General features: G+C 43.0%; 2 protein-coding genes and 1 non-coding gene across 3 annotated transcripts; 1 reads left to right on the top strand and 2 right to left on the bottom strand.

Annotated features, from left to right (window-relative positions):
* Window positions 1-8,847: 8,847 nt before the first annotated feature.
* LOC119925226 (olfactory receptor 13A1-like) lies at window positions 8,848-9,780 on the bottom strand. The gene has a single exon (XM_038743328.1). It carries the CDS (start codon window positions 9,778-9,780, stop codon window positions 8,848-8,850), a length of 933 nt encoding a protein of 310 aa, XP_038599256.1.
* A 30,459-nt stretch (window positions 9,781-40,239) lies between these two features.
* Window positions 40,240-41,172, bottom strand: LOC119925851 (olfactory receptor 13A1-like). Its single transcript, XM_038744333.1, has one exon. It carries the CDS (start codon window positions 41,170-41,172, stop codon window positions 40,240-40,242), a length of 933 nt encoding a protein of 310 aa, XP_038600261.1.
* Window positions 41,173-66,878: 25,706 nt separating this feature from the next.
* Window positions 66,879-67,016, top strand: LOC119926120. Its single transcript, XR_005450027.1, has one exon. It is a non-coding gene; the product is annotated as a small nucleolar RNA SNORA7 (small nucleolar RNA).
* Window positions 67,017-72,089: the final 5,073 nt, after the last annotated feature.

The raw sequence follows: 72,089 nt of genomic DNA, 5'->3' as shown, positions 1-72,089 counted from the left end.
TCTACAATGTGGATTTTCTGATGCTGCATCAGATGGGATTTCACACTGAAGGCTTTCCCACATTTTGAGCATTTATAAAGTCTCTCCCCCGTGTGAGTTCTCAGACAGATATTTAATACTGAACTCTGGCTAAAGCACCTCCCACACTCAGTACATTGGTAGGGCTTAATTCCCATGTGGGCTTTCTGCTATCTAATCAAATTAGAGTTGTTGACAAAACCCTGGTTCATTTAGCACATCTGCAGGGTTTCTCTCCAGTGTTCAGGCCCTGATGTACAATGAGCTCGGAGCTCTGACTACCACATTTTCCACATTCAGTGCATTTAATAATTAAAATAATAATAATAATGGTATTTGTTAAGTGCTTACTATGTGCCAAGCACTGTTCTAAGTGCTGGTGTAGACACAAGGTAATCATGTTGTCCCAAGTGGGGCTCACATACTTAATCCCAATTTTACAGATGAGGGAGCTGAGGCACAGAGAAGTGAGGTAACTTGCCCAAAGTCACACAGCTGATACGTGGTGGGCTGGGATTAGATCCCATGACCTCTGACTCCCAAGCCTGGGCTCTTTCCACTAAGCCTCACTTCTTCTGCTTCTCTCATATCTGTGTGGATCATGTTGTGTTCCATTAGATGTGAGTTTTGCCTGAAACTTTTCCCACATTCTTGGCATCGAAAGGGTGGATTGCCGATGTGGGCTAGCTGGTGGATGAGGCAATTGAGTTTCTGGAATCCATCCATATGGGAAAATAACTACCTCTGAGACTTCCTTGGAGCAACATTTTGATTCCCCTAGGATCTGCCTTGATTCTTCCAAACTTGTCCTTCCCTAGGGGTCTGGAAGTTATACCTTGGCAGGTAATTATGATACTTCACTTCTCTGACAGCTTCCTGTGGAATACCAATTTCTTCACTAAAATTCATAATCCCTGTACATGGAAAAAGAGGAGAGTCAAGGCCTTAGTCACATTCTGTTCTCTAGAAAAGAACATTTTCTAAAAACGTTTCTATAAGTGTGTTTGTGTGTATATGTTCACACATACATTTTTTTTCATTTAGAAGCTGCATTTAAAATGCCATGGAAATAAGGCATTGCAGACGGAGGGCCTAATAAACTCCCAGTAGATCTTGCTATCAGTAAGTGATAGAAAGGAGGGACTAACGAAAAAGTATGCCCTGGTGAAAAGAGTCTGAAGGTCCAGCACTAAAAACGGTGCTTGGCACATAGTAAGTGCTTAACAAATAGCAACATTATTATTATTATTATTATTATTATCCATTTCTTGTGCTTGTGCTGCCAACGGCCTGCTGGGTGACCCTGAGCCAGTCATAGAAACTCCCTGGCCCTCAGTTTCCTCAACTGTGGAATGAGATTGAGAAATCAGTTCTGCCTACCTCTTACATTGTGGACCTGTGTGGAGCAGGGACCCTGTCTAATCCTATTGTTTTATACCTAGCCTAGTGCTTAGCACAGTGCTTGACACATCATAACCATTTCAGCGTAGCTGTAGGGAAGCAGAGAAGCCTAGTGGATAGAGTAAGGTCCTGGGAGTCAGAAGGTCATGGGTTCTAATCCTGACTCCATCACATGTCTGCTGTGTGACCTTGGGTAAGTCATTTCAATCCTCTAGGCCTCTGTAATCTCATTCGTAAAATGGGGATTAAGAATGTGAGCCCTCTGTGGGACAGGGACTATGTCCAACTGGATCACCTTGTCTCCACCCCAATGCTTAGCACATAGTAAGCTCATAATAAGTACCATAATTCCCTCTAGACTGTAAGCCCATTCTGGACAGGGATTGTCTCTCTTCATTGCTGTATTGTATTTTCCAAGCACCAGTACAGTGCTCTGCACACAGTACGCACTCAATAAATGTGATTGAATGAATGAATGAATACTATCAATAATAATGATGGCAAGCTATTCAATTGTTTTTTTCCTCCCAACCCTGTTGTACTGTACTCTACCAAGGGGTTAGTATAGTGCCAACTTTATCACTTCACCTCAATCTCATCTATCTCGATGCCGACCTTCTCGCCCATGTCCTGCCTCTGTCCCGGAATTCCCTTTCTCTTCAAACCGACAGACAACTACTCTCCCCTCCTTCAAAGCCTTAGGGAAGGCACATCTCCTCCAAGAGGCCTTCCCTGACTAAGCCCTCATCTCCCTTTCTCCCACTCCCTTCTGTATCATCCTTTATTGATCTATTCCCCCATTTATATCAATGTCTATCTATAGAATGTCTATCTCCTCCTCTATACTGTAAGTTCATTGTAGGCAGGGAATCTCTCCATTATATTGTTGAACTGTACTCTCCAAAGCATTTATACAGTGTTCTGCATACAGTAGGTGCTCAGTAAATACGATTGATTAATTGATTGATTGTTCTGCACATAATAGGTGCTCAAGCAGCCTGGCTTAATGGAAAATAATCAATCAATCAATCAATTGTATTTATTGAGCACTTACTGTGTGCAGAGCACTGTACTAAGCGCTTGGGAAGTACAAGTTGACAACATATAGATATGGTCCCTACCCAACAGTGGGCTCACATTGTAGAAGAAGAGCATGGGCTTTGGAGTCAGAAGACGTGGGTTCTAATCCCAGCTCTGACACTCGTCTGATGTGTGACCATGGGCAGGTCACTTAACTTCTCTGTGCCTCAGTTACCTCATCTGTAAAATGGGGATTAAAGGTGTGTGCCCCATGTGAGATAACCACATTATCCTGTATCTACCCCAGTGCTTAGAACAGTGCTTGACACATAGGAAGCACTTAACAAATACCGTTATTATTATTATTATTAAATACCACTGATGATACCCCCTAGCTTCTTATTCCAAATATTCCATTCTTAGGGCTCCTATAATTCACTTGGGGCAGTGTCGACAATTTGTAAGCCACCTACCCATCTTAGAAACTCACATTTGAGAAGACCATGAGGACTGAGACAGTTCCTCCAAAGTCTCATTTATACTGCTGCAATTTTATAATAGGAAAGGAAAGAAAAACTTATAGGAGATTTCACAACTTCTTCCTTCCAAAAAGAATTTCTAAATCCACTCAAGACCAATGAATCCATAAGTCAGGCAATCAGTCCATCAGTAGCATTTATTTAGCATATGTGTGTACTAATAATAATAATAACGGTATTTGTTAAGCACTTATTAGGTGTCAAACACTGTTCTAAGTGCTGGGGGAGCTACAAGGCTATCAGGTTGTCCCAGGTGGGGCTCACAGTCTTAATCCCCATTTTACAGATGAGGTAACTGAGGCAGAGTGAAGTTAAGTAACTTGCCCAAAGTCCCACAGCTGACAAGCCATGTCAGCAGAGCCAGGATCAGAAACCATGACCTCTGACTCCCAAGTCCATGCTCTGTCCACTAAACCCTGCTTCTCTCAGGGCCTTGAAGAAGGGGAGAGTGATGGTCTGTCGGGTATGAAGGAGAAGGGAGTACCAGCCCAAAGGTGGGGGGCCATATGTGACCAATGTAATGTAAAGATGATAGACAATGAATAAAGGATTCTAGAGCTGCAACGTGCCTCTGGGAGACTTTCCCCAGCCTACTGCCTCTACTGAGCATCTAAATAATGAAAGCAGCATAGCCTAATGGAAAGAGTCTGGGCTTCGGATTCAGAGGCCCTGTGTTCTAATCCTTATTCCACCACTTGTCTGCTGCCTGATCTTGAGGAAGTAACTCAACTTCTCTGGGCCTCAATTTCCTCTTCTGAAAAATGGCAATTAAATCCTCCTCCCTTCTACTTAGACTGCTGGCCCAGTACAGTGTTCTGCGCACAGTAAGCTTCCATCTTCCATCTTCAACTGCTCACTCTCCACTGGTTCCTTCCCCTCTGCCTTCAAACATGTCCACGTCTCTCCCACCCTAAAAAAACCATCTCTTGACCCCACCTCCCCTTCTAGTTATCTCCCTCTCTCTCCTGCTCTCTCTCCATTCCCTTCAGGCTCGTGTCTCCTCCTGCCCTCAGGACATCTCCATCTGAATGTCTGCCCACCATGTAAAACTCAATATGTCCAAGACTGAACTCCTTATCTTCCCTCTCATACCCTGCCCTCTCCCTGACTTTCACATCACTGTAGATGGCACTACCATCCTTCCCGTCTCACAATATATTTTGTTAATGATGTGCATTAAGCTTTAATTCTATTTCTTCTGATGATTTGAAACCTGTCCACATATTTTGTTTTGTTGTCTGTCTCCCCTTCTAGACTGTGAGCCCATTGTTGGGTAGGGACCGTCTCTATATATTGCCAACTTGTACTTCCCAAACACTTAGTACAGTGCTCAGCACACAGTAAGTGCTCAATAAATATGATTGAATGAATGAATAAGAAACACCATTATTATCATTATTATTTTTTATTGATTATATTGCTCAGGAGGCAGGAGGTGGTATAAGGAGCAGAACTGTTGCATGCAGAACAGTGGTGAGTCATTCTACTTTTCAACTCAATCAATTCATCAATCAGTGGAATTTATTGAGCACTCACTGTGTGCTGAACGCCGAACTAAGCGCTTGGGAGAGCGCAGTGTGACAGAGTCGGTAATCATGTTCTCTTCCCACAACAAGCTTACAGTTTCACTCCTCTTACCCTGCCAGCTTGCCAAATTCCCAGTGCTGGTCCTGCTAAATTCTGAAAATCTATGGTTATTTCCCCAAGGTTTGGCATCTACATTTCTGAAGCTTTCCTTTTCCAATTAGAGGAAAATGAGTGGCCTTCTAGGAGCCAGTGAAAGTTCCTAATAGCATGCCTGAATTCTAGCCTTTCAGTATTTGCATTTAATCATCATCAGCAGCGGCAACATTTATTGATCACCTCCTGCGTTCAAGGCACTGACCTGGATGCTTGGGAGAATACGGCAAAATGAGAATGCTGCAGATTATACCCCACACTGACAAAACACTTCTAGCCAATGAATTTGAATATTTTCACAAATTATTCTTGATTTGTCTGACATTAATAAGCAGGTGATTGTGATCTAGCAATCAATGATATTTATTTAGCTCTTATTGAATGCAGAGCACTGTACTAAAGGGGTTGGGAAAGTACAATGTAATATACAAGATAATAGAGTTCAGGCCCGGGAGTCAGAAGGTCATGAGTTCTAATCCCGGCTCTGCCACTTGTCCCCTGTGTGACCTTTGGTAAATCACTTCACTTCTCCATGCCTCAGTTACCTCATCTGTAAAATGGAGATGGAGACTGTGAGCCCCATGTGGGATAAGGAACTGTGTCCAGCCTGATTTGAGAAGCAGCATGACTTACTGGAAAGAGCCCAGGCTTTGGGAGTCAGTGGTCATGGGTCCTAATCCCGTCTCTGTAATTTGTCTGCTGAGTGACCTTGAGCAAGTCACTTAACTTCTCTGTGCCTCAGTCACCTCATCTTTAAAATGGGGATTGAGATTATGAGCTCCAGGTGGAACAACCTGATCAGTTTGTATCTACCCCAGCGCTTAGAACAGTGCTTGTTCCACAGTAAGTGCTTAACAACTACCATAATAATAATAATTACTATTCTAAAAGGCAGTTGAAAGGTGGACTGATAGATGGATAACCTAATACCATTTCACAGGCTTTGGCAAAAAACTAAATGAATCCACAGACTTGTGTTGCTGGTAAAAGTTCAATCATAATTTTGAACAGGGATTAGTGTTATGGCATAACCCGACTAAACAGAATTGCACTACTGTCAAGGCAGCCTATTCACAGCTAGTGTGTTGTGAATTTTGGCAGGATGACGTGAAGCCTTGCGGATGGATGGTCTGGACAGTGGAGTATGAACAGAAGTGGGAAAATTAGGAGGGAGATATGAGAGACTGGAGAGTTTTGAAGTTCACATTCAAGGTTTTTAATTTGATTCATGTGGAGACTCAGGATCTTTATTCATTTTTGAGGAGCGATGTGCCACGATCAGATTGACACTAGAAAAAAATGCTAGTTACTCTTGGGTGAGGGGTGGGAGATGGGATCGGTGGAAGATAGCAACACCAGGAAGGAGACTAACAAAACCCTTTACTAAGGTGGGAAGAATCAGCAGGACTTGACAAATGCCATATGCCAGAGAAAAATCAATCGATAGGATTTATTGAGCACTCACTGTGTGCAGAGCACTGTACTAAGCTCTTGGGATAGAACAATATAGCAGAGTTGGTAGACATGCTCCCTGCCCACAATGAGCTTACAGTCTAGGGAAATCTGACTCTTTATTGACAATGCAGAGAACAGGGAAGGAGAGTGGTACTGTGGAAACGTGATGGGAAAGAGAAGGAAAACTTTTGGGAAGGAAGATGAGGGGTTAGTGGTTCATCCAGGATAAGGCATCCTGGAGGCAGGAAGAAATGAGAAACTCAAGGATGAGGAGAATTTTGGATTAGAGAGTCACATTAGGTCTCCACATAAAAGGGTTCATTGAAAATAAAATCTGACAGTTTACCCAGTGGCTGGCACTAGTAGCCTGAATGGCAAATTGAACTGTAAAAATAAAAGTAATCATGCATTTAAAATGAATATTAGGAGTAAAAGATAGCTACTCCCATTATCTCCAATAATTGGTAAAGCTTTGCTTTAGATTCATTCATTCATTCAATCGTATTTATTGAGCGCTTACTGTGTGCAGAGCACTATACTAAGCACTTGGGAAGTGCAGGTCAGCAACATATAGAGACGGTCCCTACCCAACAACAGGCTCACAGTCTAGAAGGGAGAGACAGACAACAAAACAAAACAAAACAACAAAACATGGATGCATTTTAATCAATGGTTTTTATTGAGCTCTCACTGTGAGCAGAGCACTGTATTAAGTGCTTGGAAGAGTACAGTACAACAGAGCTGGTAGATACATTCCCTGCTTATAGTGCGCTCACAGTCTAGAACGTGCAAATCTGGGTCATATTAAATTTTTCAATGAGGTAAAAATAATTTCCAAAAATACACCATCACTTACATTTTCAGCCAGAAATGTCTCCAGAAGAGACACTCAAGGAGAACCAAGTGAGAACTGTGCTCTTGCAGGTAGTATGGAGGGGTGGCAAGGGGAGGGGTTGCCTAACCTAGATTGGTGAGAAAATGGACCAATCAATTAATCAATTAATCCATGATATTTACTGAGCCCTTCCTTTGTGCAGAGCACTGTACTAAGCACTCAAGAGAGTACAATACAAGAGTTATCAGGCACGTTCTCTGCCCATAATGAGCTTACAGGATGGAGTGGGAGACAGACATTAATATCAATAAACAAGTAAATCAAACCATATAATTTAAAGATAAGTACATAGGGATCATATGTACATATGGATCACAGCAGGAGGAAAGGCAAAGAAGGTCTAGAGGAGAAAAGAAATGACTGCAATATTCCCAAAGGTCACCACCTTTTGGACCTTAGTGAGATCTGTTAAGGTGTACGGGGCTAAATTTTGATTAAGGTGAGTCACCTGAATAGATTGTTGGGCGGTAATAGTCAATCATTTGTATTTATTAAGCACTTACTGTGCGCAGAGCAATGTTCTAAGTGCTTAGCAGAGCACAATACAACAATATGATGGACACATCTCCTGTCCACAACGAGCTTACAGTCTAGAGGAGGAGAAAGACAGTTAACTGAATTACAGATATGGACATATGTGCTGTGGGGCTGAGAGAGGGGGTGAATAAAGGGTACAAATCCAAGTGCAAGGGTGACTCAGAAGGAAGAGAGAGTAGGAGAAATGAGTCCTAAATTGGGGAAGGCTTCTTGGAGGAGATGGGATTTTGCTAAGACTTTGAAGGTGGAGGGAATGTTGGACCTAGTAATGTACTAGAGCTGTAGCCAACAAGGTTAACTCGAGTATTAGACATCTGATATTACCCTCACCCCCTACACCACAGCGCTTATGTACATAATTTTAAATCATATATTATAAAGTTATTTATTCATATGAATATCTGCCTCCCCCTCCCAACTGTGAGCTCATTACGGGCAGGGAACATGTCTGCTAATTCCTTTGCAGTGTATTCTCCCAACCACTTAGTAGATTGCTCTGTACAGAGTAAGCGATCAATAAATGCCATTGATTGATTATTAATCTGTTGTCTATTTTCAGTGATACAAAGCTATGAGGGTGAAACATACCCCGACTTCCCATGCATTCAAATATTTCCAATTTAGTTTTTCCCGTTTCCCTCGACTGAACTTCCTCTCTTCAGCCTACCACCTAGCTAAATTCATTCCTTCAACCGTATTTATTGAGCTGTGTTCAGAGCACTGTACTAAGCGCTTCCTCAAATTAATATCCACTTAGAGCAAAGTCAGTACTCCATATTGTCTCATTCAGAAACATCATCTCATTTCCTTGGTTCAAAGAGAAATTCACTAGTCCTAAGATAACACAAAGTGACCAGAAGCAAGAGAAATGAGCCCTTTCAAAATCCTAAACATGATTATCATAATTGTGGTGGTAGTACCGTTAATGAGAACTCAGTGAACACAGGCCCCATAGTAAGAGTTATGGGGAACTACAATAAATTAAAAAGGAATATTCTCTTTCGATCAGAAGACTTTGATGCTTTCCTTTATAACATTCATAACAATAATAATAATAGTATTTGTTAAACCTTTACTATGTGCCAAGCACTTTGCTAAGGGCTAGGGTAGATACAATATTAGCAGATCAGACACACTTCCTGCCCCATTTGGGGCTCAGAGTCTAAGTAAGCAAGAAAGCAAGTATTTAATCCCTATGCTTACAGACGAGGAGACTGAGTCACAGAGAAGTTAAATGAATTGCCCAAGGTCAGAAGATAGGCAAGTGACAGAGCCAGTTTGTCGCACAGTCCGTTGCACCAGCTACGGCAGTGGAAATGGGAAGAGTTTCTTTAGTGCCACTTTGACATCTTTATTTCTCAGTGTGTAAATGAGGGGGTTCAGAGTCGGAGTCAAAACAGTGTACAGTACAGACACCAATTTGTCCATAGATCCCAAGGTCCCCAGAACTGGAAGGATATAAGTATAAAGCACGGTGGAGTAATACAGGGTCACCACGGTGAGATGGGAGGAGCAGGTGGAGAAAGCTCTCTTCTTTCCCTCCCTGGTGCGGATCTTCATGATGCTGGCTATGATGAAGCTGTAGGACACTATGGTGAGGAAGAAATTCAGGCCGGCCAGGAACATATCTGCCGTGATGGACAGGATGTTGATCCAGTAGGTTGGGGTACAAGAAAGCAGCAGTACGGGGGGGATTTCGCAAAAGAAGTGAGGGATGAAATTGGGTCCACAGAAGGATAGTGTGAGGACCAGACTCGTGAGGGTTAAAGAGTTCAGCCCGCCACTACTCCACACGAAGGCAGCCAACCCAACACACACTGTCTTGCTCATCATCTTGCTGTAGTGCAAAGGCTGGCAAATAGCCATATAGCGGTCGTAGGCCATCGCCGTGAAGAGTACCAGCTCCGAACTCAGGGACCAAGTAAAGAAGAACATCTGATTCATGCAGCCACCATAGGAGATGGTTTTCTTCACCGAGATCAGGTTCTCCAGAACTTTGGGCAGAATTGATGAAGTGCAGATGATATCAAGAATGGCCAGGTTGGCCAGGAAGAAATACATGGGCAGGTGGAGTCCGTTGCTCACGTGGATGGCAGCGATGATAAGGGCATTTCCCGCAAGAGCCATTATGAAGAGAAGCAGGAGGAGGCTAAAGAAGAGAGCCTGAAGCCGAGGGTTTTCGGTGAAACCCTGTAAGATGAACTCTGTCACCATCGTCTGGTTCGGGGCTACCATTTTGTTTGGAGGTTTCTAGGAAGCAGAAGAAAGGTGTCCACAAAGAACAGCTTGTCTTGTGCTATAGGTAGATAATCTGTGTTTCACAAGTGAAACAAAAACAATGGCTGTGATTCAAGGTGACCTTTTTTTCCATTTTAAAATGTTATACCCCTAATTCAAAATTCATATGCAGTTCAAGTGAAAAAGCCTAAGGTTCAGCCATACTTATAGAATGATTGTATGAGAATGCACCCCTTTTTTGAGCACTTTGTGAATACAAATTCAGTTATCATTATTATTATTAGTTTGTTGTTATGATTAATTCACCACGTTTTTTTATGAAGAATACATTTTTGTAATTCAATTTATTACCATTGGTTTCCCCCTTCTAGACTGTGAGCCCATTGTTGGGTAGGCACTGTCTCTATATATTGCTGATTTGTACTTCCCAAGTGATTGTACAGTGCTCTGCACACAGTGAGCACTCAATAAATATGACTGAGTGTATGAATGAATGAAGTACATGGGCATTGTGACATACTCATCAAGTCGAAGGCACACAAAATTCAAGTATGTAAAATCTATTAAAATTTAAGATCATTTATAATGAATCAACCTCAGCGAGTACTCTTCTTACTCACTGACTTGGATGATGATTGTACTTCCCAAGTGATTAGTACAGTGCTCTGCACAGAGTAAGTGCTCAAAAAATATGATTGATTGAATGAATGAATGAATGAACGATGATGGTATTTGTTAAACCCTCAGTAAGTGCCAAACACTGTTCTGAGCACTGTAGAGGATGCAAGGTAATCAGCTTGTCCCAGGTGGGGCTCACCGTCTTCATCCCCATTTTACATATAAGGTAACTGAGGCACAGACAAGTAAAGTGACTGGCCCAAAGTCACACAACTGAAAAGTGACGGGTGAGCCCACTGTTGGGTAGGGACTGTCTCTATATGTTGCCAACTTGTACTTCCCAAGTGCTTAGTACAGTGCTCTGCACACAGTAAGCACTCAATAAATATGATTGATTGATTGATTGATTGATTGACCCATGATCTCTGATTCCCAAGCGGGGCTCTTTCCACTGAACCACGCTGCTTCTTAAGACTTGGACAGACTAGATCCCCAGGGAAGGTCTTGCTTTGTGTTCTAAAAAGTCAGATATAAGCCTGCTGTGGTCAGGGCACATGCCTACCAACTCTGCTATACTGTACTCTCCCAAGCACTTAGTATAGTGCTCAGCACACAGTAATTGTTCAATATATACCATTGATTGATTTGACTTCTGTCAAACAAACAAGAAATTCCAGGGACATGGGTCATCCATAATAAATTCCCTGCACTATTTTATTTCAAATTCCCCGGCAAAATATTGTATTTTTTCAAGAAGAGTCCACCTTGTTTTTAAATGTATCAGGAATAAGCATTACTAATGGTTGAAAATCCACAAAAATCAAATAATAGCAAGAGTGTCACTTTCTATTACACAGGATGGTATTCTCTTGTCCATCATAAGCATAGTTCTTGAGTTTATAAACACATTTTTTTTAGATAATTGTACTTAAAATTTTTTTGGTTCAAAATGGAATGTTTTAGGCTCACAAATCTATCTGGATTATTTTCAATTATAGACTTGGAAATACTACATTCACATTCTAAAAAAACCTTCTGAATTAAGGGATTAAAACTGTGAGCCCCATGTGGGATGGGAACTGTGTCCAACCTGATTAGCTTTTATTGATCCCAGTGCTTAGAACAGGGTTTGGCTCATATTAAGCGCTTAAGAAATTTCATTTAAAAAAAAATGAGCTGCCAGGTAAAAGGAGATTCAGGCAGGTAGCCAGGTTTTCGTCTTCCAATTTCACATTACGGATATTACAGACTCTTTGAAAGCTACTGCCTTTTCTCATCACAGGGAACTGCACAGTTTATAACGACCCCAGTGACTAACCCATAACAAGTGCTTAATTAGTGCATTAATTAATTATAAAAACTGCCTATTCAGGATTTGCTGTTAATCAGAATGATAGAAACTTCCTCAGAATAAGGACAGACTGTTGGTGGGATCAAGTTCATTGTAACAACAATAATAATAATAATGATATTATTATAGTAATTGTTAAGCACTCACTATGTGCCAGGCACTGTACTCGGCACTGGGGTTGATACAAGCAAACCAAGTTGGACACAGTCCCTGTCCCATGTGGAGTTCCCAGTTTCGATCCCCATTTGACAGATGAAGTAACTGAGGCACAGAGAAGTGAAGTGATTTGCCCAAGGTCGCACAGCAGACAAGTGGAGGAGGCAAGACTAGAACCCAGGACCTTTCTATTCCCAAGCCCGGTCTCTATCAAATAGCCCAGATTCAGCAAAGTAGTTCTGGGAAATAGCACTGATAATAACTGTGGCAATTGTTAAATGCTGACTATTGGCCAAGGAACTCAACCAACTCACCCGTGCAGGGCAGCAGCAGCATGGGAGAGATGTGAAGGTGGCAATTTGAGTTTACTGCGTGGAAGGAGGCAATGGTGAATCACTCCCGTATTTTTCCCAAGAAAACTCTGTGGAAACACTGCCAGGACGATTGCAGATGGAGGTGGGGCGTTCTGAAAGAGATGTGTCCTTGACGACCCAATGGGTTGGAGGTGACTTGACCGCATAAGAAAACACAACATAAAAGTTAATCAGGTCCCACATGGGGCTCAGAGTCTAATAATAATAATAATAATGGCATTTATTAAGTGTTTACTATGTTCCAAGCAGTGTTCTAAGGGCAGGGTAGGTTACCAGGTGATCCAGTTGTCCCATGGGGGGCTCACAATCTTAATCCCCATTTTACAGATGAGGGAACTGAGGCCCAGAGATGTAAAGTGACTTGCCCAAAGTCACACAGCTGACAAGCAGTGGAGCTGGGATTAGAACCCATGACCTCTGACTCCAAAGCCCAAGCTCTTCCCACTCAGCCATGCTGCTTCTCTGACGAACATCGGTATCAAATCCCTATTTTTCACAGGAGGAAACTGAGGCATGGAAAAATAAAGTCACTAGCTTAACATCACACAGCAGATATGTGGTGGAGCTGGGATTAGAACCCAGGTCTGCCGACAAGCAGGCCTGTGCTCTTTCCACTACACCACACTGCTTCTCTACTGTGAAATCAACAAGAGCAGAATTTTACCGTTCCCTGGGATAATGACTTATTACTGGACATGGATGAAATAGGAAAATACAAATAGCATCTCATAGGAAAAGTACACACTGTCACATTTAGTAGCAGCTCATTCCTATGTTTACTAAAACGGATTGTCCTAGAAAAATTATATTATTATCATTTTCTTATTTTTAAGCAAAATGTTTGTTAGGACACTTAATAGTGTTTCGAAGGGCCCTGCCTTTAAGAGTCGCTTTACCAACCTTCTTCTTGACAAGGTGATATATTCCTGACTGGACAATATTCAGAAATCCTTCCGGGAAAAGTGTAAGAGAAAATCAGTGTGAAAGTTAAAATGCCCCAAACCCACGAAGCCCCCATGGGCTAATACTCATGAAGTCACAAATACCTGCAGTAGATAAAAGAGAGCATGCAGGCAATTCATATAAAGCAGTAGCAAACATTCTTTGCTCATCCACTTTCATTCTTAGCCTCACCTCACCTGAAAAGGCACTGGAAATAAATTTAATCTCTTCCTCCCCAAATTCAAATTCTCAAGATGTGTGAAGGGAACCAGCACCCTTAAACAACAATTGGATTAATTCTTATTTGAAGGCTTTTCACTGCTTTTAAGCAAGGTTTGGAAGGTTTAAGTTTACCCTCGTTTTCTTTAGGGGCAGGTCTATGTTAATTGCTTTGGCCTTTAAATCAAAAATTTCATAAATAAAAGTAGCAGAAACAAATGACAGGAGAATAAAATAATTTTTCTCATTAGTAATGCTAAGCTTAATAATAGTTGTGTTACAGATTACAATCAAGCTTGACAGATTTCTTTCTCAATATAATAATATCATAATCCAAAAAACAGTTTACATTCATTCAAATGGAAACTAGATCTTTCACTTAGGTCTCTAAAATACATTTTAATGTCTGTCATTTTCAGATGCTGAATGGTGATAATATATGTTAAAGGATTTTACAAGACATCAGTTAAAACACTCTTCCCAAAAGAAATGAACAAATCCTTTTGTTTATTCACTACATTAAATGGACTTCTCTGCGATCATAGACGTGTTGGAGGTCATTTTAAGCTAACAAATAAAAAGGAATGTATCCTCACCTATGCTTTTTGTTTTCCACTCTTCGACTGTGTCGATTTAGAAATTCTCCATTTATGAGGTGGAATCAGACATTTGTTCCCATCTATTCCCAAGGATAGTTAAAGGTTCAGCAGTGGGAATATTGCCACTCCTGTGACTAATGGTGGTGGTGCAAACTGGCCTTTTAATCAGAGATGATCTTAAGGGTGTGATGCAATTAATGCAGGCATCATTAAAGACATGTGGGACACCTGCTCCAAATACAAACTTTAGCCCGTGGTCCACAGGGACGATTATTCAACACTCACCCAGAAAGGCTGATACTACTCAGGGCAGCTCACTGAATTAAGCCGCGGACAAGGACCACAGAAGCCAAATGCACCTTCCTTGCCTGCAAGGAGCTTACGGTCAAATGAGGAGAGATAAACAGCAACTTATTTTCAAATAATGGTTACAGTAGAAAGCACAAGGATCAAATGGAAGTAGAAAAAAAATCCCGGGATAAACTATTAAAACGAAAAAGAAAGTATATTCGATAATAGAGACACATAGTATGGATATAGATTATATTTGCTGATATGTATACATATGCTTGATATATTATTAAATATATCCTTTTGTGTGTGTGTGTGTGTGTGTACACTATATTTTAATAGTGTATTGAGCCCCCTAAGAAAGAGGGACCATTTCTAATTCCCACCTGGGCATTCTCTTCAGAACTTAGTAATAATAATAATAATAGTTTTAATAGTCATCATATTAATGATAATAGTAATAATATTTATTAAGCTCTTACTATGTACCAAGAACTTTTCTAAGCACTGTGGTAGGGATAAGGGGATTAGGTTGGACACAGTCCCTGTCCCATATAAGGTTCACAGTAGTAAAGTACTTTGGACACAGGAAGTGCTTAATAAATACTATTACTACGATTATATATCTCTATCTATATACATATATGTGTAGGATGGTCTCTATATGTTGCCAACTTGTACTTCCCAAGCATTTAGTACAGTGCTCTGCACACAATAAGTACTCAATAAATACGAATGAATGAATGAAATGAATGAATATATACAGACACTAGGTAGATAACAATAATAATAATGATGATGATGGTTTATGTTAAGCGCTTACTATGTGCCAAGCACTGTTCTAAGCGCTGGGGTAAAAGAAAGATAATCAGGTTGTCTCATGTGGCGCTCACAGTCATAATCCCCATTTTACAGATGAGCTCACTGAGGCCCGGAGAAGTTAAGTGACTTGCCCAAGGCCACAAAGCAGACAAGTGGCAGAGATTAGAAACCATGATCTCTGACTTCCAAGCCCATGCTCTTTCCATTGAACCATGATGCTTTTATCGGCTATTTACTCTGCAGAGCACTGTACTAGCCCTTAGACTGAGTACAATAAAGTTAGCAGACATGATTCCTGCCCTCCAGGAACTTACAATGTAGCAGGGGAAGACAGAAACTGAAGTGAAGTGTGGGCGAACAGACACAAATCATATGCCTACACACAGTAAGTGGCTTGAAGATGGTAAATGGGCCTTCCATCTCTTTTGTACTCTCCCATGTGCTTCACATGGTGCTATGCCCACAACTGGTGCTGTAGGTTTAGAGAAGCAGCGTGCCTTAGCGGAAGGAGCCCGGGCTTGGGAGTCAGAGGATGTGGGTTCTAATCCCGCCTCTGCTGCACGTCTGCTGTGTGACCTTAGGCAAGTTACTTAATTTACCTGTGCCTCAGTTACCTCATCTGTAAAATGGGGCTTAAAAGTGTGAGCTCCACGTGGGACAACCTGATTACCCTTATATACCCCAGCGCTTAGAACAGTACTTGGCACATTGTCAGTGTTTAACATATACCATGATTATATTCTGTCCTAATCCTCCTCGACCTCTCAGACGCCTTTGACAGTGTGGACCACCCCCTTCTCCTCAACACGCTATCTGACCTTGGCTTCACAGACTCCGTCCTCTCCTGGTTCTCCTCTTATCTCTCCGGTCGTTCTTTCTCAGTCTCTTTTGCAGGCTCCTCCTCCCCCTCCCATCCTCTTACTGTGGGGGTTCCCCAAGGTTCAGTGCTTGGTCCCCTTCTGTTCTCAATCTACACTCACTCTCTTGGTGACCTCATTCGCTCCCACAGCTTCAACTATCATCTCTACGCTGATGACACCCAGATCTACATCTCTGCCCCTGCTCTCTCCCCCTCCCTCCAGGCTCGCATCTCCTCCTGCCTTCAGGACATCTCCATCTGGATGTCCGCCCGCCACCTAAAGCTCAACATGTCGAAGACTGAGCTCCTTGTCTTCCCTCCCAAACCTTGTCCTCTCCCTGACTTTCCCATCTCTGTTGACGGCACTACCATCCTTCCCGTCTCACAAGCCCGCAACCTTGGTGTCATCCTCGACTCCGCTCTCTCATTCACCCCTCACATCCAAGCCGTCACCAAAACCTGCCAGTCTCAGCTCCGCAACATTGCCAAGATCCGCCCTTTCCTCTCCATCCAAACTGCTACCCTGCTCATTCAAGCTCTCATCCTATCCCGTCTGGACTACTGCACCAGCCTTCTCTCTGATCTCCCATCCTCGTGTCTCTCTCCACTTCAATCCATACTTCCTGCTGCTGCCCGGATTATCTTTGTCCAGAAACGCTCTGGGCATATCACTCCCCTCCTCAAAAATCTCCAGTGGCTACCAATCAATCTGCGCATCAGGCAGAAACTCCTCACCCTGGGCTTCAAGGCTCTCCATCACCTCGCCCCCTCCTACTTCACCTCCATTCTCTCCTTCTACTGACCAGCCCGCAACCTCCACTCCTCCACTGCTAATCTCCTCACTGTACCTCGTTCTCGCCTCTCCCGCCGTCGACCCCCGGCCCACGTCATCCCCCGGGCCTGGAATGCCCTCCCTCTGCCCCTCCGCCAAGCTAGCTCTCTTCCTCCCTTCAAGGCCCTGCTGAGAGCTCACCTCCTCCAGGAGGCCTTCCCAGACTGAGCCCCTTCCTTCCTCTCCCCCTCGTCCCCCTCTCCATCCCCCCATCTTACCTCCTTCCCTTCCCCACAGCACCTGTATATATGTATATATGGTTGTACATATTTATTACTCTATTTATTTATTCATTTATTTTACTTGTACATTTCTATCCTATTTATTTTATTTTGTTGGTATGTTTGGTTCTGTTCTCTGTCTCCCCCTTTTAGACTGTGAGCCCACTGTTGGGTAGGGACTGTCTCTATGTGTTGCCAATTTGTACTTCCCAAGCGCCTAGTACAGTGCTCTGCACATAGTAAGCGCTCAATAAATACGATTGATTGATTGATTGATTGATTATCATTATTATGGAGCCAGGGAGCCAGAGGACTTGAGTTCTAATCCTGACTCCGCCACTCGTCTGCTGAGTGACCTCGGGCAAGTTACTTCTCTTCTCTGTGCCACATTTACCTCACCTGTAAAATGGGGATTAAGACCTCCACCTGAATAGCTTGTATCTACTCCAGTGCTTAATACAGTGCCTGGCACTGTACCATTGCCCACCAAACTCCTTGAGTGAGTTGTCTAGTGTAAAGACCATGAGCCTGGGAGTTAGAGCACCTGGATTCTAACCCTAGCTCTACCAGGTATCTGCTGGGTGATCTTGGGCAAGTCACTTAACTTCTCTGTGCCTCAGTTTCTTCACCTGAAAAATGGGGATTCCAGACCTATTCTCCCCTCTACTTAGATTGTGAGCTCCACTTGTACAGGGAAAGTGTGAAGCTGCGTGACTTAGTGGAAAGAGCACAGGCTTGGGAATCAGAGGATGTGGGTTCTAATCCTGGTTCCAGCACTAGTCCACTGTGTGGCCTTGGCAAGTCACGTCTCTTTGTACTTCCATTACCTCATCTGTAAAATGGGGATTAAGATTGTGAGCCCCATGCGGGACAACCTGATTACTTTAGATCTTCCTCAGCCCTAAGAACAGTGCTTGGCACATAGTAAGTGCTAACAAATACTATCATCATTATTATTATCATCAGCACTTCAGTCTTGATACGGAGTAAGTACTTAAAAAATACCATGATGATAACACAGGAGGGAGACACGCATTCAAATGAATTACTGATATGTGCATAGATGCTGAAGAGCTGAGGGTTGGCATTCCTCTCCTCCAAATCTCTCCTTAACACCCTCAAATCTGGCTTCCCTCCCCTTCACTCCTTATAAACTGCCCCATAAATGTCACCAATGATGTCCTTCTTGCCAAATCCAATGGTCTCCGCTCCATCCTAACCCTCCTCAACCTCTCAGTTGCCTTCAAAATGGTCGACCACACCCTTCTCCTGGAAACATTATCCAACCTTGGCTTCACTGACTCTGGCCTGTGCTGGTTCTCTTCCTGTCCCTCTGGGTGTTCATTCTCAGTCTCTTTTGTGGGCTCCTCTTCTGCCTCCCACCCCATAACTGTGGGGGTCCCTCGAGGTTCAAGTTCTCCAAAGGGGAATAGAAGGAGATGGAGATAAATGGAGAACTGATTCACTCACATGACTTCAACGACCACCTCTATGCTGATGATACCCAAATCTCCATCTCCAACCCCGATCTCTCTCTCTGTAGTCTCACATTTCTTCCTGCCTTCATAACATCTCTACTTGGATGCCCTCCCATCACCTCAAACATAGCATCTCTGAAACAGAACTTCTCATCTTCCTGCTCAAACCTAGCCCTTCCCCTGACTTTCCCATCAATATAGATGACACCATCAACCTTCCTGTCTCACAAGCCCATAACCTTGGCATTATCCTTGACTCTTCTCTCTCATTCAACCTACGTATCAAATCCATAATTAAATCCTGTTGGTTCAAGCTACACGGCATCACTAAAATCCTTTCTGATCTCCATCCTCCTGTCTCTCCCTACTTCGGTCTATTCTTCATGTCTGCTTAGTGGATTATCTTTCTACAGAAACACTCTGGGCATGTCAGTCCCCTTCTCAAAAATCTCCATTGGTTGTCTGTCAACCTTTGCATGAAGCAAAAACTCCTCACTATTGGCTTCAAAGCTTTCCATCCCTTTGCCCCCTCCTACCTCATCTGCCCTCTCTCCTTCTCCAGCCCAGCCACCACACTCCACTCTGCTCTGCCACTGCTAAGCTCCTCACTGGGCCTCGTTCTTGCCTGTCCCACCATCAACCTCCTGCCCACATCCTTCCTCTGGCCTGGAATGCCCTCCGTCCACACATCGGCCAAGCTAGCTCTCTTCCTCCATTCAATGCCCTATTGAGAGCTCACCTCTTCCAGGAGGCCTTCCCAGGCAGAGCCCCCCTTTTCCTCTGCTCCTCCTTCCCTCCCCAGTGCTCCCCTCCCTCCCTCTGCCCTATCCTCTTCCCCTCCTCACAGCACTTGTGTATATTTGTACATATTTATTGCTCTATTTATTTTATTAATGATGTGTATATAGCTACAATTCCATTTATTCTGACGGTATTGACACCTGTCTACTAGTTTTGCTTTGTTGTCTGTCTCCCCCTTCTAGACTGTGAGCCCACTGTTGGGTAGGGACCATCTCTACATGTTGCCAATTTGTACTTCCCAAATCTACATCTCTGCCCCTGCTCTCTCTCCCTCCCTCCAGGCTCACATCTCTTCCTGCCTTCAGGACATCTCCATCTGGATGTCTGCCTGCCACCTAAAACTCAACATGTCCAAGACTGAACTCCTTGTCTTCCCTCCCAAACCCTGCCCTCTCCCTGACTTTCCCATCTCTGTTGACAGCACTACCATCCTTCCCATCTCACAAGCCCGCGACCTTGGTGTCATCCTCGACTCCACTCTCTCGTTCACGCCTCACATCCAAGCCATCACCCAAACCTGCCGGTCTCAGCTCCGCAACATTGCCAAGATCTGCCCTTTCCTCTCCATCCAAACTGCTACCCTGCTCGTTCAAGCTCTCATCCTATCCCGTCTGGACTACTGCATCAGCCTTCTCTCTGATCTCCCATCCTCGTGTCTCTCCCCACTTCAATCCATACTTCATGCCGCTGCCCAGATTGTCTTTGTCCAGAAACGCTCTGGGCATGTTACTCCCCTCCTCAAAAATCTCCAGTGGCTACCAATCAATCTGCATATCAGGCAGAAACTCCTCACCCTGGGCTTCAAAGCTTTCCATCACCTTACCCCCTCCTACCTCACCTCCCTTCTCTCCTTCTACAGCCCAGCCCACACCCTCCATTCCTCTGCCGCTAATCTCCTCACCGTCCCTCGTTCTCGCCTGTCCCGCCATCGACCCCCGGCCCACGTCATCCCCCTGGCCTGGAATGCCCTCCCTCTGCCCATCCGCCAAGCTAGCTCTCTTCCTCCCTTCAAGGCCCTACTGAGAGCTCACCCCCTCCAGGAGGCCTTCCCAGACTGAGCCCCCTCCTTCCTCTCTCCCTTGTCCCCCTCTCCATCCCCCGTCTTACCTCCTTCCCTTCCCCACAGCACCTGTATATATGTATATATGTTTGTACATATTTATTACTCTATTCATTTATTTTACTTGTACTTATCTATTGTATTTATTTTACTTTGTTAATATGTTTGGTTTTGTTCCCTGTCTCCCCCTTCTAGACTGTGAGCCCACTGTTGGGTAGGGACTGTCTGTATATGTTGCCAACTTGTATTTCCCAAGCGCTTAGTACAGTGCTCTGCACACAGTAAGCGCTCAATAAATATGACTGATTGATTGCTTGATTCCCAAGTGCTTATGACAGTGCTCTGAACACTAATAATAAATGAACACATGAATAAAATCTGTCCTTTCCTCTACATCTAAACTGCTACCATGTTATTTCAATCACTTATCCTATCCTGACTGAATTACTGCATCAGCTTCCTCACTGACCTCCCTGCCTCTGTCTCTCCCCACTCTAGTGCAAACTTCGCTCTGCGGGCCAGATAATTTTTTTAGAAAAACATTAAGGCCACGTTTCCCCACTCCTCCAAATCCTCCAGTTATTGCCCATCCACCTCGGCATCAAACAGAAACTCCTTATCACTAACTTTAAAGCACCCAATCACTGTGTCTCCTCCTACCTCACTTTGCTACTCTCTTCTGCAACCCATCCCACACACTTTACTCCTCTAATACTCACCTTCTCACTATACCTTGATCTCATCTATCTCACCAGAGACCTCTCACCCACGTCCTCCCTCTGGCCTGGAACTTTCTCCCCCTTCAAGTCTGTGATGTGCATCTACTTTTACTTCTATTTCCTCTTCTCCCCTCCCCAAAGCACCTGTATATAGGTTTGTACACATTTATTACTCTATTTATTTGACTTCTACATATCTACTATTCTATTTATTGTGTTAATGATGTGCATCTACCTTTAATTCTATTTCTTCTCTTCCCCATCCCCCCCCACCCTCCCTCCCCTCCCCATAGCACCTGTATATAGACTTCTACACATTTATTACTCTATTTATTTGACTTCTACATATTTACTATTCTATTTATTGTGTTAAGGATGTGCATCTACCTTTACTTCCATTTCCTCTCTTCCCCATCCCTCCCCACAGCACCTGTATATAGATTTGTACACACTTATTACTCTATTTGACTCCTACATATTTACTATTCTATTTATTGTGTTAATGATGTGCATCTACCTTTACTTCTATTTCCTTTGCTCCCCTCCCCAAAGCACCTGTATATATGTTTGTACACATTTATTACTCTATTTATTTGACTTCTACATATTTACTATTCTATTTATTGTGTCAATGATGTGCATCTCCCTTTACTTCTATTTCCTCTCCTCCCCATCCCCACCACCCTCCCTCCCTCCCCTCCCCAAAGCACCTCTTTATAGATTTCTACACATTTATTACTCTATTTATTTGACTTCTACATATTTAATATTCTATTTATTGGGTTAATGATGTGCATCTACCTTTACTTCTATTTCCTCTCCTCCCCTCCCCAAAGCACCTGTGTATATGTTTGTACACATTTATTACTCTATTTATTTGACTTCTACATATTTACTATTCTATTTATTGTTAATAAATATATATGTATATATGTTTGTACATATTTATTGCTCTATTTCTTTTACTTGTACATATCTATTCTATTTATTTTATTTTGTTAATATGTTTGGTTTTGTTCTCTGTCTCCCCCTTCTAAACTGTGAGCTCACTGTTGGGTACGGACCATCTCTAGATGTTCCCAACTTGCACTTCCCAAGTGCTTAGTACAGTGCTCTGCACACAGTAAGTGCTCAATAAATATGATTGATTGATTGATTGATTGAGAGAAGTTCACTCTCCCCACCTTCAAAGCCTTATTGAAGGCACATCTCGCCATTGTTGGGTAGGGACTGTTTCTATATGTTGCTGACTTGTGCTTCCCAGGGGCTTAGTACATTTCTCTGCACACAGTAAGTGCTCAATAAATACGATTGAATGAATGAATGAATGAATCTCCTCCAGGAGGCCTTCCCCAACTAAGCCCTTATTTCCTCTTCTCCCATTCCCTTCTACAACCCTGTTCTTTGATTTGCAAACTTTACTCCACCTTCCCTCAGCCCTACAGCATTTATGTACAGATCCATAATTCATTTATTGATATTAATATCTACCTCCCCATATAGACTGTAGGCTCGTTGTGGGCAGGGAACATGTCTATCACCTCTGCAATGTTGTAATAATAATACTAATAATAATAATGGTATTTACTAAATGCTTCCTATATGTGCCAGGCATTGTAATAAGCACTGATACAAGTAAATCGGGCTGGACATAGTCCCTGTCTTACGTAGGGCTCACAGTCTCAATCCCTATTTTATAGATGAAGTAACTGATGCATAGAAAAATTAAGTGACTTGCCCAAGGTCACACAGCAGACAAGTGGCAGAGCTGGTATTAGAACCCCTGACCTTCTGATTTCCAGACCAATGTTCTACCAACTATACCATGCTGCTCTCCCTATGCCATGCTGCTGTCATTCATTCATTCACTCATTCAATCATATTTATTGAGTGTTTACTGTGTGCAGAGCACTGTACTAAGTGCTTGGGAAGTACGAGTCGGTAACATATAAAGATGGTCCCTACCCAACAACAGGCTCACGGTCGAGAAGGGGGAGACAGACAACAAAACAAAACATGTAGACAGGTGTTAAAATCGTCATAACAAATAGAATTAAAGCTATATGCACATCATTAACAAAATAAATAGAATAATAAATATGCACAAGTAAAATAAATAGAGTAATAAATCTGTATAAATGCATATACAAGTGCTGTGGGCAGTGGAAAGAGGTAGGGCGGGGGGATAGGGAGGAAGAGAGGAAAAAGGGGGCTCAGTCTGGGAAAGCCTCCTGGAGGAGGTGAACTCTCAGTAGGGCTTTGAAGGGAGGAAGAGAGTCAGCTTGGTGGATGTGCGGAGGGAGGGCATTCCAGGCCAGGGGAAGAATGTGGGCTGGGGGTCGATGGTGGGACAGGTGAGAATCAGGTGCAGTGAGGAGGTTAGCGGCAGAGGAGTGGAGGGTGTGGGCTGGGCTATAGAAGGAGAGAAGGGAGGTGAGGTATGAGGGGGCAAGGGGATGGACAGCCTTGAAGCCAAAAGTGAGGCGTTTTTGCTTGATTTGTAGGTTGACAGACAGCCACTGGAGATTTTTGAGGAGGGGAGTAACATGCCCAGAGCGTTTCTGCACAAAGATGATCTGGGCAGCAGCATGAAGTATAGACTGAAGTGGGGAGAGACAGGAGCATGGGAGATCAGAGAGGAGGCTGATGCAATAATCCAGTCGGAATAGGATGAGAGATTGAACCAGCAAGGTAGTGGTTTGGATGGAGAAGAAAGGGTGGATCTTGGCGACGTTGTGGAGGTGAGACCGGCAGGTTTTGGTGATGGATTGGATGTTAGGGGTGAACGAGACAGTGGAGTCGAAGATGACACCAAGGTTGCGGGCTTGTGAGACAGGAAGAATGGTAGTGCTGTCTACAGTGATGGTAAAGTCAGGGAGAGGACAGGGTTTGTGAGGGAAGATAAGGAGTTCAGTCTTGGACATACTGAGTTTTAGATGATGGGTAGACATCCAGATGGAGATGTCCTGAAGGCAGGAGGAGACACGAGCTTGAAAGGAGGGAGAAAGGGCAGGGGCGGTAATGTAGATTTGAGTGTCATCAGCTTAGAGATGATAGTTGAAGCTGTGGGAGTGAATGAGTTCCCAAGAGAGTGAGTGTAGAGAGAACAGAAGGGAATCCCTACAGTAAGGGGATGGTAGGGGGAGGAGGAGCCCGCAAAAGAGACTGAGAATGAACGACCGGAGAGATGAGAAGAACCATGAGAGGATGGAGTCTGTGAAGCCAAGGTTGGATACCTTGTTGAAGAGAAGGGGGTTGTCCACAGTGTCGAAGGCAGCTGAGAGGTCGAGGAGCCATTGGATTTGGCAAGAAGGAAGTCACTGGTGACCTTTGAGAGGGCAGTTTCAGTGGAGTGTAGGGGACAGAAGCCAGATTGGAGGGGGTCAAGGAGAGAGTTGGCTTTGAGGAATTCGAGGCAGCGGGTGTAGGCAACTTGTTCTAGGAGTTTGGAAAGGAAGGTTGGAGGGAAATAGGGCGATAACTAGAAGGGGAGGTGGGGTCAAGAGAGGGTTATTATAGGATGAGGGAGACATGGGCATATTTGAAGGCAGAGGGGAAGGAACCAGTGGAGAGTGAATGGTTGAAGATGGAAGTTAAGGAGGGGAGGAGGGAAGCGGCGTGAGATTTCATAAGATGAGAAGGAATGGGGTCTGAAGCAAAAGTGGATGGACTAGCACTGAATCTAGTAGAATAAATGTAAACATGGCACTTTAAAGGACTACAAAGCTAAACCATAAAGAGTGTGTCAGAAGGGCGGGTACTCTCCCAAGTCATTGTCGATTCATTTTAATAGTCACATTGGAAAGCAGCCTCAAAATGTGAAAAGCAGTGTGGGCTGCTAGATATAGCATGGGCCTGGGCGTCAGAAGGATGTGGGTTCTAATCCCAGCTCTGCCACGTATCCTTGGGGAAGTCCCTTAACTCTTCTCTGACTCAGTTACCTCATCTGTAAAATGGAGATGAAAACTGAGCCCCATAAGGGACATGGACTGTGTCCAACCTGATTAGCTTATATCTACCCAAGTACAGTGCTTGACACATAGTAAGCGCTTAACAAATACCATTCAAAAAAAAATGCTGGAAGACTCAGAAAACATTTCTGTTGCACAATAATCTGCTTTCCTCCAGTCTTTTCCCTGGATGATAGTTTTCCATTAAAACTTTTTTGTAGGGAGGCAGGAAGAGAGGTTGTTGATTTTCCTCAAGGGCCTAATTATCAAGTAAAGACGAAGCTTCTCTCTGTAGAGAAATTTTTTGGCAAGCAATGCTGGAGTGTCAGGCCAAAGGGAGTCTGGTCCAGAGTCCACAGAGACTAGACCTTTGAGGGAATCCCCCGTGGGTAGGCCTTTAGTCTCAGGCCTGGAACTTTTCACAGCGGTGGTGGTGGAACTCATGAATAAATGTTGCCTCACCTGTCCTACGGGAGACCAATTAATGGGAGGGGAGCCTCCAGAGTCTTAGAGGAATGTTTCTGGAAATACACTTTGATAGAGATAACAAGCTCTGCCACTCTAGAGATAGGGACGGGATCACAAGGAAACAGCATGGCGTAGAGAATATTGCATGGGTTTGGGAGTCAGGAGGTCATGGGTTCTAATCCCCTATCTGCCACTTAATAATAATAATAATTATAGTATTTGTTAAGCGTTTACTATGTGCCAAGCACTGTTCTAAGCACTTTTATCTGCTGTGTGACTTTGGGTGAGTCACTTCACTTCTCTGTGCCTCAGTTACCTTGTCTGTAAAATGGGGATCAAGACTGTGAGCCCCATGGGGGACAGGGATTGTGTCCAACCTAATTTGTTTGTATCCACCCTAGCACATAGTATGTATATATGTGTGTACATATTTATTACTCTATTTATTTTATTTGTACGTATTTATTCTATTTATTTTTTGTTAATATATTTTGTTTTGTTCTCTGTCTCCCCCTTCTAGACTGTGAGCCCACTGTTGGGTAGGGACTGTCTCTATATGTTGCCAACTTGTACTTCTCAAGCGCTTAGTACAGTGCTATGCACACAGTAAGTGCTCAATAAATACGATTGAATGAATTGAATGAATAAAGTAAGCGCTCAATAAATACGATTGAATGAATGAATGGCACGTAGTAAGCGCTTAATGAATACTATTACTATTATTATTATTATTAAAAAATTGTTAAGGAATTGACAGTGGATGATTACACTAATAGCTCAGTGGCATTTCAAAAAGATTACCAAGTCATAAACATCTAACCGAGATTGGGAGTATTGCTCTATTGCTTACTGAGGTCTCCTGGATGAGTTGATGTTCCAATGGATTCAAATTAATCCTTCATGATGCTTCTGTTTGGGGAACATTCAATTCTCACTTGATCCTCACTGCAGCTAGAGAATAGTGGTATTCAATTCTCCGTAGACCTTCCCTCATTTATAATTTATAGTTCCATTTCTTCTTTTTGAGAATCTCAGCATCTTTCACCTATTTATTTATATTAATGTCTGTCTCCCCCTCTAGGCTGTAAGCTTGCTGTAGGCAGGAAACATGTCTAGCAACTCTGTTATATCATACTGTCCCAAATGCTCAGCAAAGTGCTCTTCAAACAGTAAAAACATTCAATAAATGTTATTATTTATTATTTATTACTTGAGACTGGCCTCTTGTTATTGCTTTTGCTTTCAATTCTCCCCCACCACCTTCTTTTTGACTCTTCCCCACTTCCAGCCCTCCGTCAGTTATGTACGTTCCTGTAAATTATTTATTTGTATTGATGTCTATCTCTCCCTGCTATAGACTGTAAACTTGGTGTGGGCTGGGAATATCTGTTTATCATTGCATTGTACTCTCCCAAGTGCTTAGAACAGTGCTCTGCACACAGTAAGTGCTCAATAACTACAATTGAACTGAATCGAATACAAGGTAATCAGGTTGGACATTCATTCATTTAATCGTATTTATTGAGCACTTACTGTGTGCAGAGCACTGTACACTTGTACGCTTGGGAAGTACAAGTTGGCAACATGTAGAGACGGTCCCTACCCAACAGTGGGCTCACAGTCTAGAAGGGTGAGACAGAGAACAAAACAAAACATATTAACAAAATAAAATAAATAGAATAAATATGTCCAAATAAAATAAATAAATAAATAGAGCAATAAATAAATAAATAGAGTAATAAATACATAAATAGAGTAATAAATAAATAGAGTAATAATAAATACAGTAATAATAAATACAGTAATAATAAATGGAGTAATATATTACCTGTCGGACTTGGGGTTCACGCTCTTTTTCCCCAATTTGCAGAGGAGATAGCTGAGACACAGAGAAGTTAAGTGACTTGCCTAAGGCCACACAGTAGACATGTGGTGGAGCTAGGATTAGAACCCATGTCCTCTGATTCCAAAGCCCATGCTCTTTCTGGTAAGCCAGGTAGGTCTGAACAGCAGGGTTCCCCCATCCCACAGTTCTTTTGTGCTTTCTGTCCGAACCACGGCACTCCACTGTTGACTCATTTTTAACTTGACGTGCCCTGTTAACCATTGATCTTTTAGACCTGTGTGGTGGTACAGAATGGAACACAATCTCCAAGAATGCTGTTTATGGTGCACTGCTGAACCTGGATCAGAACTGGATTAGTGAGGAAACAAAGGAACTCAGGAGGTCCCTGGAGCCTTGGGAAGCAGTTATTCCGTTGGTGGGTTGCCTTATAGTATATACCACATAGGAGTCCATTCTGTTCTTGTCAGTGACTCTACCCAGAACTTGGAATTCTTCAGTCCTCAAGACAAGAAGGGGAATTGCGAACTCTTGGAAGCTAATAATTTCTCTTCTCAGCTGCCCTGGCTGTGACCATCATCTTCTCTTGGCTCTGGCTCATAATTGGCTCATAATTGGAATGATTTAAACAAGAAATAATAATGATGATGATGATGGTATTTGTTAAGCGCTTACTATGTGCCAAGCACTGTTCTAAGCACTGGGATAGATACAAGGTAATCAGGTTGTCCAATGTGGGGCTCACAGACTTCATCCACATTTTACAGGTGAGGCAACTGAGGCACAAAGAAGTTAAGTGGCTTACCCAAGGTCACACAGAAGCCAAGTCGTGTAGCCGGGATTAGAACCCATGTCCTCTGACTCCCAAGCCCCTGCTCTTTCCACTAAGCCAGGTTGCTTCTCTTAGAGTTAGAGAAACTCTGAGGGTTACTGATTCTAAAAACTGATTGCAAACCTCCATGCAAGGACCAAGGAGTGAGGCGTCAGAAGAAATTCATGCATGACATACAATACATGCAACACTCAGTCAGGATGACGTTCCCACCACCCCACGTTCCATGAAGTTAGGGTCAGGTCAGGACTGGACTTAAAGACTGGCTGAAGATTTAAAAAAAAAAGCTTGCCCATGCTATCACCACATTCAGGGATACAGTGGCAATGCTTTTCTATTTTCAGTGAGTCCTCAAATGTTTCTGAGTCTCCAGAAGATGCATAGATTGTACAAGGTACTCAATTTTTTTTGTACTTACAAAAACACGGTCTCTCGATTAAAGAGTTTACAATTTACTAGAAGATGGTCAAGAGAGAAGTATACACTCTTCAATATAACCAGAATAATTCAGGAGTAAGTTGAGAGAGAAATACATGGATGTATTCATTGTTTAACTCTTTTAAAGGAGACATCTCTAATTCTTTATGAGTCACTTGGCTGATGTATCTGTATGGCAGAGAAGAGACCAGTCACCTCAGAGAAGACTGGGCTAAGTGGCTTTAAATAGCCATCCTCCAAGAGGATTTTCATGGATGAAGCAGGATGGCTTAGTGGAAAGAGCACAGGCTTGGGAGTCAGAGAATGTGGGTTCTAATCCCGCCTCTGCCACATGTCTGCTGTGGGACCTTGAGCAAGTCAGTTAACCTCTCTGTGACTGTAACCTCATCTGTAAAGTGGGGATTAAAAGTGTGATCCCCACGTGGGACAACCTCATTACCCTGGGTCTACCCCAGTGCTTAGAACACTGCTTGGCGCATAGAAAGAGCTTGACAAATACCATGATGATGATGATCACAGTCTCCCCTTTCTAGACTGTAAGCCTGCTGTTGGGTAGGGACCATCTCTATATGTTGCCAACTTGTACTTCCCAAGCGCTTAGTACAGTGCTCTGCACACAGTAAGTGCTCAATAAATGCAAATGAATGAATATTATTATTATTTCTCTCTGTCAAGTCTCAGTTCTCTCCTGGGTTTCTAATTTGGGAGAGTTTTCTGATGTGTTGCTAAGTGTGATCTCTGACTGAAATTTTTCCCACAGTCAGAGCATTTGTAGGTTTCTCTCCTCTCTGGACTCTCAGGTGCTGAATGAGGGCTGTGTGACACTGAAGCTTTCTTTCCCCACACTCATGGCAGGTATAGGGCTTCTCTCCTGTGTTAATCTTCTTGTGTCAAATGAGATTTGAGTTTTCACTAAAACATTTGCAACACTCTGGGCACTTATTTGGCCTTTTGCCCATGTGAATTCCTTGATGGATGTGAAGTTTTGAACTCTGGCAGAAGACTTTCCCACAGATATCACACCTATAAAGCTTTTCTCCCATGTGGGTTCTGTGATGTTGAATGAGGACTGACTTCAGGTTGAAGCTTTTTCCACACTCACTACAAACATAGGGTCTCTCTCCCGTGTTGACGTGCTGGTGTCGAATGAGATGTGTTCTGTAACTGTAGCTTTTCCCACATTCTGAACTTTTATTTGATCTCTCTCCCGTGTGAGTGCTTTGATGGAGGGTAAGCTTAGAATCAATCAATCAATCATATTTATTGAGCATTTATTTTGTGCAGAACACTGTACTAAGTGCATGGGAAGTACAAGTCGGCAACATATCGAGACGGTCCCTACCCACTGCACATTTGTTTGATCTCTCTCCCGTGTGAGTGCTTTGATGGAAGGTAAGCTTAGAATTCTGGCTAAACCTCTTCCCATATTTTTCCCACTCATAAGATTTCTCATTCAGGTGGCTCCTCTTGTGGATCGTTAAACTGGCATTTTGAGCGATAGGCTTTCTGCACTCAGCCCAGAGGAAAGGTTTCTTTCCTGTGTGCGTTCTCTGATGCTGAATAAGAGCAGAGCCCACACTGAGGATTTTCCCACACTACTTACATTCATAGTGTCTCTCCTCTGTGGAGATCCCTTCAGGTTCCAGAAGCTGAGAATTCTTCCCATGCTCTGCAAGACTGTAGCTTCTCTCTACAGTGTGGATTTTCCAATGCTGCATCAGGTGGGATTTCACACTGAAGGTTTTCCCAAAGTTTCAGCATTCATAAAGTCTCTCACCAGTGTGAGTTCTCAGATGGATATTTAATGCTGAACTCTGGCTAAAGCATCTCCCACACTCAGTACACTGGTAGGGCTTAATTCCCATGTGGGCTTTCTGGTATCTAATCAAATTAGAGTTTGCTGGCAAAACCCTGGTTACATTTAGCACATCTGCAGTGTTTCTCTCCTGTGTGCAGGCCCTGATGTACAATGAGCTCGGACCATGGACTAACACATTTTCCACATTCCATGCATTTAATAAAAATAATAATAATGGCATTTCTTAAGTGTTTACTATGTGCCAAGCACTGTTCTAATTACTGGGGTAGATGCAAGGTAATCAGGTTGCCCCACCTAGGGCTCACACACTTAATCTCCATTTTACAGATGAGGGAACTGAGGCACAGAGAAGTGAAGTGACTTGCCCAAAGTCACACAGCTGATAAGTGGCAGAGCCGGGATTAGATCCCACGACCTCTGGACTCCCAAGCCTGGGATCTTTCCAGTAAGCCACGCTGCTTCTCTCATCTCAGTGTGGATCATCTTGTGTTCCATGAGATGTGAGTTCTACCTGAAAGTTTTCCCACATTCCTGGCATTGAAAGGGCGGATTTCCAATCTGGGGCTGCTGGTGGATGAGACTATTGAGTTTCTGGACTCCTTTCCTATGGGAAAATAACTACCTCTGAAACTTCCTTGGAGCATCATTCTGATTCCCCTAGGATCTGCACTGATTCTCCCAAACTTGTCCTACCCTAGGGGTCTGGGAGCTATGCCTTTGCAGGTAATTATGACACTTCACTTTTTTGAGAACTTCCTGCGGAATACCAATTTCTTCACTAAAATTCATAATCCCTGTACATAGAAAAAGAGGAGAGTCAAGGTGTTAGTCATGTTCTGTTCTCTAGAAAAGAACATTTTCTAAAAATGTTTCTATATATGTGTTTCTGTGTGTATATGTATATACATACATTTTTTTTTTCATTTAGAAGCTGCATTTAAAATTCCATGGAAATAAGGCAGTGCAGACAGAGGACCCAATAAACTCCCCTTAGATCTTGCTATCAGTAAGTGATAGCTAGAAAGGAGAGACTAATGAGGAAGTATGCCCTGGTGAAAAGAGTCTGAAGATCTAGTGCTTAGAATGGTGCTTGGCACATAGTAAGCGCTTAACAAATACCAACATTATTATTATTATTATGCAGTTCTTGTGTTTGTGCTGCCATTGGCCTGCTGGGTGACCCCGGGCCAGTGATATAAACTCCCTGGCCCTCAGTTTCCTCAACTGTGAAATGAGACTGAAAAACCACGTCTGTTGTGTGACCTTGGGTAGGTCACTTCAGTTCTCTAGGCCTCGGTTATCTCATTCATAAAATGGGGATTAAGAATGTGAGCCCTCTGGGGGACAGGGACTGTGTCCAACCGGACTGCCTTGTATCCACCCCAGTGCTTAGCACATAGTAAGCTCATAATAAGTACCATAATTCCCTCTAGACAGTAAGCCCACTGTGGGCAGGGAGTGTCTCTCTTCATTGCTGTGTTGTATTTTCCAAGTGCCAGTAAAGAGCTCTGCACACAGTAAACTCTCAATAAATATGACTGAATGAATGAATACTATCAATAATAATGATGGCAAGCTATTAAATCGTTTTTTTCCTCCCAACCCTGTTGTATTGTACTCTACCAAGTGCTTAGTATAGTGCCGACTTTCTCACTTTACCTCAATCTTGTCTATTTCAGTGCCGACCTTCCCACCCGTGTCCTGCCTCTGTCCCGGAATTCCCTTTCAATCTGACAGACAACTACTCTTCCCACCTTTCAAGCTTTAGGGAAGGCACATCTCCTCCAAGAGGCCTTCCCTGACTAAGCCCTCATCTCCCTTTCTCCCACTCCCTTCTGTAGCATCCTGACTTGCTTCCTTTATTGATCCCCTCTCCTCATTTATATAAATGTCTGTCTCCTCCCTTTACTGTAAGTTTATTGTGGGCAGGAAACCTCTCTTTTATATTGTTGAACTGTACTCTCCGAAGCACTTCATACAGTGTTCTGCACATAGTAAGGGCTCAGTATATACGATTGATTAATTGATTGATTGCTCTGCACATAATAGGGTCTCAAGCAGCCTGCCTTAATGGAAAGAGCACGGGCTTGGGAGTCAGAGGATGTGGGTTCTAATCCCGGCTCTGCCACTTGTCTGCTGTGTGACCGTAGGCAAATCACTTAACTGCTCTGTGCCTCAGTTACCTCATCGGTAAAATGGGGATTAAAAGTGTGTGTCCCACGTGAGATAACCTGATTACCCTGTATCTACCCCAGTGCTTAGAACAGTGCTTGGCACATTGTAAGCACTAAACAAATACCATAATCATTATTATCATTACTAATAAATACCATTGATGATACCCCCTAGCCTCTTATTCCAAATATTCCTTTCTTATGGATCCTATAATTCACTTGGGGCAGTGGCAATAATTTGCAATCCACCTACCCATCTTAGGAACTCAGATTTGAGAAGACCAGGAGGACTGAGACAGTTCCTCCAAAGTCTTATTTATACTGCTGCAATTTTATAATAGGAAAGGAAATAAATACTTGAAGGAGATTTCAAGACTCCTTCCTTCCAAAATGAATTTCTTAATCCACTCAAAACCAATGAATCCATAAGTCAGTCGATCAGTCCATCAGTAGTATTTATTTAGCACTGTGTAATAATAATAATAATGATATTTGTTAAGCACTTATTATGTGCCAAGCACTGTTCTAAGTGCTAGGGGAGATACAAGGCTATCATGTTTTCCCAGGTGGAGCTCACAGTCTTAATCCCCATTTTACAGATGAAGTAACTGAGGCAAAGTGAAGTTAAGTAACTTGCCCAAAGTCCCACAGCTGACAAGCCATGTCAGCGGAGCCGGGATCAGAAACCATGACCTCTGACTCCCAAGCCCATGCTTTGTCCACTAAACCCTCCTTCCTTCAGGGCTTTGAAGAAGGGGAGAGTGATGGTCTGTTGGGTATGAAGGAGAAGGGAGTACCAGCCCAAAGGTGGGGGGACCAATGACCAATGTAATGTAAAGATGATAGACAATGAGTGAAGAATTCTAGACTGCAAAGTCCCGCTGGGGGACTTTCCCCAGCCTACTGCCTCTTTTGAGTAAATAAATAATCAAAGCAACATAGCCTAATGGAAAGAGTCTGGGCCTGGAAGTTGGAGGCCCTGTGTTCTAATCCTGATTCCACCACTTGTCTGCTGCCTGATCTTGGGGAAGTCACTCAACTTCTCTGGGCCTCAATTTCCTCATCCGAAAAATGGGAATTAAACCCTACTCCCTCCTACTTAGATTACTGGCCCAGTACAGTGCTCTGCACACAGTAAGCGCTCCATAAATATGATTGAATGAATGAATGAATGAATGAATGACTGAATGAATGAATGAATGTGAGACAGGGACTGTGTCTGACCTGAATAGTTAGCACGGTGGTTAGCACGTAGTAAAAGCTTCACAATTATTATTATTGTTATTGTTATTATAATTATTAATGAAGCCTGGAAAGGTTTTCCAACTCATTTTAAAAGATCTTTTGGGATGATTCTCCAATCAGTTTAATAACACTTCCATTTGAGTATGGATTTTTTTTATGTCTATCCAAAAGATGCAGTTGTTTTGCACTTTATCTTATTTGGTTCTCTTTGAAGAGCAGAACAGGGAAGTCAGCCCTGGGGCTATAGTATTCCAACCTTTTCACTTCCCGCAGTGTTGAAAGTTCCTTGAGAGAAGGGATCATATCTTCCACCTCTATTGGACTCTGCAAAAGTGCTTAGTACAGTGCTGTACACGCAGTAGACCATAAGCTCCTTGAGGGCAGGGATCATATTTCCTACATCTTTGTACTCTCCCTAATGCTTAGCATTTTGCTCTGCAAGAGCAGACATCAATCAATATTATTTGAAGCAGTGTGGCTCTTGTACTTCCCAACCGCTTAGTACAGTGCTCTGCACACAGTAAGCGCTCAATAAATACGATTGATGATGATGATGATGATGATGATAAGAGACCAGACTTGGGAGTCAGAGGTCCTGGGTTCTAATCCTGGCTCTGCCACTTGTCAGCTGTGTGACTTTGGGCAAGTCACCTAACTTCTCTGTGCCTCAGTTACCTCATCTGTAAAATAGGGATTAAGACTGTGAGACCCACGTGGGACAACCTGATGACCTTATTTCTAGCCCAGAACTTAGAACGGTGCTTGGCACATAGTAAGTGCTTAACAGATGCCATTTTTATTATTATTTTTATTATTATTATTGATTATATCGTTCTGGAGGCAGGAGGTGGGACAAGAAGCAGAACTGTTGCATGCAGAACTGTGTCATTCTACTTCTCAACTCAATCAATCCATCAATCAGTGGAATTTATTGAGCACTTACTGTGTGTTGAACACTGAACTAAGTGCTTGGGAGAGTGCAGTGTGACAGTTGGTAAGCATATTCTCTTCCCAAAACAAGCTTACAGTCTCACTCCTCTTGCCCTGCTAGCTTGCCGAACTCCTGGTGCTGGTCCTGCTAAATTACAAAATTCTGTGGTTATTTAATCAAGGTTTGACATTTAAATTGTTGAAGGTTTTCTTTCCCAATTAGAGGAAAATGAGTGGCCTTCTAGGAGCCAATGAAATTCCATAATAGCATGCCTGAATTCTAGTCTTTCAGTAATTACATTTAATCATCAGCAGCAGTGGCAACATTTATTAATCACCTCCTGGGTTCAGGGCACTGTCCTGGATGCTTGGGAGAACACAGCAAAATGAGAATGCTGCAGATTATGCCCCACGCTGACAAAACATCTTTAATCAATGAATTTGACTATTTTCATACATTAGTCTTGATTTGTCTGACATTAATACTTGTTCACTATATTAATACAGTGTAACTAACACAGTTCACTCTGTTAATACAGTTCACTTGTTAACTTTAAGTTTATCCTTTCCTGCCTTAATTCTGCCCTCTCCTCGGCCAGGCAAAACTATTTTTCCTCCCTTATTGACACCCATGCCCATCAACCCTGTCAGCTGGTCTGTACATTTAACTCCCTTCTCAGACCCCCTATTCCTTCCCCTCCTCCATCCCTCACCCCCAACGATCTGGCCTCCTACTTCATTAGTAAAATTGACTCCATCAGGTCTGAGCTCCCCAAATTCACACTTCACCCTTCTCCATCCCCCCATTCTCAGCCTTCTCTGCTACTCTCCCATCCTTCCAAGCAGTATCTTCAGATGGGATCTCCTCCCTCCTCTCAAGTGCTACTCAATGGGTACCACTTGAATGTGCTTTGGGGTCCTGTGCTTTGGACCCCATTCCCTCTCATCATATGAAAACTCTCACCCCTTCCCTCCTCCCCTCCTTAATTTCTATCTTCCACCATTCACTCTTCACTGGTTCCTTCCCCTCTGCCTTCAAACATGCCCATGTCTCCTCCATCCTAAAAAAACCCCTCTTGACCCCACCTCCCCTTCTAGCTACTGCCCTATCTCCCACCTACTCTTCCTTTCCAAACTCCTAGAATGAGTCATCTACACTCGCTGCCTCAAATTTCTCAATGCCAACTCTCTCCTTGACCCCCTCCAATCTCACTTCCTTCCCTGACATTCCCCCAAAACTGCCCTCTCAAAAGTCAACAATGACTTCTTCTTGCCAACTCCAATGGCTCCTACTCTATGCTAATCCTCTTCAACCTCTCAGCTGCCTTTGACACTGTGGACCACCCACTTCTCCTCAACATGCTATCCAACCGTGGCTTCACAGATTTTGTTCTCTCTTGGTTCTCCTCTTATCTTTCTGGCCGTTCATTTTCAGTTTCCTTGGCAGGCTCCTCCTCCCCCTCCCATCCCCTTACTGTAGGGGTTCCTCAAAGGTCAGTTCTGGATCCCCTCCTGTTTTCTGTCTATACTCATGCCCTTGGTGAACTCATTCACTCCCATGATTTCAACTGTCATCTCTACGCAGATGACACCCAAATCTCCATCTCTGCCCCTGCTCTCTCTCACTCCCCCCAGGCTCATGTCTCCTACTGCCTTCAGAGCATCTCCATCTGGATGTCTGCCAGCATCTAAAACTCACTGTGTCCAAGACTGAACTCCTAATCTTCCCTCCCAAACCCTGCCCTCTCCCTGGCTTTTCCATCACTGTAGACGGCACTACCATCCTTCCCGTCTCTCAAGCCCACAACCTGGGTGTCATCCTCGATTCTGCTCTCTTGTTCACCCCACATATCCGATCCATCACCAAAACCTGCCAGTCTCATCTCCACAACATTGCCAATATCCGTTCTTTCCTCTCCATCCAAACCACTACCTTGCTGGTTCAATCTCTCCTCCTAACCCGACTGCATTATTGCATCAGCCTCCTCTCTGATCTCCCATCCTCCTGCCTCTCCGCACTTCAGTCTATACTTCACTCTGCTGCCTGGATTATCTTTGTGCAGAAACGCTTTGGACATGTTACTTCCCTCCTCAAAAATCTCCAGTGGCTGCCTCTCAACCTTCAAATCAAGCAAAAACCCCACACTCTCGGCTTCACAGCTCTCTATCGCCTCGCTCGGTCCTACCTCACCTCCCTTCTCTCCTCCTACAGCCCAGCCCACACCCTCCACTCCTCTGCCACCTCTAACCTCCTCACTGTGCCTTGTTCTCACCTGTCCCGCCATCGACCCCCGGGCCACATGCTTCCCCTGGCCTGGACTGCCCTCCCTCCGCACATCTGCCAAGCTAGCTCTCTTCCTCCCTTCAAAACCCTACTGAGAGCTCACCTCCTCCAGGAGGCCTTCCCAGACTGAGCCCCTCCTTTCTCTCCCTCTCCTCCCCATCCCCCCACCCTCCTTCCTTCCCCTCCCCAAAGCACTTGTATAAATATTTGTACAGATTTATTACTCTATTTGCTTTACTTGTACATATTTGCTATTAGTATTTTTAATGATGTGCATATAGCTTTAATTCTATTTGTTCTATTTGGACACCTGTCTACATGTTTTGTTTTGTTGTTTGCCTTCCCCTTCTAGATTGTTAGCCCATTGCTGGGTAGGAACCACCTCTATATGTTGCCTACTTGTACTTCCCAAGTGTTTAGTACAGTGCTCTGCACACAGTAAGCACTCAATAAATATGATTGAATGAATGAATGAATGAAAAAGTTATGGGAAAGAGAAGGAAAGCAAAATAGCAGAGTTCGTAGACATGCTCCCTGTCCACAACGAGCTCACAGTCTAGAGAAATCTGACTCTTTATCGACAGTGCAGAGAACAGGGAAGGAGGGTGGTACTGTGAAAAAGTGATGGGAAAGAGAAGGAAAGCATTCGGGAAGGAAGATGAGGGGTTAGTGGTTCATCCAGGTTGAGGTATCCTGGAAGCAGGAAGAAATGAGAAACTCAAAGATGAGGAGAATTTTGGATTAGTCACATTTAGGTCTCCACATAAAAGGGTTCATTGAAAATAAAATCTGAAATTTTACAGAGTGACTGTCACTAGCAGCCTGAATGGCAAATTTAACAGTAAAAATAAAAGGAATTGTGCATTTAAAATGAATATTAGGAGTAGAAGAGAGCTACTCCCATTATCTCCAATTCCTGATAAAACTTCCCTTTGGATTCATTCATTCGTTCATTCAATCGTATTTATTGAGCGCTTACTGTATGCAGAGCACTGTACTAAGTGCTTGGGAAGTACAAGTCGGCAACATATAGAAACAGTCCCTACCCAACAACGGGCTCACAGTCTAGAAGGGGAGACAGAAAACAAAACAAAATCAAACAACAAAACAAAGCATAACGAAACATGGATGCATTTTAATCAATGGTCTTTATTGAGCGCTCTCTGTGTGCAGAGCACTGTATTAAGTGCTTGGAAGAGTACAGTACAACAGAGCTGGTAGATACATTCCCTGCTTACAGTGATCTCACAGTCTAGAACGTGCAAATCTGGGTCATATTAAATTTTTCAACGAGGTAAAAATAATTTTCAAAAATACACCATCCCTTGCATTCTCAGCCAGAAATGTCTCCAGAAGAGACACTCAAGGAGAACCAAGTGAGAACTGTGCTCTTGAGGGGTAGTGTGGAGGTGAGGCGAGGGGAGAGGGAAGCCTAACCTAGATTGGTGAGAAAATGGACCTATCAGTTAATCAATTTATCCATGATATTTATTGAGCCCTTACTTTGTGCAGAACACTGTACTAATCGCTTGGGAGGGTACAATACAACAGAGTTAGCTGGCACCTTCTTTGCCCACAATGAGCTTACAAGAATGGAGGGGGAGACAGACATTAATATAAATAAACAAGTAAATCATAACATATAATTTAAAGATAAGTTCGTAGCGATCATATGTATATATGGATCACAGCAGGAGGAAAGGCAAAGAAAGTCTACAGGAGAAAAGAAATGACTGCAATAGTACCAAAGGTCATCACATTTGGGACCTTAGTGAAATGTGTTAAATTCTATGGGGCTAAATTTTGATTAAAGTGAGTCAGCTGAAGAGACTTTTGAGTAGTAATAGTCAATCATTCGTATTTATTAAGCGCTCACTGTGTGCAGAGCACTGTACTAAGTGCTTAGGAGAGCACAATATAACAATATAATGGACACATTCCCTGCCCACAACGAGCTTACAGTCTAGAGGAGGAGAAAGTTAAATGAATTACAGATATGTACGTATGTGCTGTGGGGCTGAGAGAGGGGTGAATAAAGTGTACAAATCCAAGTGAAAGGGTGACTCAGAGGGAGAGTAGGAGAAATGAGGGCTAAATTGGGGAAGGCTTCTTGGAGAAGATGGGATTTTGCTAAGACTCTGAAGGGGGAGCCAGCAATGTTGACTTGAGTATTAGACATTTGATATTCTTCCCACCCCCAACACCATAGCACTTTTGTACATACCTTTAAATCATATATTACAAAGTTATTTATTCACATGAATGTCTGCCTCTCCCTCTAAACTGTAAGGTCATTATGGCCAGGGAACATGTCTGCTAATAGCTCTGCGGTGTACCCTCCCAAGTACTTAGTAGAGTGCTCCGCACAGAGTAAGTGCTCAATGAATGCCATTGACTGATTGTTAATCTGTTGTCTATTATCAGTGATACAAGGCTATCAGGGTGAAAAATAACCCCACTTCCCATGCATTCAAATATTTCCAGTTTAGTTTTTTTCACCAGAGCTTCCCTCGACTGAACTACCTCTCTTCAGCCTACCGGCCTAGCTTCCTCAAGTTAATTTCCATTTAGCTCAAAATCAGTACTCCATATTGTCTCATTTCAGAAACATCATCTCAGTTCCTTGGTTCAAAGAGAAATTCACTAGTCCTAAGATATCACAAAGCGACCAGAAGCAAAAGAATTGAGCCCTTTCAAAATCCTAAACATTATCAACATAATTGTGATGGTAGCACCGTTATTGAGAACTCAGTGAATACAAGCCCCGTAGTAAGACTCTGGGGAAGTACAACAAAATAAAAAGGAATATTCCCTGTCCATCAGAAGCTTACACTCCAGTGGAGAAGCCTTCAATGCTTTCCTTTATAACATTCATAACAATAATAATAATAGTATTTGTTAAGCCTTTACTATGTGCCAAGCACTGTACTAAGACCTAGGGTGGATACATATAAGCAGATCAGACATGTTTCCTGCCCCATATGGGGCTCACAGTCTAAGTAAGCAAGCAAGCAAGTATTTCATCCCTATGCTTACAGATGAGGAGACTAACAGAGAAGTTAAGTGAATTGCCCAAGGTCACACGATAGGAAAGTGACAGAGCCAGTTCATCGCACAGTTCATTGCACCAGCTAAGACGGTGGAAATGGGAAGAGTTTCTTTAACGCCACTTTGACATCTTTATTTCTCAGTGTGTAGATGAGGGGGTTCAGTGTCGGAGTCAAGACCGTGTACAATACTGACACCAATTTGTCCAGAAATCCCGAGGTCCCCAGAACTGGACGGATGTAAGTATAAAGCACAGTGGAGTAATAGAGGGTCACCACGGTGAGATGGGAGGAGCATGTGGAGAATGCTCTCTTCTTTCCCTCGCTGGTGCGGATCTTCATGATGCTGGCTATGATGAAGCTGTAGGATACCATGGTGAGGAAGAAATTCAGGCCGGCCAGGAACATATCTGCCATGATGGTCATGATGTCATTCCAGTAGGTTGGGGTACAAGAAAGCAGCAGTACTGGGGGGATTTCGCAGAAGAAGTGAGTGATGAAGTTGGGCCCACAGAAGGATAATCTGAGGACCAGACCCGTGAGGAGTACAGAGTTGAGCCCGCCAACACTCCACACAAAGGCAGCCAAACCAATGCACACTGTCTTGCTCACCATCTTGCTGTAGTGCAAAGGCTGGCAAATAGCCATATAGCGGTCATAGGCCATCGCCGTGAAGAGAAGCAGCTCTGAACTCAGGGACCAAGTGAAGAAGAACATTTGATTCATACAGCCACCATAGGAGATGGTTTTCTTCACCGCGATCAGGTTCTGCAGAACTTTGGGGAGAATTGACGAAGTGCAGATGATATCGAGAATGGCCAGGTTGGCCAGGAAAAAATACATGGGCAGGTGGAGTCTGGTGCTGACGTGGATAGCCGCGATGATGAGGACATTTCCCGCGAGAGCCATTACGAAGAGAAGCAGGAAGAGGCTAAAGAAGAGAGCCTGAAGCTGAGGGTTTTCGGTGAAACTCTGTAAGATGAACTCTGTCACCATCGTCTGGTTTGAGGCTACCATTTTGTTCGGAGGATTCTAGGAAGCGGAAGAAAGATGTCCACAAAGAACAGCTTTTCCCGTGCAATAGGAAGATAACCTGTGTTTCACAAGTGCAACAAAAATAGTGGCTGTGATTAGAGGTGACCTTTTTTCAATTTTAAAATGTTATACCCGAATTCTAAATTCATATGCAGTTCAAGTGAAAAAGCCTGTTTCAGCCATACTTATAGAATGATGGTATTCATTCATTCATTCAATCATATTTTTTGAGCACTTACTGTGTGCAGAGCACTGTACTAAGTGCTTGGGAAGTACAAGTTGACAACATATAGAGATGGTCCCTACCCAACTGCAGTCTCACAGTCTAGAAGGGGGAGACAGACAACAAAACAAAATATATTAACAGAATAAAATAAATAGAATAGCAAATATGTACAAGTAAAATAAATAGAATAATGAATCTGTACAAACATATATACAGGGGCTGTAGGGAGGGGAAGGAGGTAGGGCGGGGGGATGGGGGGGAGAGGAAAAATGGGGCTCAGTCTGGGAAGGCCTCCTGGAGGAGGTGAGCTCTCAGTAGGGCTTTGAAGGGAGGAAGAGAGCTTGGCGGATGTGCCAAAGGAGGGTATTCCAGGCCAGGGGGAGGACGTGGGCCGGGGTTCGATGGCAGGACAGGCGAGAACGAGGCACAGTGAGGAGGTTAGTGGCAGAGGAGCAGAGGGTGTGGGCTGGGCTGTAGGAGGAAAGAAGAGAGATGAGATAGGAGGAAGCGAGGTGATGGAGAGCCTTGAAGCCAAGAGTGAGGAGTTTGAGTGAGTGGTATGAGAATGCACCCCTTTCTTGAGCACTTTGTGAATACAAATTCAGTTATTATTATTATTATTATTGTTATTATAATTAATTCACCACCGTTTTTTTTATAAAGAACACATTTTTGTAATTCAATATCTTACCATTGGTCTCCCCCTACTAGACTGTGAACCCATTGTTGGGTAAGGGCCATCTCTATATATTGCCAATTTGTACTTTCCAAGGACTTAGTGAATTGCTCTGCACAAAGTAAGCACTCAATACATAAGATTTAGTGAATGAAGTACATGGGCATTGTGACATATTCATCAAGTCAAAAGCACACAAAGTTCATGTATGTAAAAGCCAATAAAATTTAAGGACAATTATAATGAATCAACTTCAGCAAGTACTCTTCTTACTCTCTGACTTGGATGATGATTGTATTTCCTAAGTGCTTAGTACAGTGCTTTGCATACAGTAAGCGCTCAATAAATACGATTGAATGAATGATGATGGTATTTGTTAAACGCTTAGTAAGTGCCAAGCACTGTTCTAAGCACTGGAGAGGATGCAAGGTAATCAGGTTGTCCCACATGGGGCTCATTGTCTTCTTCCCCATTTTACAGATGAGGTCAGATCAGACATACTCCCTGGGACTCCCAGCCTGACAAGAGGCAGAACAGGTATTGAATTCAGTCACAATATGCTTGGCTAGCATCCATTGATAAAATGCGTAAATATAAATTTAACTTTAAAGACACACAGCTGACAAGTGGCAGAGACAGGATTAGAATCCATGATCTCTGACTCCCAATCCCTAGCTCTTTCCACTGAGCCATGCTGCTTCTCAAAACTTGGACAGACTAGGTTCCCAGGGAAGGTCTTGTTTTGTGCTTTAAAAATCAGATATAAGCCCACTGTGGTCAGGGCACATGTTTACCAACTCTGTTATACTGGACTCTCCCAAGCACTAAGAAGAGTGCTCAGCACACAGTAAGTGCTCAATAAATACCATTGATTAATTTGACTTCTGTCAAACAAACAAGAAATTTCAGGGACATGGATCTTCCATAATAAATTCCCTATGCTATTTTATCTTAAATTCCCAGGCAAGATATTGTATTTTATGAAGAGAGTCCATCTTCATTATAAATGTATCAGGAATAAGCATTACTAAGGGCAGAAAATCTGCAAAAATCAAATAATAGCAAGAGTCTCACTTTCTATTACACAGGATGGTATTCTCTTGTCCATCATAAGCATAGTTCTTGAGTTTATAAATGCATTTTTAAAAACTGTATTAAAATTTTTTGGTTCAAAATGGCATATTTTAGGCTCACAAGCCTATCTGGATGATTTTCAATTATAGACATGAAAATACTACATTAACATTCTAAAGAACTCTTCTGAATTGATTTCAAAATCACAGACAGCTTGAGTTTTAGTCACTGAAGAAATCCCTTACGGTGCTGAACATACTAAATTTATGGTTACCGTGAAAACTCCCAATTTCAACTAAGTGGGCTGTCTTTTGTTTCCTGATTCAGAGATATGGTGAAATGAAAATTGCGAGGCATAACTACATATTGTCTTCATCATATATTTCACCTTTACATCTTATATCTATGTTCTTCCTTTCTTCTCTCCCAAAGCCTGTCCTCTTCCTGACTTTCCCGTCACTGAAGCCGGCACTACCATCCTTCCCGTCTCACAAGCCCACAACCTCTGGTCATCTTCGGCTCCGCTCTCTCGTTCACACCACATATCCGGTCCCTCACCAAAACCTGCTGGTCTCACCTCCAGAACATCGCCAAGATCCGCCCTTTCCTCTCCATCCAAAGCGCTACCTTGCTGGTTAAATCTCTCATCCTATCCCAGCTGGATTCCTACATCAGCCTCCTCTCTGATCTCCCATCCTCCTGTTTCTTCCCGCTTCAGTCTATACTTCACTCTGCTGCCTGAATCATTTTTGTACAGAAACACTCTGGGCATGTAACTCCCCTACTCAAAAATTTACAGTGGTTGCCTGTCAACCTTCAGATCAAGCAAAAACTCCTCACTCTCGGTTTCAAAGCTCTCCATCCCCTCGCCTCCTCCTAGCTCACATCCCTTCTCTCATTATACAGCCCAGCCCACACCCTCCGCTCCTCTGCTGCCACTAACCTTCTCACTGTGCCTTCTTCTCACCTGTCCTGCCGTCGACCCCCGGGGTTGGTTTTATTTTCAAAGTTAAATTTATATTTACGCATTTGTTGCTTGCCAAGCATATTGTGACTGAATTCAATACCTGTTTTGCCTCTTGTCAGGCTGGGAGTCCCAGGGAGTATGTCTGATCTGACTGTATTGTATCCACCCCAGAAAATAGCAGTGTTTGGCACACTTGCCAATACGTTGGCACAGTTATTAAGGCATAATAAATACCACAATTATCATTATAACCCCCAAATAATAACAATAAAAATTTAAGAATATTTATTAAGCACTTATTATGTGCTGAGTAACGTTTCTGAAAATTCCAGATCATCATTACTGCTATTGTTATTTAGTATTTCATGCTGATGGATTTTTTTTAATGGAATTTGTTAAGTGCTTACTATGTGCCAGGCACTATAAGAAGCCCTGGGGTAGATTCATTCATTCATTCATTCATTCATTCATTCATTCAATCGTATTTAATGAGCGCTTACTGTGTGCAAAGCACTGTACCAAGTGCTTGGGAAGTACAAGTCTGTAACATATAGAGATGGTCCCTACCCAACAACGGGCTCACAGTCTAGAAAGGGGAGACAAACAACAAAACAAAACATGTAGACAGGTGTCAAAATCGCCAGAACATAAAGAACTAAGGCTATATGCACATCATTAACAAAATAAATAGAACAGTGAATAAGTACAAGTAAAATAGAGTAATAAATCTGTACAAATGTATACAAGTGCTGTGGGGAGGGGATGGAGGTAGGGCAAGGGGGTGATGGGGAGGAAGAGAGGAAAAAGGGGGCTCATTCTGGGGAGGCCTCCTGGAGGAGGTGAGCTCTCAGTAGGGCTTTGAAGGGAGGAAGAGAGCTAGTTTTGCTGATGTGTGGAGGGAGGGCATTCCAGGCCAGGGGAAGGACATGGGCAGGGGGTCAATGGTGGGACAGGCAAGAACGAGGCCCAGTGAGGAGGTTAGCAGCAGAGGAGTGGAGGGTGTGGGCTGTGCTGGAGAAGGAGAGAAGGGAGTTGAGGTAGGAGGGGGCGAGGCAATGGACAGCCTTGAAGCCGAGAGTGAGGAGTTTTTGCTTGATTCGTAGGTTGACAGGCAGCCACTGGAGATTTTTGAGGAGGGGAGTAACATGCCCAGAGTGTTTCTGCACAAAGATAATCCGGGCAGCAGAGTGAAGTATAGACTGAAGTGGGGAGAGACAGGAGGATGGGAGAACAGAAAGGAGATATAAAATAGGTTAGGCACAATCCCTGTCCCACATGGGGCTCACAGCTTTAATCCCTATTTTACAGATGAGGGAATTGAGGCACAGAGATGTGAAGTGAGTTACCGAAGGTCACCCAGCAGATGAGTGGCAGAACCAGAAGTAGAATCCAGGTCCTCTGACTCTCAGACCGGTGCTCTTTCCACCAGGCCATGCTGCTTGACCATTTCAATCGTCTCTTTCAATCCCAAATACAGTGCTTTAAATTTTATCTCACAGGCCTGGGAGTCAGAAGGACCTGGGCTCTAATCCAGGCTCTGCCACTTGTCTTTTGTACCACCTCAGGCCAGTCATTTAATTTCTCTGTGCCTCAGTTACCTCATCTTTAAAATGGGGATTAAAACTGTGAGCCCTGTGTGGGACAGGGACTGTGTCCAACCTGATTAGCTTTTATCAACCCCAGCACTTAGAACAGGGCCTGGCTCATATTAAGCACTTAAGAAATTCCATTAAAAAAAATGAGGTCACAGGTAAAAGGAGACTCAGGCAGGTAGCCAAGTTTTGGTCTTCCAATTTCAAGTTCCAGATGTTACAGACTCTTTGAAAGCTACTGCCTTTTCTCATCACAGGGAACTGCACAATTTACAAGAACCCCAGTGACTAATCTGTAGTAAGTGCTTAATTAGTGTCTTAAGTAATTATAAAAACTGTCCATTCAAGGCAATAGCTTCATGATTTGCTGTTAGTCATGATGACAGAAACCTGCTCAGAACAAAGTCAGATTGTTGGTGGGATCAAGGTCATTGTAACAACAACAACAATAATAACAATAATGATATTATTATAGAAATTGTAAAGCACTTACTATGTGCTAGGCACTGTACTAAGCACTGGGGTTGGTGCAAGCAAATCAAGTTGGACACAGTCCTTGTCCCATGTGGAGTTCACAGTGTCAATCACACAGTATGGGAGGCTCGTATCTCCTCCTGCCTTCAGGACATCTCCATCTGGATGTCTTCCCACCGTCTAAAACTCAAAATGCCCAAGACTGAAATCCTTATCTTCCCTCCCAAACCCTGCCCTCTCCCTGACTTTCCTGTCACTGTAGACGGCACTACCATCCTTCCCATCTCACAAGTCCACAACCTTTGTGTCATCCCGGACTCCACTCTCTCATTAACTCCATACATCCAATCCGTCACCAAAACCTGCTGGTCTCACCTCCACAACATCACCAAGAGCCGCCCTTTCCTCTCCATCCAAACCGCTATATTGCTGGCTCAATCTCTCATCCTATCCCGACTGGATTACTGCATCAGCCTCCTTTCTGATCTCCCATCCTCCTGTCCCTCCCCACTTCAGTCTATACTTCACTCTGCTGCCTGGATTATCTTTGTACAGAAATGCTCTGGGCATGTCACTCCCCTCCTCAACAAGCTCCAGTGGCTGCCTGTCAACCTTTGAATCAAGCAAAAACCCCACACTCTCGGCTTCAAGGCTCTCCATCCCCTCGCCCCCTCCTCCCTCACCTCCCTTCTCTCCTTCTACAGCCCAGCCCGCACCCTCTGCTCCTCTGATGCTGCTAACCTCACTATACCTCATTCTTGCCTGTCCCACTGTAGACCCCCTGTCCATGTCCTTCCCCTGGCCTGGAATGCCCTCCCTCCACACATCTGCCAAGCTAGCTTTCTTCCTCCCTTCAAAGCCCTACTGAGAGCTCACCTCCTCCAAAAGACCTTCCCAGACTGCACCCCCCTTTTTCCTCTCCCCCTTCTCCTCCTCACCTCCCCATGTCCCCACTCTCTCCCTCTGCACTGCCCCCTTCCCTTCCCCACAGCACTTGTATATATTTGTACATATTTATCACTCTATTTGTACATATTTAATACTCTATATTAATGATGTGTATAAAGCTATAATTCTATTTATTCTGACTGTATTGACACTTCTTCACTTGTTTTGTTTTGTTGTCTGTCTCCCCCTTCTAGGCTGTGAGCCCGTTGTTGGGTAGGGACCATCTCTATATGTTGCCGACTTGTATATCCCAACTGCTTAGTACAGAGTTCTGCACACAGTAAGAACTCATTAAATATGATTGAATGAATGAATCTGACAGATGAAGTACCCGAGACACAGAGTAGTGAAGTGATTTGCCCAAGGTCACACAGCAGACGAGTGGAGGAGACAGGATTAGAACCCATGACCTTCCTACTCCCAGGCCCGGTCTCTATCCAAAATAGCCCAGATTCACCAAAGTAGTTTTTGGGCATACTGCTTATAATAACTGTGACATTTGTTAAATGCTGACTATTGACCAAGGAACTCAACCAACTCACCCGTGCTGGACAGCAGCAGCATGGGAGAGAGCGAGAGTGGCGACTCGAGTTTACTGCACGGAAGGAGGCAACAGTGAATCATTCCTGTATTTTTCCTGAGTAAATTCTGTGGAAACACTGCCAGAATGTGTCCGTGGCATCCCTATGGGTTATAGGTGACTCAACCTCATAAGACAACACAAGATAAAAGTTAATCAGGTCCCACTGTCTAATAATAATAATGGCATTTATTAAGCGCTTACTATGTGCAAAGCACTGTTCTAAGCACTAGGAAGTTTACAAGGTGATCAGGTTGTCCCTTGGGGGGCTCACAGTCTTCATCTCCATTTTACAGATGAGGGAACTGAGGCCCAGAGAAGTGAAGTGACTTGCTGAAAGTCACACAGCTGACAAGCGGCAGATCCGGGATTAGAACCCATGACCTCTGACTCCAAAGTCTGGGCTCTTTCCACTCAGCCATGCTGCTTCTCTAACAAACAGGTATCAAATCTCCATTTTGCAGAGGAGGAAACTGAGGCATGGAAAAGTAAAGTCACTAGCTTAAGGTCACACAGCAGGTATGTGGTGGAGCTGGGATTAGAACCCAGGTCTGCCTACAACCAGGCCTGTGCTCTTTCCACTACACCACACTGCTTCTCTACTGTGAAATCAACAAGGGCAGAATTTTACCGTTCCCTGGGATAATGACTTATTACTGGACATGGATGAAATAGGAAAATACAAATAGCATCTCATAGGAAAAGTACACACTATCACATTTAGTAGCAGCTCATTCCTATGTTTACTAAAATGGATTGTCTTAGAAATATTCTACTATTACCATATTCTTATTTTCAAGCAAAATGTGCGTTAGGACACTTAAGAGTGTTTCGAAGGGCCCTACCTTTAAGAGACGCTCTGCCAACTTTGTTCTTGACAAGGTGATATATTCCTGACTGGGCAATAATCAGAAATCCTTCCTGGAAAAGTGTAAGAGAAAATCAGTGTGAAAGTTAAAATGCCCCAAATCCCTGAAGCCCCCATGGGCTAATATTCATGAAGTCACAAATACCTGCAGTAGATAAAAGAGAGCATGCAGGCAATTCATATAAAGCAGTAGCAAACATTCTTTGCTCATCCACTCTCATTCTGAACCTCACCTCATTTGAAAAGACACTGGAAATAAATTTAAATCTCTTCCTCCCCAAATTCAAATTCTCAAGATGCATGAAGGGAACCAGCACCCTTAAACAACAATTTGATTAATTCTTATTTGAAGGTTTTTCACTGCTTCTAAGCAAGGTTTGGATGGTTTAATTTTACCCTCATTTTTTTTAAGGGCTGGTCTACATTAATTGCTTTGGCCTTTAAATCAAAAATTTCATAAATAAAAGTAGCAGAAACAAATGACAGGAGAAGAGAGCATTTTTTCTCATTAGTAATGCTAAGCTTAATAATAGTTGTGTTAACAAACTACAAATAATAATGCTTGACAGATTTCTTTCTCAATATTATAATTTCATAATCCAAAAGACAGTTTACATTCATTCAAATGGAAACTAGATCTTTCCATAGGTTTCTAAAATATGTTTTAATATCTATTTTCATATGCCGAATGGTGATAATATATGTTAAAGTATTTTACAAGACATCAGTTAAAACACTCTCCCCAAAGAAATGAACAAACCCTTTTGTTTATCCACTACATTAGATGGCTTTCTCTGCAGGCATAGATGTGTTGGAGGTCATTTTAAGCTAACTAATAAAAAGGAATATATCCTCACCTACTTCCACTCTTCTTCTGAGTCGATTTAGAAATTCTCCATTTATAAGGGGGAATCAGACATTTGTTCCCATCTATTCCCAAGGATAGTTAAAGGTTCAGCAGCGGGAATATTGCCACTCCTGTGACTAATGGTGGTGGTGCAAACTGGCCTTTTAAGCAGAGATGATCTTAAGGGTGTGATGCAATTAATGCAGGCATCATTTAAAGACATTTGGGAGACCAGCTCCAAATACAAACCTTAGCCAGCAGTCCATAGGGACGATTAACCTTCAGCTGTATAAAGTGACCAACATTCACCCAGAAGGACTGACTCTCTCAGGGCAGCTCACTCTATTAAGCCTCGGACAAGGACCACGGAAGCCAAATGCACCTTTCTTGCCCACGAGGGGCTTACGGTCAAATGAGGAGAGATAGACAGCAACTTATTTGCAAATAATGATTACAGTAGAAAGCACAAGTAGAAAAAGTAGAAAAAAAATCCCAGGATAAACTATTAGAACAAAAAAGAAAGTATATTCAATAATAGAGACACAAAGATAGTATAGATATAGATTATATATGCTATGTATATATAAATATATGTGCTTGATATATTACTATATTATATAATATAATATTATATATAAATATATATATTAATATATTATATATGTTAAATTGTTATATCTGTGTGTTTGTGTGTATACTATATTATAATAGTATATTGAGCCCCCTAAGGGAGAGGGACCATTTCTAATTCCCATCTGGGCATTCTCTTCAGAAATTAGTAATAATAACAATAATAGTTATAATAGTAATAATAATAATCATAATAATATTTTTAAGCTCTTACTATGTAACAAGGACTTTTCTAAGTGCTGGGGTAGGGATAAGGTGAATAGGTTGGACACAGTCCCTGTCCCATATAGTGTTCACAGTAGTACAGTACTTGACACACAGGAAATGCTTAATAAATAGTATTACTATGATTATATATATATATATGTGTATAGCTATACATACACTAGGTATATAACAATAATAATAATAATGATGATGGTTTACGTTAAGTGCTTACTATTTGACAAGCACTGTTCTAAGCGCTGGGGTAGATACAAGGTAACCAGGTTGTTTCACATGGAGCTCACAGTCTTAATCCCCATTTTACAGATGAGGGAACTGAGACCCAGAGAAGTTAAGTGACTTGCCCAAGGTCATACAGCAGACAAGCAGGGGAGCTGGGACTTTCAAGCCGGCTAGATAGATAGATAGACAGACAGGCAGACGGGCAGGTAGAGAGATAATGCTGGATAAATATAAATGCAGAAGTGCTAGGAATGCAACAATTTTGGGTGTTGGAAATTAATCAAGAAAAGCTTCCTGGAGGAGGTGAGATTTTAGGAGCCATTTAAGATAGAGAGGGCTGAGGGCTGGTAGACCTGCCACAGAAGGGAGTTCCAGACAGGGAAAGACTGCAGAAATGGCAAAGGCGATATTTTTCAAATCCACAATCCTCAAAGATGTAGGGATTCACCCACTGTGTGGGTGAACAGATCAACTGCTTCCTGACCAGTTTGGCTGCAATCTTGGCATATAATTTGATTATCTGGGAAGACACATAAAATCCATTGTTGTGTGCCTTCACTGGTAGCCAAATTAATCACAGCATGTTCAGCGCTTAGAACAGTGCTTTGCACTTAGTAAGTGCTTAACAAATACCATCATTATTATTATTATAACCAATCAATAAATCAATGAATTTTATTCATTGTGTGCTTTTGCAATGTAGTAAGTGCTCACGAAGGGACAATATGACAGCGTTGATAGACATGTTACCTGTAATCATCATCATCATCAATGACATTTATTGAGTGCTTACTATGTGCAGACCACTGTACTAAGTACTCAGAAGAGTACAACAGTTGGCTGATATAATTCATTCATTCAATTGTATTTATTGAGCACTGATTGTGTACAGAGCATTGCATTAAGTGCTTGGGAGAGTACAATATGACTATAAAGGTCACATTCCCTGCCCTCAAAAAGCTTACAGTCTAGAAGGAGAGGCAGGCATTAGCAGGGCATAGTGAATAGAACACAGGTCCTGAGTTCTAATCCTAGCTCCATCACTTTTCTGCTCTGTGACCTTAAGCAAGTCACTTCACTTCTCTGTGCCTCAGTTACTTCATCTGAAAAATGGGGAACAAGACTGTGAGCTCTATGCGGGACAGGGACTGCATCCAACCCGATTTGCTTGTATCTACCCCAGCACTTATATCAGTGCCTGACATATAGAAAGTGCTTAACAAATGATATTAGTATTATTAATAATAATAAAATAAATGATTGACATGTATATTACTATTCCATATAGTAATATACATGATGGACATGTATATTACTATTCCATCTTCAACCAGTCACTCCCCACTGGTTCCTTCCCCTCTGCCTTCAAACATGCCCATGTCTCTCCCATCCTAAAAAAACCCTCTCTTGACCCCGCCTCACCTTCTAGTTATCGCCCCATATCCCTCCTACCATTCCTTTCAAAACTCCTTGAACGAGTTGTCTCCACTCACTGCCTAGAATTCCTCAACAACTCTCTCCTCGACCCCCTCCAGTTTGGCTTCTGTCCCCTACATTCCATGGAAACTGCCCTCTCAAAGGTCACCAATGACCTCCTGCTTGCCAAATCCAACAGCTCATACTCTGTCCTAATCCTCCTCGACCTCCCAGCTGCCTTTGACAGTGTGGACCACCCCCTTCTCCTCAACATGCTATCTGACCTTGGCTTCACAAACTCCGTCCTCTCCTGGTTCTCCTCTTATCTCTCCGGTCGTTCTTTCTCAGTCTCTTTTGCAGGCTCCTCCTCCCCCTCCCATCCTCTTACTGTGGGGGTTCCCCAAGGTTCAGTGCTTGGTCCCCTTCTGTTCTCGATCTACATGCACTCCCTTGGTGACCTCATTTGCTCCCACGGCTTCAACTATCATCTCTACGCTGATGACACCCAGATCTACATCTCTGCCCCTGCTCTCTCCCCCTCTCTCCAGGGTCACATCTCCTCCTGCCTTCAGGACATCTCCATCTGGATGTCTGCCCGCCACCCAAAGCTCAACATGTCGAAGACTGAACTCCTTGTCCTCCCTCTCAAACCTTGCCCTCTCCCTGACTTTCCCATCTCTGTTGACAGCACTACCATCCTTCCCGTCTCACAAGCCCGCAACCTTGGTGTCATCCTCGACTCCTCTCTCTCATTCACTGCTCACATCCAAGCCATCACCAAAACCTGCAGGTCTCAGCTCCGCAACATTGCCAAGATCCTCCCTTTCCTCTCCATCCATACCGCTACCCTGCTCGTTCAAGCTCTCATTCTATCCCGTCTGGACTACTGCATCAGCTTTCTCTCTGATCTCCCATCCTCGTGTCTCTCCCCACTTCAATCCATACTTCATGCTGCTGCCTGGATTATCTTTGTCCAGAAATGCTCTGGGCATATTACTCCCCTCCTCAAAAATCTCCAGTGGCTACCAATCAATCTGCGCAACAGGCAGAAACTCCTCACCCTGGGCTTCAAGGCTGTCCATCACCTCGCCCCCTCCTACCTCACCTCCCTTCTCTCCTTCTATAGCCCAGCCCGCACCCTCCGCTCCTCTGCTGCTAATCTCCTCACCGTACCTCGTTCTCGCCTGTCCCGCCATCGACTCCCGGCCCATGTCATCCCAATGGCCTGGAATGCCCTCCCTCTGCCCATCCGCCAAGCTAGCTCTCTTCCTCCCTTCAAGGCCCTACTGAGAGCTCACCTCCTCCAGGGGGCCTTCCCAGACTGAGCCCCTTCCCTCCTCTCCCCCTCGTCCCCCCTCCATCCCCCATCTTACCGCCTTCCCTTCCCCACAGCACCTGTATATATGTATATATGGTTGTACATATTTATTACTCTATTTATTTATTTATTTATTTTACTTGTACATATCTATTCTATTTATTTTATTTTGTTAGTATGTTTGGTTTTGTTCCCTGTCTCCCCCTTTTAGACTGTGAGCCCACTGTTGGGCAGGGACTGTCTCTATATGTTGCCAATTTGTACTTCCCAAGCGCTTAGTACAGTGCTCTGCACACAGTAAGTGCTCAATAAACACGATTGATGATGATATTACTACAGTACGGTGAATGAAATGATCAAATTTAAATGCAAGGGTGACACAGAAGGGAGAGAAAGTAGGGAAAATGAGAGCTCAGTCAGGGAAGGCCTCTTGGCGGAGATGTGATTTTAATATTGTTTTGAGGGTGGGTAGAGTTAGGCTCTGGTAGATATAATAATAATAATAATGACATTTATTAAGCACTTACTATGTGCAAAGATCTGCTCTAAGTGCTGGAGAGGTTACAAGGTGATCAGGCTGTCCCACAGGGGGCTCACAGTCTTACTCCCCATTTTACAGATGAGGTAACTGAGGCACAGAGAAGTGAAATAACTTGCCCAAAGTCACACAGCTGACAATTGGTGGAGCTGGGATTTGAACCCATGACCTCTGACTCCAAAGCCCATGCTCTTTCCACTGAGCCATGCTGCTTCTCTAAGATATGGAGGAGTGGGGGAGTTCCAGACCGGAGACAGGACATGGGTGAGGGGTCAGCAGTGAGAGAGATAAAATCAAGGTATAGTGAGTAGGTTGGAGTTAGAGGAATGAAGTGAGCCAGCTGGGTTGTAGAAGGAAATCAGGGAGGTAAAAATTAGGAGTGGACAAGCTGACTGAGTGCTTTAAAACCAATAGTAAAGAGTTTCTGTTCGGTGTGGAGATGGACGGCAACCACTGGAGGTTCTTCAGAAGTGGAAAAACCTGGACTGAACTGTTTTGGGAAAAATGATCTAGGCAGCAGAGTGAAGTATGGACTGGAGTGGGGAGAGGCGAGAGGCAGGGAGGTCAATCAATCAAAATCAATCAATCATATTTGTTGATTTAGAGGTCAACAAAGAAGCTGATGTAGGAGTCAAGGTGGGACTATTCTATTTATTTCATTTTGTTAATATGTTTTGTTTTGTTTTGTTGTCTGTCTCCCCCTTCTAGACTGTGAGCCTGTTGTTGGGTAGGGACTGTCTCTATATGTTTCCAACTTGTACTTCCCAAGCGCTTAGTACAGTGCTCTGCACACAGTAAGCTCTCAATAAATATGATTGAATGAATGAATGAATGTCTTTGGATCAGTGTAGCAGCAGCATTTTGAATGGAAAGGAAAGGGCAGATTTTAGAGCTCAATAAATTCGACTGAATAGAATAAATGAATGAATGAATTTTAGCAAAGTTACAAAGGTAGGACAATAATGATAATCATAATCACAATCGTAATTCATTCAATCGTATTTATTTTGTGCTTATTGTGTGCAGAGTACTGTACGAAGTGCTTGGGAAAGTACAATACAGCAATAAAGAGGGACAATTCCTGCCCACAACAAGCTCACAGTCCCGGGGGGGCGGGGGAGGAGGGGCAGGGCGGAGACAGACATCAATTCAAGTAATAGACACCAATACAAGTAACAGACATCAATATAGTGATCGTGGTATTTGTTTAGTGTTTATTATGTGCCAAGCACTCTACTAAGCATTGGGGTAGACACAAGATAATCAGGTCCTATGGGGGACTCACAGTCTAAGAAGTAGGGAGAACATGTTATTTAATCCCTATTTTGTAGATGAGAGAACTGAGACACAGAGAAGTTAAGTGATTTGCCCAAAGTTGCATAACAGACAAGTGGCAGAGCCAGGATTATAACTCAGGCCCTCTGCCTCCCGGGCCCATCCGCTTTCATTGGGCCACACTGCTTCTCTGAACATTAGACTGGACAGAATTTATAGACAGAAGGAATTTGTGATTTGATTGAGAGAGTTGTCAAGGACAGTGATCTCCCTAAACTCTCCTCTGGCTCAACATAGTCCCTCCCCAATCCTGCTCCTTCTTTGAGTGTCCCATTTTTCCCAGCAGTATCTGTAGAGGAGATCCCCTGCCTTCTCTCAAATTTCTCCCCCTCCCCCCGTGCACCTGAAAGCATACCTGTGGCACCTTATCAAAGCACTTACCCCTCCCAAACTACGGTCTTCAACTGTTTGCTCTCCAATAGCTCTTCCCCACTGCTTTCAAATATGCCCAAGTCACCCCTTTTCTAAAGAAAACCCTCCCTTGACTCCAGGGCTCCCTCCATTTGTCACCCCATCACCCTCCTACCATTCCTTGCCAAACTTCTTGAGTGAGTTGTCTATACACCGCTGTATCAAATTCCTCTCCAATTCTCTCCTTGACCCCCTCCAATCTGGCTACTGTCACTCCACAGAAACTGCCCTCTCAAAGGTAACCGATGATCTCCTTCTTGCCAAATCCAATGACCTCCACTCCATCCTAATCCTCCTTGACCTCTCAGCTTCAACGCTGTTGATCACCCCTTTGTCCTGGAAACATTATCCAACCTCAACTTCACTGACAGTGCCCTCTCCTATCTTTCTGGCCGCTCATTCTGAGTCTCTTTCATGGGCCCCTCCTCTGCCTCCCACCCCCTAACTGCGGGGGTCTCTCAAGTTTCAGTTCTGAGTCCCCTTCTATTCTCCATCTATACCCACTCCTTTGGAGAACTCATCCACTCACAATGGCTTCAAGTACCAGCTCTTTGTGGATCTCCCTACTCCTCTAGAACATCCAAACATTAGCTAACTCCTTCCGCATCAAGTATAAACTCGAGCTCGTTGTAAGCAGGGAATGTGTCTATTTATTGTTATATTGTACTTTCCCAAGGGCTTAGTCTAGTGCTCTGCAGATAGTAAGAGCTCAATAAATATGATTGAATGAATGAATGAATAACCACTGGCTTCATGGCTCTCCACCAACTATCATTCATTCACTCAATCGTATTTATTGAGCGCTTACTGTGTGCAGAGCACTGTATTAAGCTCTTCGGAAGTACAAATCAGCAACATATAGAGACGGTCCCTACCCAACAGCGGGCTCACAGTCTAGAAGGGGGAGACAGACAACAAAACAAAACATATTAACAAAATAAAATAAATAGAATAGTAAATATGTACAAGTAAAATAGAGTAATAAATATGTACAAACATATATACAGGTGCTGTGGGGAGGGGAAGGAGGTAGGGCGGGGGGATGGGGATGGGGAGGAAGGGGAGAGGAAGGAGGGGGCTCAGTGTGGGAAGGCCTCCTGGAGGAGGTGAGCCCTCAGTAGGGCTTTGAAGGGAAGAAGAGAGCTAGCTTGGTGGATGTGCTGAGGGAGGGCATTCCAGGCCAGGGGGAGGACGGGGGCCGGGGGTCGACAGCGGCACAGGCAAGAACGAGGCACAGTGAGGAGGTTAGTGGCAGAGGAGCGGAGGGTGTGGGCTGGGCTGGAGAAGGATTAGAGGACATTAGAGAAGCAGCATGGCTTAGTGGAAAGAGCACGGGTTTGGGAGTGTTCTATTCCTGGCTCCACTATTTGTTTTCTGTGTGACCTTGGGCAAGTCACTTAGCTTCTCTGTGCCTCAGTTACCTCATCTGTATAATGGGGATTAACAGTGTAATCCCCACATGGGACAACCTGTTAACTTTGTGTCTACCCCAGAGCTTAGAACAGTTCTTGGCACATAAGTGCTTAATAATAATAATAATAATAATAATAATGGTATTTGTTAAGTGCTTACTATGTGTGAAGCAGTGTTCTAAGTGCCGAGGGTTGGGGGGGAAACAAGGTAACCAGGTTGTCCCATGTGGGGCTCACGGTCTTCATCCCCATTTTCCAGATGAGGGAACTGAGGCCCAGAGATGTGAAGTGACTTGCCTAAAGTCACACAACAAAACAAATACCATTATTATTATTATTATTATTCTACAGGGGGAGACAGACACTAAAATAAATTAAAGAAAAGGTCATCAGCTTATCCATCCAATATGTGGGAGGTCTGTCAGTGACCCATCCCAGTTTGATAATAATAATAATAATAATAATAATAATAATAATAATAATAATAATAATAATAATGTTGGTATTTGTTAAGTGCTTACCATGTGCAAAGCACTGTTCGAAGCACTGGGGTAGATACAAGGTCATCAGGTTGTCCCACGTGGGGCTCACAGTCTTCACCCCCATTTTACAGATGAGGAAACAAGGCCAGAGAAGTTAAGTGACTTGCCCCAAGTCACACAGCTGACAAGTGGCGGAGCGGGGATTTGAACTCACGACCTCTGACTCCAAAGCCTGTGATCTTTCCACCGAGCCATGCAGGAATCTCCAAGTTTTATGTATTATGGCCCCTCAGAACAGGGGTACACCTGTAGTCACTAAGAGGTTCTTTCAAGCGCAAGAAGAGTCAGTAGAAATCAATCAGTCAATCATATTTATTGAGCGCTTACTGTGTGCAGAGCACTGTACTAAGCGCTTGGGAAGTACAAGTTGGCAACATATGGAGACCGTCCCTACCCAACTTAGAAGTTGGTTCTTAAAATTTCAAGGCTTTCTAAGAAAAGGTTTCTGACCTACTTCCCAAAGCGCAGCTATCATCAATGCAACCCAAGCACAGGTGATGTTGTATCTCATCCCTAACACACCAAAACTTGAAGTTCTAGTGTTTTGATTTCACATTATATTATCCTAACTCTTCTTTCCATAAACACACTGATATCTGTATTCAAAGCACTAGAGTAGGGTATCGGCAAAGTAGAAGAGAATAGAGGTCTAAAGTATTCATATAGAAAAAGAGTCTAATAAGCAACGTAAAGACAGTGTATTCATTCAATCATAGCTTACTATTTCATATGCATTCTAGATAAAATGTCTATCGTTAGGCAATTGATTTCAAAAACCTGAACAGCAGGCTATACATTACTTTGGATTGAGACCATTTTTACTTTTTTTAAATCAATTTATCATATATTTTGAGTGCTTACTGTGTGCAGAGCACCATACTAAGCGTTTGGAAGGATAGTGTAACAGAGTTGGTAGACACATTTCCTGATTATCATTTATGTGCCCCATCACTTCAGGCACCTAACAGATTATCAAATGATTAAATTAGTTCATGTGAAGAGTATACTAAGGTGTTTGGCGTCTTTCTTCTCATATAACAGGGTTGGTAAGCATGTTCCCTGACTATATGTGCCAGCTCCTAGCAAGCAACCTAATAGATTAGAAAATGATCAGAGTCATTCATTAACTAAACACATTTTTGTCATTTGCTGTGTGATGGACTAGCCAAAGGGGCTATGATTTGACTCAGAAATGACCACGAAGGTTACTCACCAGTTACCATTAAAATGTCACTGATAACTGCAATGGAAAGAGATTACAATTCTGATCATTCATCGAAGAACCCTATTTGTTCTCCAAGTGGCAACGGTTTTACAGATTTGCAAAATTGATATAAATTCTGATTCTGATTCATAGTTACCCTTGACCAGGGATTTTTCTTTGGCCTTCAAAGAAAAAAAAAGTTTCCGAAACTCTGAGATCTCAGCCGGCTGGGAGGCAGGAGGTGATGGATGAAGAGTGTGAGCCCGCTGTTGGGTAGGGACAGTCTCTATATATTGCAAACTTGTATTTCCCAAGCGCTTAGTACAGTGCTCTGCACACAGTAAGCGCTCAATAAATATGATTGAATGAATGAATGAATGAATGATGACGGGGGTTCTGAAACATTTGCTTCGTGGTGGCAGAAGAAGTCCATTTTGGGCAAGTGGGATGCCAACAGCCCTCAACAATGCCAGGCACAGCCAACTTGAGCTCATAAGGGCTTGTTTATACTCCTCTCAGCACTCAGGTACATATGGATGGTCCATTATTTAGTTTGACCACTTAATTGTAAACATTTTTCCATTTGCCGCCTCCATTAGAGTACAAGCTTCATGTGGGCAGGAAATGGGTTACTTTGTTATTCTGTTATTCCTAAGAGCTTAGTAACAGTACACTACACCTAGTATGCACTTAATAAACAGTGTGACTACTCAATAAACACTGTGACTAAATAATTGTGGTATTTGTTGTCTTCTAGACTGTGAGCCTACTGTGGGGTAGGGACTGTCTCTATATGTTGCCAACTTGAACTTCCCAAGAGCTGAGTACAGTGCTCTGCACACAGTAAGTGCTCAATAAATATGATTGATTGATTGATTGATTGATTTGTTAAGTGCTTACTGTGTGCCAGGCACTGTACTAAGCCCTGCGGTGGAAACAAGCAAATCAGGGTGGAAACAGTCCCTGTCCCACATGAGGCTTAAAGTCTTAATCCATATTTTACAAATAAGGTAACTGAGTCACAGAGAAGTTAAGTGACTTGCCCAAGGCAACACAGCAGACAAGTGGTGGAGTCAGAATTAGAACCCATGACCTTAGAGCTCGTGCTCTATCCACTACTCCCTGCTGCTTCCCCTCTACTACATCTACTATTACTACTAGCGTGGCTCAGTGGAAAGAGCCCGGGCTTTGGAGTCAGGGGTCATGGGTTCAAATCCCAGCTCTGCCAATTGTCAGCTGTGTGACTTTGGGCAAGTCACTTCACTTCTCTGGGCCTCAGTTACCTCATCTGTAAAACAGGGATGAAGACTGTGAGCCCCTCATGCTCACCTGACCTGACCCCTCACCTAATAACCTTGTAACCTCCCCAGCACTTAGAACAGTGCTTTGCACATTGTAAGCACTTAATAAATGCCATAATTATTATTATTACTACTACAGTTATTATTGCTACTACATTACTACTATTTCTACCACTTGTCTGCTGTGTGACCTTAGGCAAGACACTTAACTTCTCTGTGCCTCAGTTCCCTCATCTGTAAAATGAGGATTAAGACTGTGAGCCCTATGTGGGACAACCTGATTACCTGATTATCCACCCCAGCATTTAGAACAGTGCTTTGCACATAGTAAGCATTTAATAAGGGCCATCATCATTATTCTTATTATTACTACTACAATTATTATTGCTACTACATTGCTACTATTTCTACCACTTGTTTGCTGTGTGACCTTAGGCAAGTCACTTAACTTCTCTGTGCCTCAGTTCCCTCATCTGTAAAATGAGGATTAAAACTGTGAACCCCCCGTGGGGCAACCTGATCACTTTGTAACCTCCCCAGCGCTTAGAACAGTGTTTTGCACATAGTAAACACTTAACAAATACCATTATTATTATTATAATTACTACTTCTATGACTACTACATTATTATTACTTCTTCTTCTTCTACTGCTATTACTACTACTATTACTAGATGAATGTGTTATCATGAGCTTTATCACGGGACATGCAACATAACTGACTTCCAGTATGATTTTGCCTAAAAACACTAAGTTTCCCTGAACCTAGGGTGTTTCTTGGGGTGTGGGAAAGAAATTTTCACTCTTCCTCTTACTCATAAGTCAATGTGTCCCTTCCTGTTTGGAGAGAGCAGATCTCTGAGAAAGATTGGTGACTTAGCCCCTGGCAATCGGCAGGGAAAGTTATGAAGTTGCAGGATGTCATTCTAATAAATGGATTTCAGTTTACATTTTATCTCATAGGTTCTAAATCTCACTGATAAAGTAATTAGACGCAAGCAGAAAATGTTAAAGTTTCAAAAGAGTTTGGATAAATTCACAGAGAGACTCCCCTCTAGACTGTAAGCTCCCACTGTTGGGTAGGGACTGTCTCTATATGTTGCCAATTTGTACTTCCCAAGCGCTTGGTACAGTGCTCTGCACATAGTAAGCGCTCAATAAATACGATTGATTGATTATGAGCAGGGAATGTGACTGCTTAATTCTGTTGTATTGTACTCTCCCAAGCACTTAGTAAAGTGCTCTCCACATAGTAAATGCTCAGAAGATACCATTAATTAATTGACTGATTGATGAGAGCCCCAAATAGCTACAGGGAAAACTTAAAAAGCTATAGACTGTAAGCCTCTTGTGGGTAGGAAACTTGTGTAACAGCTTAATTTTACTGTACTCTCCCGAGCACTTATTACGGCATTCTGCATCTAGCAAGTGCTCAATAAATACAATTGATGGATTGATTAAAGAGATTTGCAGGAAAGATATTTTCAAATACTTCGGTACCACAAGATGATCATGTCAATCAACATCACCAATGTGATACTAGAGATTTGGGGATTATTTTGGGGAATAAAAACATTCTCCGGGCAAAGAACCTTGCAGAATAATAGAAGAGACAGATAAGACATGCAACAATTATGACTACGATTTTGTCTATAAAACAACTACATGTTGTAGTTCTTCTTGTTGTAGTTCACAGTCTTCTAGACTGTGAGCCCGTTGTTGGGTAGGGACCGTCTCTATATGTTGCCAACTTGTACTTCCCAAGCGCTTAGTACAGTGCTCTGCACACAGTAAGCGCTCAATAAATAAGATTGAATGAATGAATGAACTACATGAGTAGTTGCAAGGAGAGGTAGGGTTGGGGTAATGATTTGGTCTGGAAGAAAGAACAGCAATAATAATAATAATAATGGCATTTATTAAGCGCTTACTATGTGCAGATCACTGTTCTAAGCGCTGGGGAGGTTACAAGGTGATCAGGTTGTCCCATGGGGGGTTCACAGTCTTCATCCCCATTTTACAGATGAGGTAACTGAGGCCCAGAGAAGTTAAGTGACTTCCCCAAAGTCACACAGCTGACAAGTGGTAAGGCTAATCCTGGAAGGCTCCCTGGATGAGGTCTATTTTAATGATGGGATATGGGGAGTCCCAACATTTTATTAAGCTACCTGAAAAATGATACATCCTTCATGGCTTCCTCCCCAGTAGCACTCAAAGATCAGACCTGAGCCAACATGCGTATGTGGGTCTTCAATTATTTATTTTGACTATTCTAGTTGAAAATATTTTTATGTTTGTCTCCCCTTTAGTGTAAGGTCCTCATGGGCAGGGAATGTACCTCTCCTTTAGTCTGTACTACCAAAGTGCCCAGTATGGTACAGTGGCACAAGGGAATGATCAAAAAATTCCAAACATCAGCCCCGTTTTACTTGAGGGCAAGGTGCCATATTGGTCCGTCTGTGGCTATTATCGTCCCATTTTCAGCTGGGAGGCAGCATTGAGGTTTTATTTTACCATATCCTTAAAACGTTTTCTCTTTCCTCCCTGATTTTGGTTTCCCAGTTTCAGTTCTCCATATGGCAGGCGTTTGGATACCCTGCTGTCTTGCCATCCCTCCTGTGAAGACTGCCCCTTTAGACCAATTCGGGCTCTTCTTTCAAGTTCGACCCCTCACAATCAATCAATCAATTGTATTTATTGAGAGCTTACTGTGTGCAGAGCACTGTACTAAGCGCTTGGGAAGTACAAGTTGGCAACATATAGAGATGGTCCCTACCCAACAGTGGGCTCACAGTCTAGAAGACAGTGGGCTCACAGCTTGAGCACCCATCATGGCCTCTGAAAAATGTGGTCTGGGGCCGTGCTCTGCTCGGCTTCTCCCTTGACCGTTTATGTCCAGTGCTCCGGCCCAGCAGAATTTGCCTAAATTCTTGGAGGTTCATCAACCACGTTCACACGATAGGGTTAAGCAGTGCCAGCTTAATTCCCAAGAGAGCTGTGAAGTTGCATGCATTGCCGTTCACGAGTCACACTAAGAACTTAGGGGAAAGTATATAAGGAAATTTTATTTTAAATCCACATACTCAACCTACCTAATATACCTCATACCTAATATCTAAGTTCTCTAGATTCAGCTCCCTATGGGCTATTAAAACTATTTTGTCTTTTATGGAGCATCAATAATGACAACAATGAGGAGCAGCATGGCCTAGTGGCAAGACCACGGGCTTGGGAGTCCAAGGATGTGGGTTCTAATTCTGACTCCACCACTTGTCTGCTTTGTGACTTTGGTCATGTCTTTTCACTTCTCTGGGCCTCAGTTACCTCATATGTAAAATGAGGATTAAGGCTCTGAGCCTCGTGTGGGACAGGGACTGTGTCCAACCTGATTATCTTGTATCTACCCCAGTGCTTAGAACAGTGCTTGCCACGTGGTAAATACTTAACAAATGCCATTATTATTATGGGTCCCTGTATATGCATTTTTTATGCCCAAGTGAGAATATCTTATGAAATGGGCCAAGAAATGGTTACCAATATCTCTTCCTTCTGATTGCTCTGATGTTCTGCCTTTGAAAATCATTTTAAGTTTAATCTTTCCAAAGACTTAAGTAGAAGCCACCGGCATCTTGGCTATCCCTCATTATGTCTTCATTTCTCTGCACTTTTATTCTATTCTTCTTCTTTGGAGTGAAGGATTCTTTTCAGTCATACACCGCTAGGAATTTACAGAAGGCTTAGACTACCTTATTGAAACAAATGAACATTATAACAAGAGTAACAATAATAATTGTGGTATCTGTTCAGTGCTTTCTATGTATTAAGCACTGTTCTAAGCACTGGGGTAGATACAGTGCAATCGAATTGGCAATAATAAGAATAATGATAATAATAATAATAATGTTGGTATTTCTTATGCTAACTGTGTGAAAAGCACTGTTCTAAGTGCTGGGGGATACAAGATGATCAGGTTGTCCCACGTGGGGCTCACAGTCTTAATCCCCATTTTACAGATGAGGTAACTGAGGCACAGAGAAGTGATTTGCCCAAGGTCACACAGAGAAGAAGCGTGGCTCAGTGGAAAGAGCCCAGGCTTTGGAGCCAGAGGTCATGGGTTCAAATCCTGCTCCACCAATTGTCAGCTGTGTGACTTTGGGCAAGTCACTTAACTTCTCTGGGCCTCAGTTACCTCATCTGTAAAATGGGGATTAAGACTGTGAGCCCCCCATGGGACAACCAGATCACCTTGTAACCTCCCCAGCGCTTAGAACAGTGCTTTGCACAAAGTAAATGCTTAATAAATGCCATTATTATTATTATTATTAGCAGACAAGTGGTGGAGCTGGGATTAGAACCCATGACCTCTTACTCCCAAGTCCATGCTCTTTCCACTGAGCCACGCCCAGTTGGGGATCACAGTCATCATGATATCCCAGACATATTTTAACCATTACTCAAAATGGAGAAAAATCCAGTAGAAACAACTACTTCTTCCAGAATGCTGTTAGAATAGTCCTTTTATAACCATCATGAAAGTTTTCTTCCCTTGGGAGGGGGGATGATTTATTTGCAGTGAGAGCAAGATATTAAAAAGCCACATTTTGTCCACCAGTGGCTATCCCAAGCAATATTTCCAACAAAAATCTGTCTCATAAATCCTAAAGAGATGAACCATTTGCCCTAAATTGCTCTGGTTTTTTAAATAGCTATTTTTCCTCCTCATTCATTTTCCTTTTTTCAGGTGTTAGAATATATTCTTATTCAACATTAGTATAATAAAAATAACAATCATAATAATTACTGCATTTGCTAAATGCTTACCTTGTGTCAAGCACTGCTCTAAACACTGGGGTATATGCACGATAATCAGGCCAGGCACAATCCCTGTCCCACATGGGGCTATCAGTCTAAGTATTAATTCATTTATTCAATCATATTTATTGAGTGCTTATTATGTACAGAGCACTGTACTAAGCACTTCGGAGAATACAACAATACAACGATAAATGGACAAATTCTCTGCCCACAGCAAGCTTACAGTCTAGAATTATGTCTGAAATGCAAAAACAACAACAACAAAAAATCCCACCAAAATAATATGAAGTGAAGGATAGAGCATGAGTCAGAAGGGCTTGGATTCTAATCCCTACTCCACCACATGTCTGTTGTGTGACCTTGGGCAAGTCATTAAACTTCTCTGTGCCTCAGCTACCTCATCTGTAAAGTGGAGATAAGAGTGTGAGCCCCATGTGGGACAGGGATTGTATCCAACCTGATTAACTATCTACCCAGTGCTTAGCATTTGGCACATTGTAAGCACTTAACAGGTACCATAATTATTCATTGTTATTATTATTACTATCATTATCATTATTATTATGTCATTTTTCTTCTAGACACCAAATGAAATTAAAGTCCCCAGCCCTCTGTAGACATGAGCACATTTCTTTTTGGAGCTTTCATATATAATAAAATGATGCTTACTGACAACGGATGGTAAACAACAAGCACAATAATCTTGCTCAATCTCCTGGCCTCTTGCAGAATAAAAAACTTCCTCCATGGTAACAAAATAAAACAGCTCCGGTGTGTTGCCAGTCAAGGCAGAACACAAGGAAAGGGTAATCAGTAAATGGCTGGGCTGTGGGATCAGTGCCCTTTTAAGTGCAGGCTGCAAGCAGCCTGTGACTTGTGGAAGTAGCATGGTGTAGTGGGAGTCATGGGTTCTAATCCCAGCTCCCCCACATGTCTGCTGTCTGACCTTGGGCAAGTCACTTTACTTCTCTGAGCCTCAGTTACCTCATCTGTAAAATGGGAATTAAGAGTACGAGTCCCACATGCGACAAAGTGATCACCTTGTATCCCCCCCAGCGCTTAGAACAGTGCTTTGCACATAGTAAGCGCTTAACAAATGCCATCATTAATCCCAGCACTGCCACTTGTCTGCTGGGTGACCTTGGGGAAGTCACTTCACTTCCCTGGGTCTCAGTTACCTCATGTAAAATGTGGATTGAGACTGTGAGCCCTGTGTGGGACAGGGACTGTGTCCAATCAGATTTGCTTATATCCATCCCAGCGCTTAGGACAGTGCCTGGCACATAGTAAGTGTTTAACAAATACCATGATTATGATTATTATGATTATTATGTACTCTTAGTGACTTTATGCATTCCTAGTGACTTCAGATCTCAAAGAGCAAAGAAACCACCTCCCTTCCCCTGGCACCCGTGGCTGTGGGTGGTCCACGGACAGTTGAAGGCCCTTGGCAGATGGGCCAGCCGGTGGCTTTCATTCATTCATTCACTCATTCATTCATTCATTCATTCCTTCAACCATATTTATTGAGTGCTTCCTGTGTTAAGCACTTGGGAGACTACAATACAACAATAAACAGATACATTCCCTGCTCACAACAAGCCTCCAGTCTAGAGGGGGAGACAGACATTAATAGAAATTAATAAACTGTGGAGCCCTGTAAGCCCCATGGGTGAAGGGAAGTTTGTGAAGCCTCATGATCTTTCTCTTATCTACTCCAATTCCTAGTGCAACACTTGGCACATAGTTCGTGCTTAATGAATACCATCATTATTATTGAATTTTAATTTGTTCTGAACTTAAGTGGGCCATGATCAATTAATGATGATGATGATGGCATTTGTTAAGCACTTACTATGTACCAAGCACTGTTCTAAGCCCTGGGGTAGATCCAAGGTAATCAGGTTGTCCCACGTGGGGCTCACAATCTTAATCCCCATTTTACAGATGAGGTAACTGAGGCACAGAGCAGTGAAATGACTTGCCCAAAGTCACACAGCAGACGAGTGACAGAGTTGGGATTAGAACCCACAACTAATGGTATTTATTGAGTGCTTACTGTGTGCAGCCCCTCTCAGTATCACATCTGGAGAGTTTCCAGTCCTCTACCAGTCTCGACTATGGGAGGGAGAGTCAAGCAGAGGCCTACCTATTCCATTTCTAGCGTGACCAGTGGCTAGCGAGTGGAAGGCGATCTGCTACAAGTCAAAACTCCCCTGTGCTGGGCAGCAGCGGCCTGGGACAGAGTCGGGGGGGAGACTCGAGTTTACCGTGTGGAAGGAGGTGATGGTAAACCACCGCTATATTTTTACCAAGAAAACTCTCTGGATCCACTCCCAGAATGAATGCAGATGGAGAGCGGGGTGTTCTTGGAAAGATGTGTCTGTGGTGTCGCTATGGGTCGGGAAATGACTCGGTAGCATAAGACAAGACAATCAATCAATCAATCAATCGCATTTATTGAGCACTTACTGTGTGCAGAACACTGTACTAAGCGCTTGGGAAGTACAAGTTGACAAGACTGGGTGCAGAGCACTGTGCTAAGTGCTTGGAAAGTAGAATACGACAGAGTTGGTCAACACTTTCCTTGCATATGAGCAGCTCACAGTCCCAAGTGGGGAGGTGAGGAAGAAATAAATAGGAGTTTGGAGTATGGAATTCAGGCTGATCATCGGGAAAATGAGGGATAGTCCCACCAGGGTCACCAGGTTGTGGAGCAGGAAGAAAGCGAAGAAGAGGGGCTTCAGCTGAGAGGTTTCTGGGAAGGCTTGTGGGATGAACTCTGTCACCAGGGAACTTTTTTATGGTATTTGTTAAGCACTTACTATGTGTTAATCTCTGTTCTAAGCACTGGGGTAGATACAAGCTAATTAGGTTCACCACAGTCCCTGTCCCACATGGGGCTCACAGTCCAAGTAGGATGGCAAACAGGAGAACTGAGGAACAGAGAAGTTAAATGACTTGCCCAAGGTCACACAGCAAGCAGTCGGCAGAGCTAGGATTTGAACTCATGTCCTCTGACTCCCGGGCCCGTGTTCTTTTCACTAGGCCATGCTGCTTCTCCAACAGGAGAGTTTACTGTCAAGCAGGAGCACCCTGCTCAAGAAAAATAAGAATAATGATGATAGCATTTGTTAAGCATGTACTATGTGTCAAGGACTGTGCTAGGAGTTGGGGTTGATAAGGGGCAATCAGATTAGATAGAATCTCTGTCCCACATGGGGCTCACAGCCTAAGGAGAAGGGAGAAAAGCTATTCAAGTCCCATTTTACAGATGAAGAAATTGAGGCCTAGAGAAGTTAAGTGACTTGCTCAAGGTCACACCGCAATAAGTGGCAGAGCAGGATTTAGAAATCAACTCCCCTGGCTCTCCATCTGGAACTCTTCCCACTAGACAGTGCTGCTTTTCAAGAAAACCTGCCAAGCTACAGGAAGGACAAACTATTCACGTTGGAGTTAAAAGCCAATGACTAGTTCAGCTTTTAAGTTTGAGTTGTCAGATGAGAACCTGTATTTTTCCATTCAAATTAAAAGAGAATGAAAAGTTGAGCTAGCGCATCAGATATAGCATGACTCACACTTGCCCCTCACAAAAAATCCCCTGTGAGCTCTTTTCTTCCCTTCGTACTTCATGTGCAAATACCGACATTAAAGAATGAGATTAAATGAATGAATGAATGAATGAATGAATGAATAATGAATGAAAATTGATCTTTCAGTAAAGATGGGTCTTCTGCATTTTTTGGTCCAACCTGATTGACTTGTGTCTACCCCAGTGCTTCAAAAAGTGCTTGGCACATAGTAAGCACTTGACAACTACCATAATTATTAATCAATATTATGAGCCAATCAATCAATCGCATTATTGAATGTTTATTGTGTGAAGAGTACTGTAGTAAGTGCTTGGAAAAGTATGATATAACAGAGTTGGTAGATATATTCTTGGCCCATCAGGAGTTTACAGTCTAGAGGGGGAGACAGACTTTAATATAAATAAAAAATTCTGGATATGGACATGAATCATTCAATTGTCAGTCAATCTTAGTTATTGAGTGCTTACTATGTGCAGAGCACTGTACTGAGCACTTGGGAGAATACAATACAACAATAAACAGAAACGTTCCCTGCCACAGAGAGTTTACAGTCTAGAAAGGGAAACAGATATTAATATAAATAAATGAATGACAGATAAAATAAGTGCTGTGAGGTTGAGGGTGGGATAATAATAATAATTATGGTATTTCTTAAGCACTTACTGTGCTTACACTGTGCTAAGCTCTGGGGTGGATACAAGCTAATCGGGTTGGACACAGGCCCTGTTCCACATGGGGCTCACAGTCTCAATCCCCATTTTACAGATGAGGTAACTGAGGCCCAGAGAAGTTAAGTGACTTGCCCAAGGTCAGACAGCAGACAAGGGGAGGAGTCAGGATTAGAACCCATGACCTTCTGACTCCCGGGCCATACTCTATCTACTACGCTGTGCTGTTTCTTATGTATAAATGGTGCAAATCCAAGTGCAAGGATGATGTAGAAGGAAAAGGGAGTAGAGGAAATGAGAGCTTAATAGGGGTAAACCTCTTTGTCAAAGCAGCATGGCGCAGTGGAAAGAACAGATTCTAAGTGGAAAGGACAGAGAAGCAGCATGGCTCAGTGGAAAAGAGCCTGGTCTTTGGAGTCAGAGGTCATGGGTTCAAATCCCGGCTCCACAACTTGTCAGCTGTGTGACTTTGGGCAAGTCACTTAACTTCTCTGGGCCTCAGTTCCCTCATCTGTAAAATGGGGATGAAGACTGTGAGCCCCACGTGGGACAACCTGATCACCTTATAACCTCCCCAGTGCTTAGAACAGTGCTTTGCACATAGTAAGCGCTTAATAAATGCCATTATTATTAAAGATGTTGGTCTTTTTCCCACCTTCCTGAGTAGTTTTCTAAGAGCATATGTCTGCTTTCTTTGTTTTTTCCCCTCCCAACCCCAGACAAGCCTTCAAATGGAAGATAATCATTTCCAAGTGTCCCCCCGGACCCCGCCAGTCCCAAGATGATTTCATCTTTTATTAATTACTTATTTTTCCCAATTAGATCATTTTGCTTTGGTTCTCCCATAGAAAGTGCCTGCAGGCACTTATCTGAATATTAGTGGATTTGAGGACTTACTGTGAATTAATCATACAGAATAGAGGAAACAGAGCATCTGTGTTTGTTAGAAAAAGAGGCATGAAAATGTTGCCTGAAAGTCAGCTTCTAGTGAACACCTTAACCTAATTCGAAGTCAAAAACTGCATTAACCCAATTCCTGTCATTTCCCTTGACAGATAAATCACACAGATTCACTGCAAGATTGGAGGCTGATGGGCTAAGGGGTTTTGTGGTACTTGTACAAGTGATTACTTAAAACAAATAAGAACTAAATGAATCTAAAAATCCCCTGGAAACAGTATGTCAGAGTTTAGGAACAAAACTGTCTGGTTTTATGAAAATGTATATTTTTATTTAGCTAGGAGAACAAGGGAAACATGCTAATGCCACCTTCAGAACCACCCAGTTAAAAATCAGAAGTTTTCCTCTTCAAAGCAATAATGATGACTTTGTACTAAAAATTCTCACTATTTACAAGTCTGAAGACTCCTATATATGTCAATGGGTCTTTTATCAGAGACTGAATTAAGTCTACAATGACTTGGAGAATACAATAAGCATTAATTGCTGAGGGCATTTGGGAAAAATTTCAAAGTGAGGTTCAGGACTATTTTCTGAAAGAGCATTTTGACTCAAACAATCCCTGTGTTTGAAAATGAATCAATGATTATTGTGAACAAATGCTTCTTAAACTTTTTCATTCTGTAGCACCTTCTCTCTCTCTCAGAATCCTCCCATATTTCACTTTTCTTTGCACTTGGATCTGTGAACTTTGGACATTTGATATTTGCCCACCCCCAACACTACAGCAGTTGTGTACATATCTTTCCATTACATATTATAAAGTACTAATTTATTCATATTAATGTCTGTCTCCCCCTCTAGACTGTAAGCTCATTATGGACAGGGAGCATGTCTGCTAATTCTGTTGTACTCTCCCAAGCACTTAACAGAGTGCTCTGTGTATAGTAAGTGCTCAATAAACACCATTGATTGACTGATTGATTCTGCTCAAAAGAAGGAAAGAATTCCACACTATTGAGAAAAGGAGATTGATAATCGATCAGTCCATGGTATTTATTAAGTGCCTACTTTGTACAGAGCACTTGGGAGAGTTCAATATAATAGGCTCTGAAGGACATGATCCCTGTCTTCAAGAAGCTTGCAGTCTAGGAAGAGGAGCTTATATCAATCAGAACTTTTCTTAGTTTGCACAGGATAGGTTACAAGAATATCTTTCAGAGAAGATGAGTTCAGAGAGGGAATTAATAAATGCCAATTGAATGGTGATGAGAAGTAGAAGTTGACAAGGGAGGAGGCACCAAAGCTGGAAAATTTTCATTTGAAGAAAAAAGATTTTTAAAGCAAGTGTCAAGTTCCTCACTGGTCTCCCGGCCTCCAGATTCCCAGCCCCAGTCTTTACTTCATTCTGGTGCACAAATCATCATGAAGCATTGCACGATACTCACTCATCTCCCCTCTCCTCAAAACCCTACACTGGCTTCCCATTTCCTGCATCAAGCCCAAATTCTTCCCAGTTGGTTCCAAAATGTTCCACCATCTCTCCCCAACTTGCTTTTCCCTTGCCACTTTCCAACTCACTCATTTTGTTCCTCCCACATTAATCTCCTGACAGTACTTCACTGTCCATTCTCCTGCCTCTGTCTGCTTGTTAACGCTGTTTCTCTCCCTCCCGAATCCCTTAGACCCCAGCTCTTCCCCAGTCCACTTACAATCCCACTTTCTCTCTTTTTTTAATGGCATTTATTAAGCGCTTACTATGTGCAAAGCACTGTTCTAAGCACTGGGGAGGTTACAAGGTGATCAGGTTGTCCCACAGGGGTCTCATAGTCTTAATCTCCATTTTACAGATGAGGTAACTGAGGCACAGAGAAGTTAAGTGACTTGCCCAAAGTCGCACAGATGACAATTGGCAGAGCTGAGATTTGAACCCATGACCTCCGACTCCAAAGCCCGGGCTTTTTCCACTGAGCCATGCTGTTTACAAGGCTTACTAGCCTTCCCCACATAATCCCCCAAAACCAAAGTGTAGAAACCCACCATCTATTTCTAGCCCTTCTAGAGTCTATTTCTACCCATTCTCAGCAATTGTGTATATATGTTTATCAAGCAATCAGT

Source organism: Tachyglossus aculeatus, chromosome 3, assembly GCF_015852505.1.
Source record: "Tachyglossus aculeatus isolate mTacAcu1 chromosome 3, mTacAcu1.pri, whole genome shotgun sequence".
NCBI classification, from domain to species: Eukaryota; Metazoa; Chordata; class Mammalia; order Monotremata; family Tachyglossidae; genus Tachyglossus; species Tachyglossus aculeatus.
This window is presented reverse-complemented; position numbering and strand designations above follow the sequence as displayed.

Bases quoted from the DNA above. Each gene is read 5' to 3' on its own strand.
- LOC119925851 (XM_038744333.1), bottom strand. From the start codon at position 41,172: ATGGTAGCCTCAAACCAGACGATGGTGACAGAGTTCATCTTACAGAGT.
- LOC119925226 (XM_038743328.1), bottom strand. From the start codon at position 9,780: ATGGTAGCCCCGAACCAGACGATGGTGACAGAGTTCATCTTACAGGGT.